Source organism: Sus scrofa, chromosome 7 (genome assembly GCF_000003025.6).
Source record: "Sus scrofa isolate TJ Tabasco breed Duroc chromosome 7, Sscrofa11.1, whole genome shotgun sequence".
In the NCBI taxonomy this organism is placed as follows: domain Eukaryota; kingdom Metazoa; phylum Chordata; class Mammalia; order Artiodactyla; family Suidae; genus Sus; species Sus scrofa.
In genome coordinates this window covers 88,344,162-88,400,060 of record NC_010449.5, presented here as the reverse complement: position 1 = coordinate 88,400,060, position 55,899 = coordinate 88,344,162, and the positions used below count along the sequence as shown (strand labels likewise).

Below are 55,899 nucleotides of genomic sequence, written 5' to 3'. Positions count from 1 at the left end.
TAGTTTTCTAAGGAACCTCCATGCTATTTTCGTTAGTGATTGTACCAATTTACATCCTCATCAGCAGTGTAGGAGGGTTCCCTTTTCTCCACACCCTTTCCAGCAGTTGTTTGTAGACTTATTAATGATGGCCATTCTGACTTGTGTGAGATGATACCTCACTATAGTTTTGATTTGCATTTCTCTAATAGTGATGTTGAGCATTTTTTCATGTACCTATTGGCCACCTATATATCTTCTTTGGAGAAAAGTTTGTTTATTCTGTCCATTTTTTGATTGGATTGTTTATTTATTTATTTATTTATTTATTTATTTATTTATTTATTTATTTTGTCTTTTTTGTCTTTTGTTGTTGTTGTTGCTATTTCTTGGGCCACTCCCGTGGCATATGGAGGTTCTCAGGCTAGGGGTTGAATTGGAGCTGTAGCCACCGGCCTACGCCAGAGCCACAGCAACTCGGGATCTGAGCAGCATCTGCAACCTACACCACAGATCATGGCAACACAGGATCTTTAACCCACTGAGCAGGCCAGGGATTGAACCTGTATCTTCATGGATGCTAGTCGGGTTTGCTAACTGCTGAGCCACTATGGGAACTCCAGGAGTTTTTAAATTACATATTCAATTTCATTTCTAGTGATCAGTCTGTTTCAATTATAGCTTCTTGATCCAGTTTTGGTGGGCTCTATGTTTCTAGAGAGTTGTCCATTTCTTCTAGGTTGTCAAATATGTTGGCATATAATTGTACATAGTATTCTTTTATGTTGTTTTTTTTTTTTGTATTTCTGCAGTGTCTGTTGAAATTTCTCCTTTTTCATTTCCTATTTTGTTTATTTGGGTTCTCTCTCTCTTCTTCTTGGTGAGTCTGGCCAGAGGTTTGTCAATTTTGTTTACCCTTTCAAAGAACCAGGTCTTGGGTTGATTGATTTTTTTTCTGTTTTTTAAATCTCTATTTTATTGATTTCTTCTCTGATTTTTATGATTTCCATCCTCTGCTGACTTTAGGTTTTGTTTGTTCTTTTTCTAATTCTTTTAGGTGGTAGGTTAAGTTATTGAGTTGCGATTCTTTTTTTTTTTTTTTTTTTTTGAAGGCCTGTATCACTATGAACTTCCCTCTAAGAACTGCTTTTTCAGCATCCTATAGATTTTGAATGGCTGTTTTCGTTGTCATTTATCTCAAGGTATTTTTTAATTTCCTTTTTAATTTTCTCATTAACCCATTTGTTTTTTAGTAGCATGTTGTTTAGTCTCCTGTAGTCAGTTTTTTCTCATTTCTTTTCCTGTGGTTGATTTCTAGTTTCATACCATTGTGATCAAAGAAGATGCTTGAAGTAATTTCTATACTCTTAAATTTGCTGAGCTTAGTTCTGTGCCCTGGTATGTGGTCAGTCCTAGAGAATGTTATATGTGCACTTGAAGAAAATGTGTATTCTGGTTTTTTTTTATGTAATGTCCTGAAAATATCAGTTAATCCCAAGTGTCTATTGTGTCATTTAGGATCTGTTGCCTTATTGATTTTCTTTCTAGAAGATCTGTCCGTTGATGTGAGTGAGCTGTTAAATTCTCCTACCATTACTGCATTCCCATCAGTTTCTCCTTTTATGTCTGTTAGTGTTCGTTTTATGTTTTTGGATGCTCCTATATTAGGGGCACATATGTTGACAAGTGTAATATCCTCTTCTTGAGTGGATCCTTTTATCATTAAGTAGTGTCCTTTATCTTTCTCTATGGCCTTTGTTTTAAAGTTTATTTTGTCTTATATGAGTATCATGACTCCTGCTGTCCTGTCATTTCCATTCACATGAAATAGCTTTTCCCATCCCCTCACTTTCAATTTATATGTGCCCTTTGCCCTTGGGTAGGTCTCCTGTAGGCAGCATATCATAAGCTCTTGTTTTGTTTATCCTGTCTTCCACTCTATGTCTTTCAATTGGAGCAGTCAGTCCATTGACGTTTGAGATAATCACTGATAAACATGTATTTATTGCAATTTTAAACCTTGTTTTCCAGTTGATTCTATGTTTCTCATTTGTTTCCTCCTTTTTCTTTTTCTTTTTCTTTTTCTTTCTTTCTTTCTTTATTTTTTGGTTGGGTGATTTCCTTTTATTTTATGCTTGTGTCCTCATTTTTGTTTTTTGTGAATCTCTTGTTTTTGATTTGTGATTGCCCAGTTTTTCAAGTACGTTAATTTCTTCCTATATCTGCTTACTTTAGACTGATAGTCATATAGGGTTGAACACACTCTTTTTAAAAAGAGTCTAGATTTTCTTATTCTCTTTCCCCATAATTTCGTTTGTTTGTTTGTTTTTAGGGTTGCACCCATGACATACGGAAGTTCCCAGGCTAGGGGTCTAATTGAAGCTGCAGCTGCCAGCTGACACCACAGCTCATGGCAACTCTGGATCCTCAACCCACTGAGCCAGGCCAGGGATCAAACCTTCATCCTCATGGATACTAGTTAGATTCGTTTCCACTGAGCCATAATGGCAACTCCCTTCCCCACAATTCATGATTTTGATATCCATTATTACATCTTCATGTTTATCCTTTTGTTGTCCATTGTGTTTGTCATCACTTTCACAAATAGGTTTTTTAGTTTTTGTTTTTTCTTTTTGATCTGTATACTGCTCATTTAAGTAATTACTTTCCAATTGTGATTTCTTCCATCCTATATCCTCTTATTTCTTTCCTATTTGGAGGAGATCTTTCAATATTTCTTTTAGGATAGGCTTTGTATTGCTGTATGCTTTTATTTTTTGTTTGAGGAATCTGTTTCTCCTTGTAGAGTATTCTAGGCTTGAAATTTTTCCCTTTTAGAACTTTGAACATATCTTTCCACTCTTTTATGGACTGTAATGTTGCTGTAGAGAAATCAGATGATAGCCTTATGGGGGGGGTTCTCTTATAATTAACTCTTTGTTATTCTCTTACTGCCTTTAGAATCCTCTCTCTTATCTTTAACTTTTGCCATTCTTTTTATAATATATCTTGGTGTAGGTCTATTTGGGTTCAACTTGTTTGGAGCTCTCTGTGATTCCTGAATCTGAATATCTTTTTCCTTCTTTAGATTTGGAAACTTTTCAACCATAATATCTTCAAATACATCTTCAATCCCCTTTTCTTTTTCTTCTACTTCTGGAATCTGGATTATGCATAGATTGGCATGCTTTATATTATCCCATACATCTTTGTTTTGCTTTCATTTTTTTTTAAATTTGGCTTTTTGTCTATTGTCCTGACAGGGTGATTTCCATTATGCTATCTTCAATCCACTTATTCATTCCTCTGCATTATTCCTTTTGCTCTTCAGTGCCTTTAACTCAGCTTTCATCTCTGTAAATGAATTTTCTAAATTTTCTTGGCTCCTTATAGTTTTTAGATCCTTTTTAAGGTAATCTGCATTACTCTTATCTGTTCTTAATTCCTTCAGTATTTTCATTACCTCCTTTGTGAACTCAATGTGTGTTAGACTGCAGAGGTCTACTTCATTGTTTCCTCCTTCAGGGGACTATTCCTGTTCTTTTAACTGAGAATCATTCTTTTTTTCTTTTTTTTTTTTTTTTTTTGCCATTTCTTGGGCCACTCCTGCAGCATATGGAGGTTCCCAGTCTAGGGGTCTAATCAGAGCTGTAGCTGCCATCCTATGCCAGAGCCACAGCAATGTGGGATCCGAGCCACATCTGTGACCTACACCACAGCTCACAGCCGGATCATTAACCCACTGAGCAAGGGCAGGGATCGAACCCGCAACCCCATGGTTCCTAGTCAGATTCGTTAACCACTGCACCACAACGGGAACTCCTGAGAATCATTCTTGTGCTTCTTCATTTTGCTTATATTTTTCTTACTGTGTGAGTTTAGCAAAAAAAAAAAATAAAAAAAAAAAAAAATATATATATATATATATATATATATTATCTACTGTAGTCTTGAAGGGCTATTTATATGTGGGAGCAATTCCTGATAGCCTGTGAGGGCTTAGTATTTTTTTTGGTATGAGGGCTACTTTTGGTTTGGATGCTTGCTGTCTCTTTCCTCAGTGTGTGCAGGCCATTGTCCCCTTGATAGGGGGTGTGAAGGTGTAAGACCCGTGCATGCTTCCAGGGAGGTGGTGGCAATGGGCAGTGCCTGCAGGCAGCACCTGATTAATGGGCCTTTGGCAGTGTTGGGGTCCCACAAGGAGGTGGGGGTGGTAGGCTTCTGCTGATTGCAGGGCTCTGGGCAGTGGCAGTGACCCTCAGGGAAGTGGAGACAGTGCCCAGAGCCCTTGGCGGCAGCAATAGCAGGGCATGTGTGTTCCTAGGTGGTGAGGGAAACAGGTGGAACTCAGTTGAAGGGCCCTCTGTGGCTGTGAACTCTGAGGTGACTGGGGCTGCAAGCAGTGCCTGATAATGGGCCCATTAGTGGTGGCAGGCCATGCCTACCTCTGGAGTTGGAGATGGCTGCCACAGTTTATACCTGCTCATGTAGCCCAGTCAAGAGGTGACCTGCTGCCTTAGAGCCCATGTGAACATAGAGAAGGGAGTTCCTTTGGTGGTCCTGCCCCATCTCCTGTCATACTCTGCAACAATGGCACCTGCTTTTCTGGTTGGCCCATAGCTCCCTCAGCTATGACACACTGCCCCCTAGCCCAGAATGCACTGCTCCCCAGCCCTGTAATGCTGTTTCCACACAGCAAATCCTAGTCCTCTCCCTGGAACTGACCTCTGAAGATGAGTCTCAGCACCTGCCCCCACCCAAGTGTCTTTGGCTGTGGTGCTCCAGGCTGTGGTACTGATGGTCTGTGCAACTTTCTCTCTGCTTTCTCCTTCTAAGACAGCTGCTGCTGTTTTTTCTGAGGTTTTGAGGCTCCCCCCTCCATTCTGGCTGATCTCCCATCAGCTAGGTGTCCTCCCAGAGTGCAGATTCCTTTCCTCTTTCACAGCTCCCTCTCAAAAGTTTTGACATATACTGACTTCCTTTTTTCTCTTCTTTTTTTCCCCTTTTGTCCTACCTAGTTATGTGGAGGGTTTCATGCCCTTTTTGGAAGTCTGAAGTCTTCTGCCAGCATTCAGTAGATGTTTTGTGTGAATCATTGTAAATGTAGATTTTTTTAATGTGTTTGTGTAAAAAGGTAAGTGCCACGTCCTACTACTCCACCATCTTGATCTCTTTTTTCCTGTTCTCTCAGCTGTCTGTGATACCTCTTGATCTTCAGCAAAATGAGGATTTTTATTGTCCTTGTCTTTTCCTTTTATTCTTTTCCTCTATTCTGCTTCCTGGCTTCTCTCATATAAAGTGTTACATCATTGAGGTTGTTATTTATATGATATTTTATAACCATTATTAAATCACTGAAATTATCCAGTTTCCCATCAATTTTTCACTTAATGGCTTTAGTGTTCATTGATGATCCTTGCCTGAATTATCTCATTAGTAATGGCAAAATGCTGATATTTAAAATTACTTTTTTGGCATTTATTAGATGCCAGCCTATTATTTTAATCATCCTAATTGTTGCAATGTACAGCTTCAGTGTTTTCACTCATGCTTTTAATGGTTTCCCCATTGACTCACAAATTAAATTCCAATGCTTCAGTGTTATATTTAGGCCTTTCCTATTATGTTTTCTACCTTTATTTATCTCCCTACTCCTTTATACACTGTGATCCTGGAAAGAGTTCTTTTGCTCCTCAAAATTTCCCAGCTTACTCCTACTTTCTATCTTTTTTCTTGCTTTTCCCTATGTCTAGATTATCCTCCCTCATGTGGAAATTTTATCCAAAGTCCTTACAGTGACCTCAGACTGGCTTGCAAGGTCTTTCCACTCTAGAGTTCCTGTCTCCTCAGACCTCATCTCCTGCTTTCTCTCTCTCTCTCATTCTAGTCACACCAGTCCCCAAACACACCATTCACACTTCTACATCAAGCCTTTGCATTTGTTGTTCCCACTTGCTGCAGCTCTCCCTCCAGCTGCCTGCAAGGATTACTCTGTCACCAGCTCTTTTGAGTTTTGCTCAAAGGTCACTTTCTTGGTGAGGCCTTACATGAGCACTCAGTTTGAAATTGCAACACCTCCCTCACCCTTCCCACATATACTGTTCCCCTTCCTGTTTTTATTTTTCTCCATAATACTTATCTCTGTCAAATATATACTGTATGATTTATTGGTTTAACTTAGTTTCTGTTCCACTCTTCTTCCCTTTTGGGTATAGATTCCATGACAATAGAGATTTTTTATCCATTTTTTTCACTGCTGAATCCTCACAGCTAGAATACTAAAATTTAGCAGAGATTCAATAAATATGTCTAAAGTACTTAAATACATTTGCAGAGTGAATGAATGGCCAAACCTGCACTGCAATGTGGTGATTCTGTTGGTTTGTTGAATGTATGAATCCACTTTTCAAGAACTGTCTCAAACACCATCTGTTTTTGGAAATTTATTTTGGTCCCTTGGGTCATATCTATTCCAGATCTTGTATTCTCCAGTTCATATAGAAAATTGTTATACTTTGTTATGGCACATATATTTTGTCTTATAATTATACTTATTAATGTAGTGAAGACACTATCTAATTTACTTGTATCCTCAGTAATTTGTAGCACTGTTATATATACTGCAGAGTACACCAAACACATATTGCATTAAAAAACAAATATAATGATAAATTTATTCTTTTGCTGTGTTAATTCTTATTCTTTTATTCTCCTCTCACTTATTCACTTAACATAGGCTTGAAAAACTCTTTTGCTTCTTTGGCATACTTTTGCTAAACTACATGACATTCATCAAACTCTGGTTCAGAGTATTATGTCAGGATTTAGAAATCTTGTATTCTAATTCTCATATGAACTGTGATTATGATCCTAAACTAGAACTTTTTAACGTAGCACAGAAATACAAAAACTTAGAAGTAGGTGCAGTGTTAAAATTGATATACCAGTTTCTCAGTCAACATTCTTTACAGGTATTTATCTTCTTCTATTTTGATATTTCCAGTGACACGGAACTTACTACCCCTCCTTCCAAAAGTCATTACATTTTCAGACAGCTCTAACTGTAAGAAAATTTTTATTTTTATTAAGCTAAAACCTATTGTCTTCTAACTTCATTTTATTGGTTGCCTTTAGATTTTCTTTCTCTATTTTCAGTTACTGTATTCTAGAGATGATTTCCTAGTACCATCATTTCAACACCTGTTACGATTCTAGTTTGATGACTCATAAGTCTTTGTGGGGTTTTTTGTCCTGAGGTTTCATGCTATGACTATATTTATATTTCAAAAGGAAGAAACTAGATGTCTTTGTATTAAAAGCTAAATGGGAAGTTTAATGTGTGTCAGCATATTTAGGATAAAGATGAAGATATCCTGGCCAAGAACTTTGAAACAGACAACATTTTTCACTCTGAAGGACTGAAAGATAGGCAGAAAATTTGGGATAAATGTCAACAGGATTTGATACATAAGGAAAAACAAATACCTGATTTAGACAGACCTCCATATTCAGTCTGCTGGGAAACTAAAACTGCATGATCCCATTATAGAAATTCCTCAGTCAGCAGTCTGTTCTTACCAGCAACAGTGTTGAATCCATACCAGCCAAGGAGGAATCTGTGAAAGTCAAGATTCAGGAAACTGGTGCAAATGAGCAATCTTGAATGTCTATAAGTGTATTGACAGATAGATGAGTTACTCTTTCAAATTTGTTTCTTTTTAAAGATCTGTATTTTGATATTAGCCAATTTGATAAACTCTGTGGCTTTGAATATTAATTTTGATTTTGTCACTATAAGCATAACATAACTATCAGGAAGTGCTTTTTTCTTTTGCTGTAGAGAAAAGATCTTCAGTAGGAAATAACAGATGCTCACTCAGCAAATGGAGCAGCTGCATCATCTTTATGAATAAAGTGTTTATGAATCATCCCAGGCTGAAGAAAAGCGTAGGGAACAGAGAAGACTCTTGAAATATATCTGAAAGGAAAAATTGCTTTCAGTGAGTTTTTTAAAAGAAAGACTTGGCTTAGATTTAAAAAGAGAGAATTTCCTGAATCATAAATATTAATTTGGGCAAAGGAAATTATCATATATTATTGTAATGTTAATAACTTAATTTTGCTTATTACAGAGAGCTGATAAAACTATTTATATTTCACCAAAGATTGGAAAAGTAAAGAAAAACAGTTGTAAATCCTTCATGATGCCTCTATCTTTACCAAAAATCCTTCCCTTTTTCATATCTTGTACTTTTTCATTGTGTACATATTTGATAGTTGCTGTGAGATCATTTATATATAATTCTTAATGTACTTAAAAAGCAATTATAGGAAAAGGAACTCAAAGTAATGGCTCTAATAGTAGAATTTCAGGCACTGTGGTACCTACATGTGGTAGGTGTTGGGAGGAGGCCTTTGATGATATCCTTCAGTAATGACCATGTAGATCATTGTATTTATTTTTAATTTTTATTTTTAGATCATTTTATTTTTAGATCAAAGTTTTTATACTTTTCCTTTCCTTCCATCTGTAAAGGCAAAGTCATTGCTAAAATAGGATAGGAAGTAGAATGTGGTATCATTTATTTTCAGGAGAGCCTGATATTATTTACTGTCTTCTCAGAAGACTGCCCATCTTACTTAAACCTATGTTACTGTTTGTGTTGTTGTTTTGGTTTGGTTTTTTGGCTGCACTGGCAGCATATGGAAATTCTCAGGCTAGGGATCAAACCTGTGCTGGAATTGTGGCCTGTGCCACAGCTGTGGCAATTCCAGATTCTTAATCCACTGTGCCACAAGGGTATTTCTTATGTTATGCTGTTTTGACAATAGTTATGCAGTCTCATTTCATGTCATTTGCTCTCTATATTATCTATTACTGTATAACAAATTACCCTAAAACTCAGCAGCTTAAAACAAGAAGTATTATCTCATACAGTTTCTAGGGTCAGGAATTCAGGAGCAGCCTAGTTGGGCTGGATGGTTGTGGCTGCAGATTTCTTGTGAGGTTGCGGTTAAACTGTTGGCTGAGGCTGCAATCAACTGAATGCTTGACTGGGCTGCCCTTAGACCTCTCCGTAGGCCTGCTAACACCACAACAGCTAGCTTTCCCTGGAAAGTTTATTTGTTTTGCTCCTCACTGGCTTATTTATTCATTCATTTGATATTCATTGAGTGACCATTAAAAAAAATTTGCAGCACTTTCCTTGTGAAAGACAATGATGTCTACTTTTGCCACTTCTATTCAACATAGTACTAGAAATTCTAGCCAGAGCAATTAAGCAAGATAAAGAAATTTTATTTTATCTAATTTTATTTTATTGTCTTTTGAGACCTGCACCCACAGCATATGGAGGTTCCTAGGCTAGGGGTTGAATCGGAGCTGTACCTGCCAGTCTATGCCACAGCCTCAGCAACACCAGATCTGAGCCACATCTGCAACCTATACCACAGCTCATGGCAATGCTAGATCCCTAACTCACTGAGCGAGGCTGCGGATTGAACCTGTATCCTCATGGATGCTGTCAGATTAGTTTCCACTGAGCCACGATGGGAACTCCAGAAATTTTAAAAAGAAATAAAAGGCATCTAAATTTGAAAGGAAGCAGTAAAACCACCTTTGTTTACAGGTGGCATGATCTTATATGGAGGAAACCCTAAAGATTTCCCCTAAAAAAGTGTTAGAACTAATAGATAAATTCAGCAAAGTAGTAGGATATAAAGTTAACATGGAAAAATTAGTTGTATTTCTGAATTCTGTATGAGTCTGAAAAGAAAATTATGAAAACAGTTCCATTTACACTAGCATCAAAAAATAAAATCTTAGGAATTAACCAAAGATTAACTTATACAGTTATAACTTATGTAATTAATTTATACAATGAAAACTACAAAACACAGCTGAAATTAGAAAAGACACAGATAAGTGGAAGCACATACCAAGTTTATGATTTGAAGAACTTGATATTATTAATATCAGGACTATCCAAAATGATCTATGATCTACAGATTCAATAGAATCCCTATCAAAATCCAAATCACATTTTTTTGGCAGAAAGAGAAAAACAATTCCTAAAATTCATATGGAATCTCAAGGGTCCCTGAATAGTTAAAACAATCTTGAAAAATAACAAAGCAGAAGACCTTACACTTAATGATCTCAAAACTTACCCCAAAGCTACAGTAATCAGAATAGTGTGGTACTGGCATAAAGATAGACATGTAGACCCATGAAATAAAATAGCCCAGAAATAAACCTTCATATGTATGACCAAATGATTTTTGACAAGTGGACAAAACCATTCAATAGGGGAATAACAATATTCTCAATAAATGTGCTGGGAAAACCAAATGTACACATGTACAAGAGTGAAGATGGATCCTTACCTAATAGTGTATACAAAAATTAACTCAAAATGGATCAAGACCTAAATGTAAGACCTAAAAGTATATCTTGGTGCAGAAGTTTGAATTAAACCTTAGTTCATGTCTCATCATTTGGGCTATGAAAATTATACCTGTTTTTTCATTTGTTTACTCTTTTGTACTTTATTCCCTATATCTATAATCAGTTGAAAGTGTTTAATTGCTAACCTTTTTTTATGTGTTTTTTTAAACAGCTTTATTTAGTTACGATTTACATGGCATAATATACACTCTTTTAAAATATACAATTCAATGGTTTTTAACAACTTTATGGAGTTATGCAAACACCACCACCATCAAGTTTTAGAATATTTCCTTCATCCCCAAGAGGTCCCTTTTGCCCATATGTACTCAATGCCCCTTTTATCACTAGTGCCAGGCAACCACTAATCTGCTTTCTGTCTATAGATTTGCCTTTTCTGGACATTTTAGAGAAATAAATGATTGAAATATGTAGGTTTTTGCATCTAGTTTCTTTTATTCAGGGTTGTATTTCTGAAGTTCATCCATGTTGCCTCTTCTATTAGTATTTTGGTGTTTTAATTACTTAATATAGTCCATTGTATGAATATACCACATTTTTTTAAATTAATAGAGAATTTTTTGAGTGGTTTTAGGTTCACAGAAAAAAAAAGGAGTATAAAGTACAAATTCCCTATACACAGCAGTTTCTTTCTTTTTTTTCTTTTTCTTTTTTGGCTGTGCCTGTGGCATACAGAAGATCCCACCATAGCCATAGCAACGTGGGATCCAGGCTGAATCTGTGAACTATGCCACAGCTCGTGGCAACACCAGATCATTACCGCATTGGGTAAGGCCAGGGATCAGACATGCATCCTCATGGATACTAGTCCAAGTGGTTACCACGAAGCTACAAGGGATCTCGCTCTCCTATTATTAACATCTTCCTTTTGTGTGGTACATTTGTTAAAATTGGTGAGTCAGTTTTATTAACTGTTATTAACTAAAGTTCTTCGTGTTGTTTGACAAATGTATAATAACATGTAGCCACCTTTTCGATATCATACAGGATAATCTTACAGCCCTAAAAATGTCTTGTGTTCCATCTATTTATTTCTCCTCTCCCCTCAAACCTCTGGCAGCCAGTGATCTTTTTACCATTGTCATAATATTGCCTTTTCCAGAATGTCACATATTTGGAATCATATAGCATGTAGCCTTTTCAGACTAGCTTCATTCACTTAGCAATAATGCATTTAAAGTCACTCTGTGTCTTTTTTGTGGCTGGATAGCTCATTGCTTTTGATCACTGAATAATATTCTATTGTATGGTTGTACCAGTTTGGTTATTCTTTCACCAGTTGGTGAATCTTGGTTGCTTCCAATTTTTGGCATTAATGAATAAGCTACAATAAACATTCATGTGCAGGTTTTTGTGTGGACATAAATTTTCAACTTGTTTGGGTAAATTTCAAGAAGTGCTATTACTAGATTATGTGGTAAGAGTATTTTCAGTTTTCTAAGATACTGTCCAAATGCTTTCCAAAGTGGCTGTACTATTTTTCATTCTCAGCAATGAATGAGAATTCTATTTTCTCCACATCCTCACCAGCATTTGGTGTTCTCAGTATTTTGGATTTCAGTCACTCTAATAGTTGTGTGTAGTGGCATTCATTGTTTTATTGTCAATCCTGTGTGGACATATGATGTTTAGCATATTTGTATGTGCTCCTTTACTATGTGCGTATCTTCTTTGGTGACGTACTGTTCAGAACTTTTGCCCATTTTAAAGTTGGGTTGTTTGTTTTCTTATTGTTGAATATTAAGGTTTCTTTGTATTTTTGGATGTCAATCTTTTATCAATATGTATTTCGCAAAGATTATCTCCCAATTAGAGTCTTATCTTTTCATTTTCTTACCAGTGTCTCTGACAGAGCATAAGTTTGTTTAACTAATACTTTACTTTTATCACAACATTGTAAATCAACTATACTTCAGTAAAACTTTAACAAGTGAAAAAAGCCTAAATATAAAATATAAAATTATAAAACTTTTAGAAGAAAATTCCATGACTTTGGATTAGTAAAGTCCGACAATAATAGCATGACTCATAATGGAAAAAAACTATAAATTTGACCACATCAAAATTTTTTAAAATTTGCTTTTCAAAAGATATTCCTAAGGAATTCCCTTGTGGCTCAGCTGGTTAAGGATCCAGTGCTGTCACTGCTGTGGCATGAGCTCAGTCCCTGGCCCCAGAACTTCCACATGCCATAGGCACAGCCAAAATATAAAAATAAAAATATAGCGCTAAAAAAGTGAAGACAAATCACAGACTAGGAGAAAATATTTACAAATCACATAGCTGATAAAGCATTTGTATTCAGAATATCTAAAGAACTCTTAAAGTTTAATAATAAGCATATTAACAATCTAACAAAAACTGGACCAAATCTTTGAACAGACACTTCATCAGTAAAGATATGTGGATGGCAAATAAGCACATGAAAAGATGCTCCATATTGTGCACAATGAGATACCACTCCACACTTTCTAGAATACCTAGTTTTTTGTTGGTTTTTTGGTTTTTTATTTTCAGATTGACAATACCAGTGCTGGAAAGGATGAGAAAGAACCAGAATGCTCCTACATTGCTGGTGAGAATGTGTGGAAAATGGTTTGGCAGATTCTTACTAAGTTTAACATATACTTAACCAGAGGACCCACCAGCCACCTCCCTTACCCAAGGGAGATGAAAACCTATGTTCACATAGCCTGCTTGTGAATGTTTATTTCAGCTGTACTCATAATTTCTCAAAACTGGAAACAACTCAAATGTCCCTGGAGAATAGATGAGCAGAATCTGATACATCCACTGGGTGGAATACTATTCAGCAGAATAAGCGAATGAACTCTTGATTCACAAAAAGGCATGGCCAAATCTCAAAGGGATTATGCTGAGCTAAAGAAGCTAGATCAAAAACTACTTCCTGGGTGATCACATTCAAATGACATTCTGAAAATGGTGGAACTACAAAGAAAAAGCAGATTGAGGACACCATGTGTTAAGGGTCTGGGAAGGCTTTAACTACAAAGGGAACTTGGAAGGGTGGTGATGGAATTGTCTGCATTGTGATTGTGGTGACATGACCCTAGCATTTATTAAAACTCTTTAAACTGTATGCAACTTTGCTGTATGCAAAATACAATTAAATTGTTTAAAGTTGTAAATGTGAAAAAATATTTTACTTTTTTAGAGCATTTTCAGTTTCACAGCAAAACTGAGGAGAAGATAAAGAGATTTCTTATATATTGCCTGCCCCACACATGCATGGCTTCTTCCATTATCAACTTTCCCTATCACAGTGGTATATTTATTACAATTGATGAATATGCATTGACACATCATAATCATCCAAAGTCCATAGTTTATATTATGGTTCACTCTTGGCATTGTACATAGAGCAGAAGTTCCTAATTTTAATGAGTTCCAACTTATCAGTTTTTTTCTTCCATGACTTATATTTTTGGTAACGTATCTAAAAAATTGTCTCCAAGGTAACCTGGATTTTCTCCTAAGTTACCTTCTAGGAGTTTTAGAGTTAGCTTATTATGTTTAGGTCTGTGATCGTTTTGAGTTAGTTTAAGGGTGAGGTATGTGTCCAGATTTATCTACTTCATTTTGCTTGTAGGTATTAAGTTGCCCTAGGACTGTTTGTTGAAGAGACTATCCTTTCTTCATTGGATTGCCTTTGTTCTTTTGTCCATTTTTCACCCTTACCATACCATCTTGATTTCTGTAGTTTTATAATAAATCATGAGGTTTAAGCCAGTCCTCCAACTTTGTTCCTCTTAGTATTGTGTTGGCTGTTCTGAGTCATTTGCCTTTTGGTATAAACTTCAGAATCAGTTTGCTGATTGATATCCACAAAAGTAACTTTCTGGGATTTTGATTGGGATTGTGTTGAATCTATAAATTAAGTTGGAAAGAGCTGACATTTAATAATGTTGAGTGAGTCTTCCTATGCATGAGCATTGACTATCTCTTCATTTAGTTAGATCTTTGACTTCTTTCATATAAGGACTTTAGTTTTCCTCATAGTGATCTCGTACATATTTTGATAGATTTATACCTAAGTATTTCACTTTAATTAGTGCTAATTTAAGTGGTATTGGGCTTTTAATTTCAAGTTGTTCATTACTGGCAGATAGGAAAGCAACCAATTTTTGTGATGTTAGCCTTGTATCCTATAACCTTGCTATAATTGTGTATTAATTCCAGGAGTATTTTTTATTTCTTTGAGATCCTCTATATAGACAATTATATAATTTGCTAATGAAGATAGTTTTCTTTCTCTTTCCAATCTATATTTATTTTATTTACTTTTCTTTCCTTGTTGCACTGGCTAGATCTTCCAGCACTGTGTTGAATAAGAATGATAAGCACAGATATCCTCTTCCCAATCTGAAAGAGAAAACATTCAGTTTTCCACAATTAAATATAATATTAGATGTATATTTTTGGTAGATATTTTTATCAAGTTGAGGAAATTCCCTTGTGTTTCTATTTTTCTGAGTTTTTATCATGAGTGAGTGTTGAATTTTGTAAAATATGTTGTCTGTGTCTATTGATATGATCACATGATTTTTCTTTTCTAGCCTGTTAACATGGTGGTTACACTGATGTTTGAATGTTGAACCAATCTTGCACCCTTGGAATTCACCACACTTGGTCATGGCATATAATTCTTTATATATTGTTAAATTTGATTTGCTAATATTTTGCTAGGAATTTTTGTGTTATTCATGACTTATATTGGTCTGTAATTTTTTGTTTGTTTTTGTCTGTTTTGGGTATCAGACAGCTTCATGAAATGAATTGGGTCAAATCATTGTGTTGTACACATAAAACAATGGCATATGTCAATTTCATCTCAAAATTTTTTAAAAGATTGAAAAACATTTTAAAAATGAATTGGAAGTATTCTTTCCTTTTCTATTTTTTGGAAGATATTATGTAGAATTGATGTACATTCTTCTTTAAGCATTTGGTAGAATTCTCCAGTTAAATCATTTGGACCTGGCGTGTTTTATTTATTTATTTATTTATTTTTGAGGGGGTTTAGGTTATAAGTTCAATTTCCTTTTTATTTATAGGGAAATTATTATTATCTATTTAATATTAGATCAATTGTGGTGGTTTATATTTTTCAAAGAATTGGTCCATTTCATCTAAGTTGTCAAGCTTATATATGTGGAGTTTTTCAAAATTGCTTATGGTATGAATATTTGCATCCCCCCCAAACCATATGTTGAAGCCCTAATGTCCAGTGTGATGGGGCCTTAGGGAGATGATTGGGTCATGAGGGAGGAGCTATCATGAATTAAATTAGTGTCCTTGTTAAAGGGCTCCAGGGAGATTCCTCATCTCTTCCACCACATGAGGAGACAGTCTGGACTTCCTAGCCTCTAGAGCTGTGAGAAATAAAATTATGTTGCCACCCAGCCTGTGGTATTTTGTTATAGCAACCCAAATGAACTAAGAGAATACTATTCCTTTGTTATTTTTCAGATGTGGGCATTTCTGGGCAGCTGACTTCCTCTGTTCCAAGTCTGATATATAGGAGACATAAAAGAAAACCCAGGCATCTAACCACCATTTTGTTCCTGGGGGCCCAAGTTCCCTAGCTGGTCTACTTTCTTCTCTCCACCTTTTAGAGTCCTCTTGTTTTTGTTTTATATACAATGTCCAGGGTTTTTAGTTGGGCTTAAGTAGCAGGAACAATAGGGGAAAATATATCTACTCTATGTTCCCATAGTACAAATCGCCATCTTAAGTTTTTGATGTTACCATGTGGTTTATGTCTCGCTAACATATTATGGCAAAATCATTTTTGAATGATAAAATGTCAGTATTACTATAAGATCATTGTTGTCCATTTGGCACATCTTAATTGCATTCAGTGGCCTGAGATGCTTGGTGAATACAACTTTTGAACATTTGGAAATGTTTTAAGTATTGACTTTGACCAGGCTATTTCTATAATAGCAAAAGATTTGCCCTTAATTTCATTTGTGAGTAGATATTTGTATAGGAAATTTTATTTAACAAAAAAAAAATATGGTCATTTAATTCTTCTAAGGCAGTTTACAGGCAGATCTGCTTCGGTATAATTACAGATGTCTCAACCTCTATTTTATTTCATAGACAAATGAATAAATGGAAGAGAAACACTGCAAATAATTGAGGAGGGGTGTGCATTCAAATAATTACTTTCATAATTAAATGATGACTTCAACTCTTCCTGACATGAATGTAACATCTGTTTCTTATAGCTACATTGATTGGTCCAGTAACCTGAAGTAAATGGTCTGAGATTGTTCATTTGTATTTGAAAATCCTTTCAGAGGAGTGACCATCTCTCTCTCTCTTTCTCTCCCTCTCTCTCTCTCTCTCTAACACACACACTTCTTCTGTGGAATAAATATGGCTATTCTGACTAAGAAATTGTCCATGTTCTATTTTTGCCTTGAATCTTCTCCCTCTGTGTTTGCATAGATTTTATAGCAGTGTTTTCATAAACAATGCATCGTGTTACACTTACAATTGCTATATGTTTCACAGCATAGTGTGAGACTTCTTGAAGTCTCCAATATTAATCATTACTGATTGTATCTTTGTGCAACAGTTAGTTGAGAATGTAGAAACTAGGGGCAAAAATGTTCTACTAGCTGGAAAGCAAGCAATAGGTTTTGAAATGTCAAGAGGCCCAAATCTGAATTTAAGTTAGAGTTTTTAAAGTAAGTAAGTTCTTCTCTTAATGCATTTTAATATAATTTTCTTTAGTATCTCTTAACACCCTCTAAGCCAGTAGTAGTCCATAATTATTTTATTATTTTATTTTATTTTATTTTCCCACTGTACAGCAAGGGAATCAAGTTATCCTTACATGTATACATTACAATTACATTTTTTCCCCACCCTTTGTTCTGTTGCAACATGAGTATCTAGACAAAGTTCTCAATGCTATTCAGCAGGATCTCCTTGTAAACCTATTCTAAGTTGTGTCTGATAACCCCAAGCTCCCGATCCCTCCCACTCCCTCCCCCTCCCATCAGGTAGCCACAAGTCTCTTCTCCAAGTCCATGATTTTATTTTCTGAGGAGATGTTCATTTGTGCTGGATATTAGATTTTGTTATAAGTGATATCATATGGTATTTGTCTTTGTCTTTCTGGCTCCTTTCACTCAGTATGAGATTCTCTAGTTCCATCCATGTTGCTGCAGATGGCATTATGTCATTCTTTTTTATGGCTGAGTAGTATTCCATTGTGTATATATACCACGTCTTCCGAATCCATCCAATCATCTGTCGATGGACATTTGGGTTGTTTCCATGTCCTGGCTATTGTGAAGAGTGCTGCAATGAATATGCGGGTGCATGTGTCTCTTTTAAGTAGAGTTTTGTCCGGATAGATGCCCAAGAGTGGGATTGCGGGGTCATATGGAAGTTCTATGTATAGATTTCTAAGGTATCTCCAAACTGTTCTCCATAGTGGCTATACCAGTTTACATTCCCACCAACAGTGCAGGAGGGTTCCCTTTTCTCCACAGCCCCTCCAGCACTTGTTATTTGTGGATGTATTAATGATGGCCATTCTGACTGGTGTGAGGTGGTATCTCATGGTAGTTTTGATTTGCATTTCTCTTATAATCAGCGATGTTGAGCATTTTTTCATGTGTTTGCTGGCCATCTGTATATCTTCTTTGGAGAAATGTCTATTCAGGTCTTTTGCCCATTTTTCCATTGGTTGATTGGCTTTTTTGCTGTTGAGTTGTACAAGTTGTTTATATATTCTAGAGATTAAGCCCTTGTCGGTTGCATCATTTGACACTATTCTCTCCCATTCTGTAAGTTGTCTTTTTGTTTTCTTTTTGGTTTCCTTTGCTGTGCAAAAGCTTTTCAGTTTGATGAGGTCCCATGGGTTTATTTTTGCTCTAATTTCTATTGCTTTGGGAGACTGACCTGAGAAAATATTCACGATGCTGATGTCAGAGAGTGTTTTGCCTATGTTTTCTTCTAGGAGTTTGATGGTGTCCTGTCGTATATTTAAGTCTTTCAGCCATTTGGAGTTTATTTTTGTGCATGGTGTGAGGGTGTGTTCTAGTTTCATTGCTTTGCCTGCAGCTGTCCAGGTTTCCCAGCAATGCTTGCTGAATAGACTTTCTTTTTCCCATTTTATGTTCTTGCCTCCCTTGTCAAAGATTAATTGACCATAGGTGTCAGGGTTTATTTCTGGGTTCTCTATTCTGTTCCATTGGTCTGTCTGTCTGTTTTGATACCAGTACCACACTGTTTTGATGACTGTGGCTTTATAGTATTTCTTGAAGTCTGGGAGAGTTATGCCTCCTGCTTGGTTTTTGTTTCTCAGGATTGCTTTGGTCATAATTATTTTAAAATCATTGTCAGTGATTTGACAATGTTCTTTCTCTGTCTCCTAAGCACATCTGCAAGTTGGAATGATTTTGGGGAACTGTGAGCAAAAATCTAATGCAAAAAAAAATCTTCATTTTGCAGAGAAGGGCATACTAGGTAATTGGGAAGAACACAGACATGGGAGTTGGTCAGACAGATTGAATTGTTAAGTATTCTGAATGCACTGTAACTGAGATTTTGAAATCAATCTGCCATTTTTGTTGCATTTAATACGGACTGTTAAGGATAGAGGCAGGATGGAAAGATGTACTACTGTTTTGTTTAGCCCTGCTAACACAAATGGAAGTGCTGAATGTAAAGTTCCCCAGAATATCTTGAAAATGTCAAACTGCACCCTTATATAATTCTGCCTTTAGAACAAGTGGTTTATAATTATATATGAAATAATTGTAAGGTAAATACACTTGATGCTAATTTTCATCTTACTGTCTTTTTACTGTTATTGTTTTCAGTTTTCCCTCTTGGCTGGACACAAACTTACTGAGGTTAATCCATCGTTTATTATGCTGTATTCAAATGCAGGAATTCTAAGCAACCCCGATTAGATCTCAAGGAAGTGGCATCCTAAGTGTAGCAGGTACTTTTGGTTCCATACCCAATAGCAATTTCCTTTTCCCTTGCTGCTATAGTCTCATATATGTTAGAGTTTCACCCTTTCTTTGCAGTCCTGTGCTCAGAGGAGAGATAAATTCCCATAGGTACAAGCTAGTTGAAGTAACCCTTTCTCTTAGCCAATGATTAGTTTAGAAGTATGAGTTTAAACCAGTTTAGCCAAGGAGACATGAGAAATATGTTGGAGAAACTCAACACTTACTTGCTCTCATAAAAAGACACAGGGAGGAGATAATCCTTTTTTTCCTACTAAATATCATGCCTTAAGGTGACCTTTGAGCTGCTGCTACTGTCTAGAATCCTGGATGAGCTGACCTGAAGACAAAGTGGAGTACACCAAGGATGGCAAAGCCCAAGATGGAAAGGATGCACTTAATGGCAGTGTTGAACTTCTGGTTTGAAATGAAAGTGGGAGCTGCCCTACACCCAGACATGTTAAGTGATGTTACATGTTCCTCTGTTTAGGCCACTTGAATCAAGATTCTCTATCGCATGCAACTGAAAAATTCCTGTTAAAATAATATTATACCACAGGACCCTTGGCTTACATATCTTCCACTTAGACAACATACTTTTAGAGCAGTAATGGATATTAGTTATGGTGTCTCTACTTGTGTTTTTTAGGAAGTCTAGAAATGCCAGATAATTCTACTTTTACACCATTGTGGTGAAATAAAGACGAGCTTGGCAATAATAGCTACCATTTACCAAACACTGTACATCAAGCACCGTGCCTGATACTTTAAGTTTATTAGTTCTTTTAATTCTCACAAAATGATTAGGTATTATTTCCATCTTTTTTTTCACAAATAAGGAAACTGAAGCTCAAGAAGTTTAAATTACTTGCTCAATATAAAAAGCTAGTAAGAGGTAGTAAAGGACTGAGCAGAAGTAAGTCTCTTTAATAAAACTGTGCTCCTAATTTTGCTCATTCCCTTTTGTTGAGCATGATGTATCAGTCATTAAGGGTAAATAAAGTCAGAGCTGTTTTATAGCTTTGAAAAATCCTCAGAACTTTCACCCAGAAGAAAAAAGTTCATAACAAATGATTATAAAAAGCAGGCTTTTAAAGATTTGTTTTACTGTTGTTTCCAGCTTATGTCTGATGGTGAGAAGGAGAGGGGATTGTGATGGGAGAAGTCACAAGGTCATGATTAAAGAGCCTGAGTTCTGAGTCAGCCTGCCTGGGTTGGCATCGCTGAGTGCTTTTATAATCCATAAGTCATCAGTTTGGAGAACCAGGAGTCCATGGAATCATGTTGTTGCTGCAGGTGAACTTTTTAAGAATAAAAAGTGAGAGTTAGTGGATAATCATGTGGAGGAAGACTTCTAAATTAAAATTTCCTTAAAGCAAAAGGAGAAGTACATAATTTAACATAATGTTCTAGTTTTAGATGGAAACTGAACCCATGCTTGGCTTTATGGCAGCCCATATTTAGGCCCTAGGGACAGTCTAGCCAACAGTTCCACTCAGGATTCTTTCTAAGACAGAAATTGGCACTCTCAGCCTATGAATTCCATGAAAGATACTGATTAATTCTCTCTTCAGTGTCTTTCAGGATGGCAATGTCAAGCATCTGAGACCCAGTCAAGTTTCTGTTTTAGGTTCTGAAACAAATACTGGACCATGATACACCAGAAATAGCTGAACCTATGTCTTTTAATTTTGCCAGTTTCCACCTTATCTCCACAAAATATACTGGGAATAGAGGTAGACTTGTAGATTTTAATAACAATGTCAAAAGGCCAGAAGGATCTCAGACAATGACTATATGTCTGCCCATTTTTTGATTAGATTGTTTGTCTTTTATTTTGATCTGTATGAGCTGTTTGTATATTTTGGGAATTAAGCCTGCTTTGGTTGCATCATTTATGAATAGTTTCTCTCATTCCATAGGTTGTCTTTCCATTTTGGTTATGGTTTATTTTGCTGTCAAAAACTTTTCAGTGTAATTAGGTCCATTTTAAAATTTTTGACTTGTTTTCCATTACTTTAGGAGACTGACCCCCCAAAAAATATTGCCACAATTTATGTCAAAGAGTGTCCAGCCCATATTTTCTTATAGACTTTTCATAGTATCTGGTCTTACATTTAGGCCTAATCCATTTTGAGTTCATATTTGTATATGGGATTAGAGGATGTTCTAATTTCATTATTTTACATGTAGCTGTCCATTTAACCCAGTACTACTTATTTAAAAGTCTGTCTTTTTGCTAATGTATATTCTTGCCTCCTTTGTTGAAAATTGACTGTAAGTCGGTGGGTTTACTTTTGGGCTCTCTATTCTGTTCCATTTATCCATATGTTTATTTTTGTGCCACTATCATGCTGTTTTGATTACTGTATCTTTGTGGTATTGTCTGAAGTCTGGCAGGGTTATGCCCCCAGCTTTCTTGTTTCCTCAGGATTGCTTTGGCAATTATGGATCTTTTTGTGGTTCCATATAACTTTTAGGATTATTTATTCTAGTTCTGTGAAAAATGTCATGAGTAACTTGGTAAGGATTATATTAAATCTATAGATTACTTTGCATAGTATGGCCATTTTAACTATATCAGTTTTTCCAATCCAAGTGCATGGGATATCTTTCAATTTCTTTGCATCTTTAGTTCCTTTATCAATGTTTTATAGTTCTCAATATATGTCTTTCACCTTCTTGATCAGTTTTATTCCTAGCTGGTTTTTTGGTTTTTTGGTTTTTGTTTTGTTTTGTTTTTGCTCTTTAGGGCCACAACCATGGCAGATGGACGCTGCCAGAATAGGGGTCAAATTGGAGCTACAGCTGCCAGCCCACACCATAGCCACAGCAACATGGGATCTGAGCCAAGTCTGCAACCTACACCAGAGCTCATGGCAATGCCAGATCCTGAATCCACTAAATGAGGCCAAGGATCAACCCTGCATCCTCATGGATCCTAGTTGGGGATGTTAACCACAGAGCTATGAAGGGAATTTTTATTCTAGATATTCTTTTGGACACAATTTTAAAAGGGATTTTTTTTTTTTTTTTTTTTTTTTTTTTTTTTTTTACTTTCTGATAGTTCCCATCTTGCTGGAAGAATAAAATTTCTAATAGTTTTTGTGTGGAGTCTGGGGTTTTCTATATAGACTATCGTGTCATCATCAGTATATAATGACAATTTTACCTCTTCCCTTCCAATTCGGACACTGCTTATTTCTTTTTCTTGTCTGATTGTTGTGGCTAGGACTTCCAATACTATGTCAAATAGAATTGCTAAGAGTGGGCATCGTTGTCTTGTTCCAGAATTTAGCAGGAAGGCTTTCAGCTTTTACCATTGAGTATTATGTTGGCTGTGGGTTTATCATAAATAGCTTTTATTATGTGAAGATATGTTCCCTCTATACTCACTTTGGTGAGAGCTTTTTATCATGAATTGATGTCAAATTTTATCAAATGCTTTTTCTGTATCTATTGAGATTATCACCTGCTTTTGTCTTTTCTTTTGTTTATGTGGTGTATCATATTATTAATTTGTGTATGTTTAACCATCCTTGTGACCCTGTGATGAATCCAACTTGATTATGATGTATAGTCCTTTTTATGTGTTGTCAAATTTGATTTGCTAATATTTTGTAAAAGATTTTTGCATCTATTTTCATCAAAGATATTGGCCTATAATTTTCTTTTTCTTGTAGTGTCTTTGTTTTTGGTTTCAGGGTGATTGTGGCTTCATAGAATGACTTTGGGAGTATTCCCTCCTCTTCAATCTTTTGGAAGAGTTTAAGAAGAATCAGTATAAATTCTTCTTTGTATATTGGTGGAATTCACCAGTGAAACCATCTGGTCCTAGAGTTTTGTTGGCAAGGAGTTTTTAAAACTGGAGTTCCCGTTGTGGCTCAGTGGTTAATGAACCCCACTAGCATCCATGAGGATGAGGGTTCAATCCCTGGCCTCACTCAGTGGGTTAAGGATCTGGCATTGCCATGAGCTGTGGTGTAGGTTGTAGACTCAGCTCAGATCCCGAGTTGCTGTGGTGTGGTGTAAGCTGGCGGCTACAGCTCCTATTCAACCCCTAGCCTGGGAACCTCCGCATGTCGCCGGTGTGGCCCTAAAAAAGACAAAAAAAAAAAAATTATTATTACTACAGCTTTTATTTCACTTTGAGTGATTGGTCTATTCAAATTATCTATTTCTTCTTCAGTTTTTCTGGGCTCTATGTTTATAGAAACTTGTCTAGTTCGTCTACATTGTCCAGTTTGTTGGCATGCAATTGTTCATACTGTTGTCCTATGATTTTTTGTGTTTATGTGGCATTAGTTATTTCCCTATCATGTCTTATTTTGTTTATTTAAGTTCTCTTTTTTTTCTTCATGGTAAGCCTGGCCAAAGGTTTGTCAATTTTGTTTATCTTTTCAAATAACCAGCCCTTGATTTTATTGATTTTTTTCTATTCTTTTCAAATCTCTATTTTATTTATTTCCTCTCTGATCTCTATTATTTCTTTCCTTCTTCTGACATTAGGGTTTTTTTTTTCTTCTTTTTCAAAACTTTTAAGTGACCAGTTAGGTTGCTTATTTGAGTTTTGTTTTTGTTTTTTTGCTTTTTAGGGCCATGGTAGATTCCACAGATATTAAAAGGATGATAAGGAATATGAATAATTTTATACCAACAAATTCAACAATGCAGAAGAAATAGACAAATTCTTTGAAAAACACAAACAACAAAAGTTGTGAAAGAAGAAAGAGATGACCTGAATACTCCTCTACATATTAAAGAAATTCATTTGTAGTTTAAAACTTTCCCAGAAGGAAACTCTAGACCTTGATGGCTTCACTAGTGAATTCTACCAAATGTTAAAAAGAAACAGCACCAGTTCTACATAAGCTTTCTTAGAAAATTGAAGAGTGGGGAATTCTTCCCAACTCATTCTAGGATGTCTGAATCACCTTGATACCAAGACCTGACAAAAATATTCTGAGAATAGAAAACTATAAATCAACAGGCTTCAGGAACACAGATGCAAAAATTCCCAAGAAAAATTTAGCAAATCCAGTCTAACAATACATAAAAAGAATAATGTATTATGACCAAATGGTGTTTATCCCAAGAATATAAGACTTTGTTTAAAAAATTGATCATAATTCTCCATATTAACAAATAATAAGGACTATATGATTATGTCAACAGATGCTATTTTAGTCCATCCAGGTTTCTATAACAAATACACAGACTAGGTAGCTTATTAAAAAGCAGAAATTTATTTCTCACAGTTCTGGGGGTTGATAAACCTAAGGAAAATGTACTGGCAGATTCAGTTTGGTGTCTGGTGAGGACAAACTTCCTATTTCATAGCTGGCATTTTCTCACTGCATCTTCACATGGTAGAAGGGGCTAAGGATTCCTCTAGGGTCTCTTTCATAAGGCACCAGTCTTAATCTGGAGGACTTCACCCTTATGGCTTATTTCTCCCAAATACCCCACTTACTAATACCTATGATTTGAGGTTTAAGATTTCAACATATGAATTATAAGGGGCCACAAACATTCAGATCACAGCCAATGCACAAAATACACTTGACAAAATCCATTGTCCACCCCTGATAAAAATTCTTAAACTAGGAATATAAAAAGATCTCTAATTTGATTATTTTCTAGGCTCTGTGTCTTTGAAGCAAAATTCAACTTTGTCCAAATGCCATGAAATTTTGTGTTGCTGCTGATGGACATTAATTTGAAGAATAGGACAGAGTTAAACAGAAGCACTTAGGTAAGAAAAAAGACTAATCAGCCTGTCTAATTCCCCTCAGAGAGCCAAAATGCAATTTTTTTTTTCTTAATGAAGTATTTTCCTATAGTCTCATATTCTTCTCCATGTTCTAATCCATGGTTCCTGAGCTATTCAGGAATTAGTCTTTACAATAGCTGCGTATAGCAGCTGAGGAACATTTTGCAATATTAAACATTTCAGATTAACTCTTTTTTTCCTTTTTTAAAAGTTGAGGTATGGTTCATTTACAATAATAGTTTCAGGTGTACAATACAGTAATTTAATATTTCTGCAGATGACATTCCATTTAAAGTTATTATAAAATGTTGGTTACCTTCCCTGAGTTGTATAATATATCCTTGTTACTTATTTTATACATAGTAGTTTGTACCACTTAATCTCCTACTCTTGAGTTCCCACTGTGGCATAGTGGGTTAAGGATCCAGTGATGCTGCAGCTCTGGTATAGGTCACAGCTATGGCTTAGATTCAATCCTTGGCCCAAGGAACTTCCATATGGTATACTGTGGGAGCAGCCAAAAAAAAAAAAAAAAAAAAAAATCCTGGAGTTCCCATTGTGATGCAGTGGAAATGAACCTGACTAGTATCCATGAGGATGCAGGCTCGATCCCTGGCCTTGCTCAGTGGGTGAGCTGCAGTATAGTTTGCAGATGAGGCTTGGATCCTGAATTGCTGTGGCTATGGTGTAGGCCAGCTGCTGTAGCTCCAATTTCCAATTCCACCCCTACTGGGAACTTCCATATGCTGCAAATGCAGCCCTAAAAAGCAAAAAAAAAAAAAAAAAAAAAAAAAATCCCTTATCACCTTGCTCCTCCTTCCTTCTATCTTCCCACTGGTAACCCCTGGTTTATTCTCTATGTCTGAAAGTCTATTTCTGTTTTGTTATGTTCATTTATTTGTTTTACTTTCTAAATTCCACATACTAGTGGTAACATATAATATTTATCTTTCCCTGACTTTTCACTAAGCATGATACCCTTTGGGTCCATCCATGTTGTGGCAAATGATAAAAACTTCATTCTTTTATGGCTGAGTAATATTCCATTGTGTATGTGTGTGTTTATGTATATATACATACATATATATATCACTTCTTTTTATCCATTCATTTGTTCATTAATACTTAGGTTGCTTCCCTATCTTGGCTATTGTAAATAATGCTGCTATGAACATGGAGGTGCATATATCTTTTTGAATTATTGTTATGAAAACAAATCTTTTGGATAAATACCCAGGAATAAAATTGCTAGATTATGTGATAGTTCTATTTTTAGTTTTTTGTGAAATCTTCATACTGTTTTCCATAGTTATTTGTGGTCTTTCTGATAATAGCCATTCCAACAGGTGTGAAGTCATATCTCATTGTGGTTTTGGTTTGCATTTCTCTGGTGATTAGTGATGTTGAACATCTTTCCATGGGCCTGTTGGCCATCTGTGTATCTTCTTTGGAAAAATGTCTATTCAGGTCTTCTGCCATTTTTTATCAGGTCATTTGCTTTTTGAATTTTCAGTTGTGTGACCTGTTTATATATGTTGGATATCAACTAACCCCTTATTGGTCATATCATTTCAAATATTTTCTCCCATTCATAGGTTGTCTTTCGGTTTTGTCCACAGTTTACTTTGCTGTGCAAAAGATTTTAAGTTTAATTAGGTCCTATTTAATTTTGCTTTTGTTTCCTTTGACTTAGGAGATAAATCCAAAAAAAATATTGCTATGATTTATGTCAAAGAGTGTTCTGCCTGCTTTCCTTTAGCAGTTTTATGGCTTTTGGTTTTACATTTATATCTTAATTCATTTTGAATTTGTTTTTGTGTGTAGTATCAGAGAATGTTCTGATTTCATTATTTTACATGTAGCTGTACAGTTTTCCCAGCCCCACTTATTGAAGAGGTTGTCTTGCCGCCTTTGTCATAGATTAATTGCCCATTAATTAATTATGTGTGTTTATTTCTTGGTTTTCTATTTTCTTCCCTTGATCTTCGTCTGTTTTTGTGCCAGACCATATTGTTTTGATTACTATAGCTTTGTGGTATAGCCTGAAGTCAGGGAAGGTGATACCTCCAGTTTTGTTCTTTTTTTTTTTCTCATGATTACTTTGTTCTTGGAGTTCCCATCGTGGCTCAGTGGTTAATGAATCCGACTAGGAACCACGAGGTTGTGGGTTCAATCTCTGGCCTTGCTCAGTGGGTTAAGGATCCGGCGTTGCCTGAGCTGTGGTGTAGGCTGCAGATGCAGCTCGGATCCCATGTTGCTGTGGCTGTGGTGTAGGCTGGCAGCTACAGCTCCAATTAGACCCCTAGCCTGGGAACCTCCATATGCCACACGTGTGGCCCTAGAAAGAGACCCCAAAAAAAGATTACTTTATTCTTCTATGGTTCTAAATATAAATTTTAGTATTTTTTTTGTGTGTCCTAATAGGGATTGCATTAAATCTGTAGATTGCTTTGGGTAGTATGGACGTTTAAAATAATCTTTTGTGGCTACAGCCACAGCATATAGAAGTTCTTTTTCTCATTCCTTTAGATGGTAAGTTAGGTTGTTTCTTTGATATTTTTCTTTTTTCTTGAAGTAGGCCTGCATCACTATGAAGTTCCCTCTTAGAACTGCTTTTGATGTATCTCATAGACTTTGGAAATTTATGGGGGTTTTTGGGTTTTGTTTTGTCTTTTTGTCTTTTCAGGGCCACACCCATGGCATATGGAGGTTCCCAGGCTACAGGTCAAATCTTAGCTGTAGCCACTGGCCTACACCACAGCCACAGCAACTCAGGATCTGAAGCACGTCTGCGACGTACACCACAGCTCACGGCAATGGCAGATCCCCAACCCAATGAGCAAGGCCAGGGATCGAACACATATTCTCATGGATGCTAGTCGGGTTCGTTAACTCCTGAGCCATGACGGGAACTCCAAAAGTTGTATTTTTAATTTCACTTGTCTTGAGGTATTTTCTGATTTCCTCTTTGATTTCTCCAGACAACTTCTAATCCATTGCCTCTGTGAGTGCCAGCAATGGCTACTCTCACCCCCTTCACTTGCAGTACCAAGTTCAAACCTGCTCTGCCACTAATTAGTACCCTCCTAGGCCCTCGCAGCCTTTGCTGCACTGGAGAAAGAGGTGCCAGAGTGGGAATCCACCGTGGGCCAGGACGTGCACTGTGGCAGTCATGGGAAACTAGCCAGAGTCCTGGGCAATTCAGTCTGCTTCCTGCCCTTGTTCCTGGCAGTAAGCAGGCTTGTGTGCATTTGTCTTAGACTCAATCTAGATTTCTTATAGCCCTCCTGTTAGTTCCACTGGTTTTCAAACCAACTAAAGGGATTCATCTTCCCAGTGCCTGAGCCCAGGGCTAGGCTGCCCAATATGTGGTTCAAACTACTCATCCCTCAGGGAATCCCCCTCCTCTTATGTGTCACCCCATAGGGCCACAGGTCCCTCCCTGATCACTCCTCTTTCCTTCCTACCCAATTCTGTTTGGCTCTTCTTTACCTCCTTGGTTGTGTAAGAGTCTTTCTGCAAGACTCCAGATTGTTTTCAGTGAGAATTGTTCCATGTGTAGATGGACTTTTGATGTGTTTGTGGGGGAAGGTGAGCACAGCATCTTCCTACTCTGCCATCTTGATCTCCTCCCCAAATTAGCTCTGAAATTTGTATATAGGTAGGTCTAGGCATAGCTGACATGTTTCTTTACTTCATCAAATAGATATTAAACACTTGAATTATGTATGACAAATTTTATTTCTATACAGTATTTCATATAATTAATTTTAAATTAAGCCTTATATCATTTTAGTTTAAAATCTTAATGTTTTTAAATTAACATGTATTTTGCCCATTAATTTTCATTAGCAGCTTTTAATATTTTAGAAGAAAATAACTCTTTGAGAGCATTTAAAACACTTTTAACTTTTCTACTTTGATAATTTATTTTATTTTATATATTTTGAAGGGCCACAGGTACAGCATATGGAAGTTCCCAGGCTAGGGGTCAATTCGGAGCTTCAGCTGCTGGCCTATGCCACAGCTACAGCAAAGCCAGTCTGAGCCATGTCTGCGACAGCACCGCAGATCATGGCAACGCTGGATCCTTAACCCATTAAGAGGAGCTGGGAAGGAACCTGCATCCTCATGGATATTAGTTTCATTTCCACTGAGCCATGACAGGAACTCCCTAATTTACTTTTTTAGGTAAATATATATCCACATTTTATTCACTTTGAAGTTACTATTTATCACATTTTTGTCCAATCATTTTTGTCTCATCAACAGAACCCAAATGTACATGATAATAATTAAATTTAGTTATTTTTTATATTTTGCCAACTTTCAGTCCTACAAAATGTGACTTTACATATAATTTTCAATTTTGTCATTTCAAAGGTACAATTGCAAAATACATTTGTATGATAAAATACACTTTACTTAACAATTTGTTAGCTTGTTTGTCATGCTTAAAAATTTAAACTGTGGCAAGTAAGCCTTAATTTGTATGCTTTTCTGAGGCCCTGACAATATTAGAGACAGTGTGAAGGAGGGACCCTCAGGTCTCGAGTCTGATCTAGTGGTTGCTGAGGAAACACCTGATCTGAGCCATCCATGCTGATTGCCTCCTCTTCCTTTTTTCCCCTTTTGTTTTTGTTGTTGAAAAACTAGTCAGAGGGGGAAAGAATCTCCTGGACATCAGTCCATATGCTTTCCCTTTTCAAGAAAGACTTAAAGGGAGTGAGGAGCCTCTGGGGTGGCAGAAGAGGCGCCTGGGAACAGCTTCCTGTAAGGCATCCACCTGTATGAGGACTGGCTGCCTTCCCAGTTCCCACCCACTTCTCCTCAGGGCTGGAAGATGCATAAAATTCCACTCTTAGAATTTTAAGTTTCAGTCTGTCTTCCTGAGAGCAGATTTGAATTTAGACAATGAGCAGAGAGGACCTGGGTTTCCAGGGCAACAGGGAGGGAGAACCACAGGGCACAGGGGAGCTGAGAGATGAGGGGAGATGTAATGGTGATGGAAGAACTGGAAGGAGGTAAGGGGAGGTTTGATGGAGATAAGATGGAAGGAAGTAAGGGGAGGTTTGATGGAGATAAGGGGAGATGGGATGGAAATAAGGGAACTGGATGGAGAGGAGGGTGGTAGGTTGGAGAATGGGGGAGCTGGGATGAAGGGGAGGGAAGGTGGGTGGACAGGAGGGGAGAAGGATGGAGATGAGGGGAGCTGGGATAGAGTTGGGAAAGGAGATAAGTCCAACTGCCCTTTCAGCTATTTTGCTGAGGGCTGAAGGGAAGGGAGGGTATTTTAGAAGGCAGATTTTAGTGCTGAGAGAGGGGGAGGCTTTCTGTTGAACATCGAGGGGGCCGTGTGTAGGCAAATACTCGAAAACAGGCTTCTGAATCAGACACTTGGGCCCAAATCCATCTGACAGCTTTTAGTTATCTGACCTTGGGCAAGTAGATCAACCTGCTTGGGTCTCAATCTTCTCATCTGTAAAATTTAGCAGAATATTAGGACCTATTTTATACGATTGTTGTGAGGACTGATGAGGTGTCATTTGATAAGTACTTGCTAGTGTGCCTAGCACACTTTAAGTAAATTATAGTTACTGGATAATTTACTCTCCTCTCCAGACCATGAATAACTCATCTGAATAAAGACTCCATAAGTTGCCTTTAACCTAAACTCAACCAAGCTTATTTCTGTTCTTACCTTGAAACATTCTGACCCTAGATAACATGCTTAGAAGTAGGAAAATTACCAAAAAGGGCTCTGACTCTACCTTGTCTAGTGTAGACCTCCTTGAATCTCCCTCTCACCATTGCCACCAGAATGATCTTTTAAAATGTGAATCTACTTGTTACTTTCCTAACTTCAAGTCTTTGAATGGCTCGATGTCTCCAAAACAGAGTGAAAGCTCTTTAGCTTGGCGTAGAAGGTCCTCTTGACCTGACCTCTAATGACCTTTTCTGCTTTTATGCCCTCTCCTATACATGTATGTGAATTTCCTTTCAAGTAACTGAATGCAGGAACTGCTTCATTCATTTCTGTCATTAATTTTCAATGTTTTTTTAGTTTCGATTAGAACATATCTTCACATGGTTCACAATTTAAAATACATAAAAAGGAATACTGTGAAAACTCTCCTCTTATTTCTTTTTCCAGATGCACTGTTACCCTTCTAGATTCAAATAATATTAATATTTTTTAAAAAATGTCTTTTGGGAAATGTTTCGGGCGAGTGTGTGCGTGTGTGTATTGTTTCTTCCCCCTTTATAAACTAATAGTAGCATATCATTCTGTATTCATCCTGTACTCTGATTTTTTTTCTCTCTAAAGTATCTTGGCAATCTTTCCATCTCAGTATATAGCGAGTTTTCTCATTCTTTTTTTGCCATGCATGGAGGTATTTATCTCTTTATACCTCAACATCTAGCACATAGTTAAATAAATGATGAATATTGAAGGAATGAAAGCAAAAGGACAGTTTCGTACTGTTCTTGAACATTAGCTGAAAAAGCCACTATATATTTTTTTCCAACACGTTTCACAGTCACACATGATGCAGACAAATCATGCAAAAGTTTTCTGATCTAATAATAAATAGGAATCTGACTTGTCTTATTCTTTCCTATCCATTAGAGGGAGACATGAACCTGTTGTATAAAGCCAACACTTGGGTTCTGTAACTAGAATATCTGGACCAACTGTACAGCTGGTGATCCTTTGTAGAATTTGAGCCCTTAATTAATCTCTCTAGGACTGTAGGATCTGGGATGATAAGGGAAGTTAATTGCAGGAGGAGAAAGCTGAGGACTAGGCATGATGACACAGGTGAACTCTGTTCAGTTACAAATGGCAAGTTAAATTCATCACCTTTGCTTGGTGCTGTGCTAGTAAACCAGCTGTGAAAGAAAGGTCCTGCTTGTTTGTAGTGTTTACAGATTCCCTCCAAAAAAGACAATTCTCAAAGTGAGCCATCAACCCAAAACCAGAGAGCAGTCATGAAGGGTTCCTGTCAATCAATTCCTGCTTTGTTTTGAAAGAAACAGACCTGAGCACCCCTAAGCTCCTCTCTGCCAAGAGACATCTGTAGTATAACTACTTCCCTGGCTGATTTCAAGCTAAGATTGGTTTAACAACTGAACTGCAAATTCCTTGGGTATTAAACAATAAGATCTTCTGAGTGTGACCAGGCTCCTCCATACTGCTGTGCTTTCTCGGGCCTTACCTGTAAAACATGGACAATAAATTACCCATTGTGCAGATTTTCTTATATAGCGGACACATAAGCACTTTGAACACTTTAAAGTGATGTTCCCCAAGAATGCCTGATTATAAAATCACCCAGTGTCTTGTGGAAAATACCCATTTCCAGGACCTGCATTAGAGCTCCTGGTTTAGAGCATGCTGGGGAGGAGGGGCCTGGGAATCTGCTTTTTACTTTATTTTAAATTTTTTATTGAGTTATAATTAACAAGAAATATTATATTAGTTTCAGATATACAACATAGTGATTTGACATTTTTATGTTATGAAATGATCACCACAATAAGCCTAGTTACCATTCATCACCATGCAGAGTTGCCACAATAGTACTGACTAAATATTCACTATGTGTACATTACATCCCCTTGACATTTTATAGCTGGAACTTTGTACCTGTTAATCCCCTTCACTTATTTCATCTGTCCCCCTAAATCCCATCCCTCTGGCAACCACCAGTTTGTTCTCTGTATCTATTTCTTTCTTCGTTTTTTGGGTTTTTGGTTTTTTGAGTTTTTTTGTTTTTTTGGCTGCCCTGAGGCATATGAAGTTCCCAGACCAGGAATCAAGCCACAGTTGTGACCTGCACTGCAGCTGTGGCAACACTGGATCTTTAGTCCACTGTGCTGGGCTGGAGATCAAACCTGTGTCCCAGTGTTCCAGAGATGCAGCCAGGCCCATTGGGCCACAGTGGGAACTCCTCTATGAATCTATTTCTGTTTTATTCTGTTTGTTCATTTGTTTTGCAGATTCCACATATAAGTGAGGTCATACAGTATTTTTTTTTCTCCTTTAGTATAATACCTTCCAGGACCTTGTACATGGCAAGACTTCATTCTTTTTTTAATGGCTGACTGATATTTCATTGTATATATATATACATTGTATATATACCACGTCTTCTTCAACTATTTTTTTCATTTTAAAAAATTTTATTCAAGTATAGTTGATTTATAGTGTGTTAATTTCACTGCACAACATAGTAGTTCAGTTATACACATATCCATTCTTTTTCAGATTATTTTCCCATAAAGATTACACAGAATATTGAGTAGAGTTCCCTATGCTATACAGCAGGCCCCTGTTGACCATCCATCGCATATACAAAAGTAAATCCACTCATCTATTGTTGGACATTTCAGTTGCTTCCATATCTTGGCTATTGTAAATAATGCTACAATGAACATAGGGGTACATATATCTTTTTGAATTAGTGCTTGTATTTTCTTTGGACAAATATCCAGAGGTGGAATTACTGAATCATATGGTACTTCCATTTTTAGTTTTTTGAGGAACTTTTATATTATTTTCCATAGTGGCTGCACTAGTGGCTGCATTCCCTCCAGTAGTACATGAAAGTTCCCTTTCATCCACATCCTTGTCAACACTTGCTGCTTCTTGTCTTATTGATAATAGCCATTTTGGCAGGTATGAGATGGTTTCTCATTGTGGATTTAATTTGCATTTTCCTGATGATTAGTGAATGTTGAGTATCTTTTCATATACCTGTTGGCCTTCTGTACCCCTTCTTTGGAAAAAAAATGTCTATTTAGGTGCTCTGCCCATCTTTTGAGTTGTTTGATTTTTTGATATCGAATTATACAAGATCTTTATATATTTTGGATATTGAACCTTTCTTGGATATATCATTTGCAAATATTTTTCCCATTCAGTAAGTTGCTTTATTGTTTTGTTGGAGGTTTCCTTCACTGCGTAAAAGCTCTTTAGTTTGATGTAGTTTCATTTGTTTATTTTTGCTTTTGTGGCCCATGCCTGAAGAGACATATCCAAAAAATATTACTAAGACAATGTCAGGGAAGTTACTACCTACATTTTCTTCTAGAAAATTTATGATTTCAGGCCTTATCTTTTTTCTTTTTTTGTCTTTCTGCCTTTTCTAGGGTTGCTTCCCACGGCATATGGAGGTTCCCAGACTAGGGGTCTAATTGGAGCTGTAGCCGCCGTCCTACGCCAGAGCCACAGCAATGTGGGATCTGAGCTGAGTCTGCAACCTACACCACAGCTCACGGCAATGCCGGATCGTCAACCCACTGAGCAAGGCCAGGGATCGAAGGATTGAACCTGCAACCTCATAGTTCCTAGTTGGATTCATTAACCACTGTGCCATGATGGGAACTCCATGGTTTCAGGCCCTACCTTTAAGTTTTCAATCCATTTTCAGTTTATTTTTGTACATGGAGTAAGAAAGTGATCCAGTTTCATTCTTTTGCATGTATTTGTACAGTTTTCCCAACACTGTTTATTGAAGAGATTGTCTATTCCCCATTGTATTTTCTTGTCTTTCTTGTCATAAATTAATTCACCATATGAGTGTGGGTTTATTTCTGGGCTCTCTATTATGTTCCAGTACCATACACTGTTGATTACTATAGCTTTGTAGTATAGTTTCAAGTCTTAGAGGGTGATATATCCAGCTTTATCCTTATTTCTTAATATTGCTTTGGCAGTTAGGATATTTTGTGGGTCCATATAAATTTTAGGATTATTTATTCTACTTTTGTCAAAAATACCATGGGTATTTTGATATGGATTGCATTAAATCTGTAGATTCCTTTGGATAGTATGGACATTTAATGGTATTGATTCTTCTTTTTTTTTTTTTTTTTTTAAGTTTAATAGTCTGGGAGTTCCCGTTGTGGCGCAGTGGTTAACGAATCCAACTGGGAACCATGAGGTTGCAGGTTCAATCCCTGCCCTTGCTCAGTGGGTTAAGGATCCCGCATTGCATCGCTGTGGTATAGGTCACAGACACGGCTTGGATCCTGTGTTACTGTGGCTCTGGCATAGGCCAGTGGCTACAGCTCCAATTTGACCCCTAGCCTGGGAACCTCCATATGCGTGGCAGTGGCCCAAGAAATGGCAAAAAGACAAAAAAAAAAAAAAAAAAAAAAAAAAAAAAAAAAGTTTAATAGTCTGGGGGAAGATATCTGCAGCATATATAAAAAAGACTGAATTCCTTAATCTATAAATTAATAATAAAAAATTAGAAAAAGTTGACAAAGAACATGAAGATGTAATTCATTAAAAAAAAAAAAAGAAACCAGGGAAGTTCCCATTGTGACTCAGCAGAAATGAATCTGACTATTATCCATGAGGACACAGGTTCAACCCTGTCCTCCCTCAGTGGGTTAAGAATCCAGCGTTGCCATGAGCTGTGGTGTAGGTCATAGACACAGCTTGGATCTGGCATGGCTGTGGCTGTGGCATAGGCCAGTGGCTGCAGCTCCAATTTGACCTCTAACCTGGGAACCTCCATATGACATGGGTGCAGCCCTAAAAAGACACACACACAAAAATGGCCAAGACATATAAAAAGATATTCAAGTTTAGTAATAACTAGGCTAATGCAAAGTTAAAACACAAAAACATTCTATGTTTGTGTATGTATCTCTGCACTATTTGGTTTTTGCTGAAGAATGATAGCTGCACTACTCATGTACATAAAAAATTTTAAATTAAAAATATTTGTCAATAAAACAGGCCGAAACATATCTTGTTTCGATTTGCATTTTCTTATTAGGGAAGCCAAACTCTTCTAATTTCATCGACTACTGTGTTTTTCTTTCTTTTCTTTCTTTTTTTTTTTGTCTTTTTGCCTTTTCTAAGGCCGTTCCCACGGCATATGGAGGTTCCCAGGCTAGGGGTCTAATCGGAGCTGCAGCCACCGGCCTACACTAGAGCCACAGCAACGCGGGATCCGAGCCACATCTGCGACCTACACCACAGCTCACATCAATGCTGGATCCTTAACCCACTGAGCGAGGCCAGCGATTGAACCCACAGCCCATGGTTCCTAGTCGGATTCGTTTCCACTGAGCCACAATGGGAACTCCTCATGTGTTTTCACTTGTCCACTCAGCATGATTTTATTACCTTTCTATCTTCTAGTGATATGAAATGTCATCTTTATCTTGCACTATATTATTATATATACTGGGATCAAATTCAGAGTTTGCATGATCACTTAATTTAATATACCAGTTTATTCTTGAATTAATGCCATACTACTTTAGTATGTAGCACTAATTTTAATACCTGGTGGTACTAGATTTCTCATTTCATTTTCTTCTTTTTCTCCTTTCTTATAGGAAAGGGTTTTCTTTTTTAATGATTTTTGTTTTTTCCATACTAGTTGTTTTACAGTGTTCTGTCAGTTTTCTACTGTACAGCAAAGTGACCCAGTCACACACACACACACACATATATATACATTCTTTTTCTTACATTATGCTCCATCATGTTCCATAAAAAGTGATTTAGATATAGTTCCATGTGCTATACACAAATGCAATAGTTTGCATCTATTAACTTATTAACCCCAGATTACCAGTCCATCCCACCCCCTCTCCCTCCCCCTTGGCAACCCACAAGTCTATTCTCCAAGTCCATGAGTTTCTTTTCTGTGGAAAGGTTCATTTGTGCCATATATTAGATTCCATATATAAGTGATATCATATGGTATTTATATTTCCCTTTCTAACTTAACTTACTTCACTTGGTGTGAGAGTCTCTTAATATGAAGTATTTACTTACTTCACTTAGTATGAGAGTCTCCAGTTCCATCCATGTTGCTGCAAATGGCATTATTTTGTTCTTTTTTATGGCTGAGTAGTATTCCATTGTGTATTTCTACCACATCTTCCTAATCTAATCATCTGTCAATGGACATTTAGCCTGTTTCCATGTTTGGCTATTGTGAATAGCACTGCAATGAACATATGGGTGCATGTTTCTTTTCAAGGAAAGTTTTGTCCAGATATCTGCCCAAGAGTGGGTTTGCTAGATCATATAGTACTTCTGTATTTTCTGAGGTACCTCTATACTATTTTCCATAGTGGTTGTATGGTATTGATTCTTCTAATCCATGAGCATTGCTATAGCTTTCTATTATTTATGTTGTCTTCAATTTCTATCCTCAGTGTCTTATAGTTTTCAGAGAACAAGTCTTTCACCTTCTTGGTTAAATTTATTCCTAGGTATTTTATTATTTTTGATGCAATCGTAAATGAGATTTATAATTCCCTTTATTCTCTTTCTGATTGTTATTTGTATATAGAAATGCAACAGATTTCTATATATCAATTTTGTATCCTGAAACTTTATTGAATTCATTTATTAGTACTAAGAGTTTTTTGGTGGGATCTTTGGGGTTTTCTATATATATAGTATCATGTCATCTGCAAATATCAATGCTTTTATTTCTTCTTTCTAATTTGGGTAACTTTTATTTGTTTTTCTTGACTAATTGCTGTGGCTCAGACTTCCAATACTATATTGAATAAAAATGGTGAAAGTGAATATCCTTGTCATGTTCCTGATTTTAAATGAAATGCTTTCAGTTTTTCACCATTGAGCATAATGTGAGCTATGGGTTTATCATAGATGGCTTTTATTATGCTGAGGTACCCACTTTGTATCTACTTCATTGAGAGTTTTTATCATAAAAGGATGTTGACTTTTTAAAAATTTATTTTTTATTGAAGTATAATTGATTTACAATGCTGTGTTAGCTTCAGATGGACCACAAAGTGATTAAGTTATATATATGTGTGTGCGTGTGTGTATACATATGTATATATACTTTTCAGATTTTTTTCCCCATATAGATTATTATAAAATATTGAGTATAATTCTGTGTTTTACAGTAGGCCCTTGTTGTTTTTCTATTTATATATAATAGTGTGTGTATGTTACTTCCAAATTCCTAATTTTTCCCTCCTCCCCACCTTCCCCTTTGGTAACCATAGATTGTTCCTATTTTATAAATAGGTTTATTTGTATCATTTTAAAGATTCTATACATAACTGACATTTTATGATATCTGTCTGACTTAGCTCACTTGGTATGATAATTTCTAGGTCCATCCATATTGCTGCAAATGGCACTGTTTTTCTTTTTTATGACTGAGTAGTGTTCCATTGTGTGTGTGTGTGCATTTGTGTGTGTGTGTGTATACACAGTTTCTTTATCCATTTATCATTTAGGTTGCTTCCATGTCTTTCCTATTATAAATAGTGCTGCTGTGAACACTGGGATGCATCTATCTTTTCAAATTAGAGTTTTTGTCTTTTCCAGATAAATGCCCAGAAGTACGATTGCAGGATCATATGGTTTTTTTAAGGAACCTCCATACTGTTCTCCATTGTGGCTGTACCAATTTACATTCCCACGAACAATTTAGGAGGATGCCCTTTTCTCCACACCCTCTCCAGCATTTATTATTTGTAGATTTATTAATGATAGCCATTCTTACTGGAGTGAGGTAATACCCCATTTTAGTTTTGATTTGCATTTCTCTATTAATTAGTGTGGTTGAGCATCTTTTCATGTACCTGTCAGCCATTTGTATTTCTTCGTTAATTTCTATTTAGATTTTCTATCCATTTTTGTATTGGATTGTTTGTTTTCTTCATATTGAGTTACATGAGCTCTTAGTATATTTTGGAAATTAAGCCCTTGTTGGTTGCTTGTTTATAAATATTTTCTACCATTTCAGAGGTTGTGTTTTCATTTTATTTATGATTTCCCTTTGCTGTTCAAAAGCTTTTGCTTTTTTTTCCCCCAAGGCTTGTTTTTATTGAATGAGTGATCTATGGAATTGCTGAGGCTACTATGTACAGAGAAGAGGGGAAGAACTTTATTTCTTGGTCTCTCCCTTCTTGGACAGAGTCTTGATGATTTCCTCCTTCTTGGCCTAGAGCAGCTCTTCAGGGCACTTGCATGCTTCCTTGATCTTAGACCTGCAGGCCTCAGCCTGGTCAACCAGAAGCTTGTGAGCTTTGTCTGCTTTCAGCTTATGGATATGTTCCATGACAATTCACTTGTTTTGGAACACATTACCCTTCACTTTCAGGTACAGGCTGTGATACATGTGGTGGTCAATCTTCTTAGATTCATGATATCTTCTGAGCAGCCAGCAGAGAATTCTTATCCTTCTCATCCAAGTTACCTTCTTGGGCATTCGAGCATTGGCAGTACGCTTCCACTTACCTATGCCCATATGCCTGTCCTCCCATGGGCCAAGGTGTTTTTCTGGCATCAAGCCCAGGAATGGATGGTCACAGGCTTCGGGATGATCAGCCTATCTTTGATAAGCTTCTGGATCTGCTGATGGGAATTGGCATTGGTGATTTCATTCGTCTCATTGAGGTCCAACCACCTTTCTTTTTGTCACAGTGGAGGACACTGGAGGCAACCTCTTCTGAAGCCTGAGCATACTCATGGCAGCAGCTGTAGTGGCAAAAGGAAAGCAAAGGCTTTTATGTTTAATTGGGTTCCATGTGTTTATTTTTGCTTTTATTTCTATTGCTCTAGGAGATAGATCTAAAAAAAAAAAAAATGTTGCTGTGACTTATGTCAAAGAGGGTTCTGCCTATGTTTTCCTCTAGCAGTTTTATTGAATCTGGTCTTACATTTACATCTTTAATCCATTTTGTGTTTATTTTTACATATGGTGTTAGAAGATGTTCTAATTTCTTTCTTTTACATGTAGATGTCCAGTTTTTCCACTTATTGAAGAAACTGTGTTTTCTCCATTGTATATTCTTCTTCTTCTTTTTTTTTTTTTTTTTTTTTTTGTATTTTCTAGGGCCGCACTCACAGCATATGGAGGTTCCCAGGCTAGGGGTCTAATCAGAGATGTAGCTGCTGGCCTATACCAGAGCCACAGCAATGTGGGATCCGAGCTGAGTCTGCGACCTGCACCATAGCTCACATCAATGCTGGATCCTTAACCCACTGAGCGAGGCCAGGGATCAAACCCGCAACCTCATGGTTCCTAATCAGATTTGTTAACCACTGAGCCATGATGGGAACTCCTCCATTTTATATTCTTAAGACTAGTGTTTTCTTATTGATTTTCTATATGGATGATTGATCTTTTGATGAGCAGGATAGATTTGTTCTTATTGCCATTTTGTTAATTGTTTTCTGGTAGTTTTGTAGTCTTCTCTGTTTCTGTCTTCTGCTCTTAGTTTCTTCTCTTGATAGATTCCTTTAGTATTATGTTTGGATTCCTTACTCATTATTTTTCATGTAGCCATTGTAAATTTTTAGTTTGTGGTTACCATGAGATTCACATATATTGACCAGTATGTATAGCTGTCTCTACATACTGATAGACATACATACTTTAGGCTGATAGTAGCTTAAATTTAAAGGCATTATAAAAGTGATAGGGATGGAGCAGACACAGGTATTTTTAGAAGTCCCAATAAAGGACCACAGATAAGGAGGGAAAATTAGGGGACATTGGGAGATCACTATAAGTAAATAAATTGCTCAAAAAGCCATCAGAACAAGGCAGGTTTGCTTCATTAGTGGAGGCTTGAGAATTGCCTCAGGTTGTTGGTGGGGGATGGCATTAGGCCTGTATTCATATTCAGACCAAGGGCCAGAGTTTGAGGACCACCTTTCTGTTGATTTGAATATACACCTTACCTGCTACTAAGGAGGAGCTACTATTCCCAGGAAGGAAGAAGTGGTCTTTTCCAACCCCCACTCCCCTTGGCTGATAAAAACTGTAGCCCACCGGATCCTCAGGGCAGAGCTTCTGTGCCTGCCTGCTTGCATTTCTCACAAGCATCCTATCCAATAAATCTATTTCTTGCCTATGACTTTGTCTCTCACTGAATTTCTTCTTCGTGGAGACATGAAGAACCTGAACCTCAGTAAGTCCAGACATTGGGTGAGTGAAAACATGGGTTCAAGTCCCAGTCTGGATTTAGACTGGGTTCGAGTCCTAGCATGTGAGTTCAAGTCCCAATCTGTATTCTGGCTAGGTTCAGGCCGTTAATACTGTCAGTTTCAAAAACACTACATTTTTCACTGCCCCTCACCAGGTTTTATGTTTTTGATGCCATATTTTACATCTTTTCATTTTGTCTATCCCTTATTATAGTCGTAGTTGATTGTATTACTTTTGTCTTTTAACTGTCATACTAGCTTTTCAGTGTCTGATCCACTGCCTTTACTATATGTTTGCCTTTACCAGTGAGATTTTTTCTTTCATTCTGATTTCTTACTTCTTTTGCATATAAAGAAGACCCTTTAACATTTCCTGTAAGGGGAGTTCCCTTCGTGGCTCAGCAGTTAATGAACCTGACTAGGATCAATCCGTGAGGATACAGGTTCAATCCCTGGCCTTGCTCAGTGGATTAAGGATCCAGTGAGCTGTGGTGTAGGTTGCAGACACAGCTTGGATCCTGCATTGCTGTGGCTGAGCTGTAGGCCAGCAGCGATAGCTCCAATTCAACTCATAGCATGGGAACCTCCATATGCTGTGGGTGAGGCCCTGGAAAAAAAAGTCCTGTAAGACCAATTTAGTGATGATTGTTTTATCAACTCCTTTAGTTTTTGCTTGTCCAGGAAACTATTTTTCTGTCATTTACTTATGAATGATAGCCTTGCCAGACAGAGTATTCTAGGTTGTAAGTTTTTTTTTCCTTTTAGCACTTTAAAATATATCCTGCCTCTCCCTTCTAGCTTATAAAGTTTCTGTTGAAAAAGCAGCTGATAGTCTTAATGGGGTTTCCTTTGTATGTAATTAGATGTTTTTCTCTTCCTTTTGATATTCTCTCTCCCTCTCTCTCTCTCTCTCTCTTTTTTTTTTTTTTTTAAGGGCTGCACCCATGGCATGTGGAAGTTTCCAGGCTAGGGGTCGAATTGGAGCTATAGCTGCCAGCCTATATCACAGCTCACCACAACACTGGATCCTCAACCCACTGAGCAAGGCCAGGGATCAAACCCTCATCCTCATGGTTCCTAGTCAGGTTGATTAACCACTGAGCCATGAAAGGTACTCCCTCTCTCTTATCTTAATTTTTGCCATTTTAGTTATAATACATCTTGGTGTGGATATCGTTGGGTTCCTCTTGTTTAGGATTCACTGTACTTCCTGTTGTCCCAGAGATCCCTTAAATTCTCCTCATTTAAAACAATTCTGGAGTTCTTGTCGTGGCACAGTGGTTAATGAATCTGACTAGGAACCATGAGATTGCAGGTTCGATCCCTGCCCTTGCTCAGTGGGTTAACGATCCGGCGTTGCCGTGAGCTGTGGTGTAGGTTGCAGACTCGGCTCGGATCCCGTGTTGCTGTGGCTCTGGCGTAGGCTGGCAGCTACAGCCCCAATTAGACCCCTAGCCTGGGAACCTCCATATGCCGCGGGAGCGGCCCAAGAAATGGCAAAAACAAACAAACAAACAAACAAACAAACAAAAACAATTCTGTTTTCTTTTTGCTGTTCTGATCAGGTGATTTCCATTATTCTGTTTTCCAGCTTGCCTATCTCTTCTTCTGCAAAATCTAAACTTCTGTTGATTCCCTATAATGTATTTTTAATATCAGTGATTGTATTCTTTATCTCTGATTGGTTCTTACTTATATTTTCTTTATTTCTTTATTTCTTTATTTATTTTTTGTCTTTTTAGGGCTGCACCTGAGGCATATGGAGGTTCCCAGGTTAAGGGTCGAATCAGAGCTGTAGCCGCTGGCCTATGCCACAGCCACTGTGTCTGCAACCTACACCACAGCTTACTGCAATGCTGGATCCTTAATCCACTGAGTGAGGCCAGGGATCAAACCCACAACCTCATGGATGCTAGTCAGATTTGTTTCCACTGAGCCACTACGGGAACTACTTTACTTTTATTTTCTATGTCTCTGTTGAAGTTTCCACTGGATTCCGCCATTCTTCTCCCAAGTTTAGTGAGCATATTTATGACTATTTCTTTGAACTCTTTATCAGTTAAACTACTTATCTCTATTTCATTAGGGCTTTTTTTCTGGCTTTTATTTTGTACTTTTGTTTGGAACATATTCCTCTAACTCTTAATTTTGTTTAATTTTTTTGTTTCTATTAATTAAGTGAAACAACTACCTCTTCTGGTCTTGAAGGAATAGACTTGTATAAGAGTGACCCTATATGGACTGCTTGCCACCTGGTGGCTTTAGCAGACCAGCTGGATCTGGAGTGGATGCAACCCAGGGAAGTGCCCTGCACCCAAGGCTGACTTTGTAGGATGTCTGGAGCTGAAGCAGACATGGAGGGAACCCTGGGGGATCTAAAGAATGGCATTTGCCAGCACCTCTAACCCCAGAGAAGGCTCCAACTGTTCTCTGCCTGTTTAGCAGAAACTTTAGGGTTAGTAAATTAAACTGTTTCCAGTATAGTTTAGGTGTCCGTAATTTCTTTTTTTTTTTTTCTTTTTAGGGGCACACCTGAGGCATATGGAAGTTCCCAGGCTAGGAGTCAAATCAGAGCTGCAGCTGCCAGCCTACACCACAACCACAGCAATGTGGATCTGTGCCAGATCCTTAACACACTGAGTGAGGCCAGGGATTGAACCCTCATGGATACTAGTTGGAGTCTTAACCTGCTGAGCCACAATGGGACCCCTAGGTGCCCTCTACATTTTACTTTTTTTTTTTTTTTTTTTTTTTTTTTTGCTGTGTCACAGGATGGGCAAGTTTGTGTTAGGCCCCTCAGCAATGTCCCTCCCTACTGCAGGTTGCTGTGTGAGGGGTGTGTTCCCATGGATTAAGTGTCTCTGTATTTTCTTACTGGTTACTGTGTGGTTCTTCTACATGCAGTAGCTCTTCAAGCAGCCCTTAAGTCTTCTTCAGGGGGAACTGCTTTATATGTAGGTGTATATTTTGCATGTCCCTGGGAGTAGGTGAGCTCAGGGTCCACCTAGCTGCCATCTCAGACCCCTGCTGGGAATCTGTACTTTCAAGTGTCCTAGGTACCCGCTGTGATCCAGGAATATTGGGAAACACTGCTCTAAATTAGTGCTATAATTTGGTCACATATCAGTAGGTCTTTCTGACTCACTTCACAGTTGAGCTTGCCTGAAGAGATGTATGCTAATTTCTAGGGCTAACTCCAGGCAAAGCAATTTCTCTATTACCCCTCTACCCTCAGAACCCAAACATCTCTAGCTGGGAAGCTAGCTCCTTGCCCTTTCCTAGGCCAAATCTAACCTGTGAAGCCCTTGGTTCCAAGGACTGCTGTGTTGTTTTAAAGCTATTGTTTGTTAAGAATTTACCATGTGTCAGGCATGTTACAATTCATCCCTTCTTTTCATCCTTACCACCATCCTATGAAGTAGATTCTTATATTCTTCACATTTTACAGAAGAAGATCAAAGAGGCCAGAAAATATTTGAGGGCAAACAACTGGTAAGTGGTTGGGCTGAAGACCCAACCCAGGCCCCACTAACTTCAAGCCTGGCCACCATCCTGCTGTGGGCTCTTGAGGCCTGCCTACACTGGTACCTTTGCACTCGGCATCCTATCTGTGGAAGTCCTGTGCCCTGAATGCAGACTCCAGAGGCCACAGTGGATGGATAAGGAATTCTGAGGGAAGGATACAAAGCTGGGCCTGGGCACCTGTAGAATTCAGAGGAGATCCCAGGGGAGATCAGTGCCCTCTGTGTTTGAAATTCAGTCAGCTTAGGTAACACGCTCTGGGGATTAATGTAAATCTCTCCCTAAGAGGAACTCAAACATGCAGAGAAGTGATTTCTCATCTTCTGAATGTCCACAAAATTCCAAATCTCTACCATTCATTTGTGTGACTTAACAGTTATAACAGGTCTCATAGGTTAATTCTTAGCTATTTGCCTTTTCTCCTTAACTAGTGTATAAAGCCTTAGGGAAATCAACATTTCACAGAGAATGGGCATTAAACTGAAACAGACGTAGTTTGAATCCTCTGCCCTTCCTAGCTGTGTGATATTCGGCAATTTACTTAAACTTTCTAAGTGTTAGCCTTCTCGTTTGTTAAATGGGAACATAAATACTACCTACCTTATGAGATTGTTTTGAGGATTAAATGAAATAGTGCAAATAAATGGCTAATAATCAATTCCTGAATGAATGGTAATCATAGCCTCCTCTCCTCCCCCCTCCTCCTCATCATCTGAGAGCAAACACCTTCATGTGCTTTTGTGTTTCAGGTAGGCATGTAAGCATTATTGTTTTTCAGTGTTAAGGGGCATTTTTCCAAAGACATAAATGCCTAAAGTCAAGAAGCATTCTCCAAAAAAGAGTGTTTTATGAAAGAATAAATGTAATGTCAAGTGTCAGAATAATTTTAAGGTAAAAAAAAAAAAACACTAAAGAAGCTGTCAATAATTTTCTCTCTTGACTGGTATTTTAGTCTGAGATAGGGTGGGAAGGGTGGAGGGAAGGGATGGGGTCAGGCTGACGTAAGTCTGCAGATACGAGCAATAGCAGTATAGAGGACAGGCAGAGACCCCCGTGCTTGGAGGGCAGGAAGTGAATCTGCCGAGGGGAGGCATGTAGGGATCTATGGAACGTGTCTGATCACCTGGGTTCCTATAATTGTGTGGAGAACTCACATAAGTTTCTTCGTTTGTAAAACAGGGATAAAATCATTGTCACGGAGTTGGTATGGAAATGAAGCGCTACATGGCCAGTCAAATGCTTTGTTAACTATAAAAGTCAATGTCATCCTAGGGCAGAAGTTCTTAGTAAGCTCTGGCTGGTAGATGGAAGAGTATGTGGGAGCGGATGAGGAAGCTTATGGTCTGGACATGGGCAGAACCATGAAGGAGAGATTAGTGAGCAAAACTGCCAGAATGTGGATGGGGGGGGGCAGATTAGAGCTGTAAAAAGAAGAGAGAAAAGGGGAAAATGCAGGAATCCTAGTACTTTGACAACACTGGCAATCCCTCAGACGCTGTATGAACTATTTGGAGAAGGTTGTTTCCTGGCTGTAATTCCCAGCGAAGGAGGGGATTGGACACTGGAGAAGACCATTTCTTTCCCCAGTGAGGCTTATGAGATCAAGCCATGAGATACGTGAAAGAAGCACCTTCTCTCTGTACACAAAAGACAGAGCCTATATTTTTATAAAAGCCACTAATGCAATGTGCATCACTAAAGTGTTAGTTGATGTGGGTGTGCAGGACAGTGTAAGACATTTCTGGTAACTTTCCATGATATGAACAAAGAACTTGAAAATGTCAAATACATTTATAAGAAGTAGAAAAAAACCAGTCATTTTTAAAAAAAAAATCTTAGGAGTTCCCGTCGTGGCACAGAGGTTAACAAATCCGACTAGGAACCATGAGGTGGCAGGTTCCATCCCTGGCCTTGTTCAGTGGGTTAAGGATCCAGCGTTGCTGTGAGCTGTGGTATAGGTTGCAGACACAGCTTGGATCCCGTTGCTGTGGCCTGGTGTAGGCTGGCGGCTGCAGCTCCGATTAGACCCCTAGCCTGGGAACCTCCATATGCCACAGGAGTGGCCCTAGAAAAAGGCAAAAAGACAAAAAAAAAAAAAAAAAATCTAAACTCTATGGAATCAGTCTCATTAGAACCTGGGCCCCTTAAGCTATGTCCGTCTATACCATATCTCCTTTTTGACCTTATTTCTGGGGATATTATACTGTTTGACCTGTTATTAATATTATCTATTCTATGGGAGTTCCCGTCCTGGCGCAGTGGTTAGCGGATCTGACTAGGAACCATGAGGTTCCGGGTTCGATCCCTGGCCTCGCTCAGTGGGTTAGGGATCCGGCGTTGCCGTGAGCTGTGGTGTATGTCGCAGGCACGGCTCGGATACCGCGTTGCTGTGGTTCTGGCGAAGGCTGGCAGCTACAGCTCCAATGAGACCCCTAGCCTGGGAACCTCCATATGCCACAGGAGCAGCCCTAGAAAAGGCACACACATTAAAAAAAAAAAAAAAAGTATTATCTTACTCTGTGCTGGAAGAGGTAAGGAAGCTGCCTTTCCAGTACTGCATTTGAGTCATTTGTGAAATTGTATATTACAATTTCCCACCATTTCTAACAGTTCTTTAACATTTTCTTTCTCAACTGGGTGTTCACATTCATGCCAGTGACCTTGAGGGGCTAGTTTCTTTTCTAGCACAAGAGAGAATTGCTTCCATCGGAATTGGTGCTGAGGACAGGAATGGATATTCTTCATATTGTTTGGTTTCAATGGATAGAAAATTAGAAACTCAAGATATGTGAGAGGTTTGTGTGGAATTTAAGTGCTTTCAAGCAGCAGTAGACAGGACAAAAAGTTACTTTGCGAATGTCAAAGACCAAGACTGAACAAAGTGAGGATGACTTATAAGGAACTGACTGCACATACCGGGTGCCCAGGTGGTTCATTTCAACTGCGGGTCAGAGTAACCTTGTCCTGTGGTCCGTGTGCCCAGGTATCAGGTTGGGTCTACCTTTCTGCTTCTGTCCTTGGTCACCTTACTAGAGGCTCCAGTCAAAAATATGTCAGTAAAGTATAAAGTAATGTAAATATACATACAGGTGCTCATTGTCTAGACAAGACCTTGGCAAAAATTCATTTACTAATACCCGGGCTCTACAGGACAAATAGGCCTCAGTTTACACAACAAATAAGAAAAGCATCACAAGGTTAACAGCAGAGAAAGGAAGAATTATCAGGTGGATAGATGACTCTGGGTTGGAACATTCACTCTGCCACATGCATGTGGGTGATCTTACCAAAAATTGCCTCTCCGAGCCTCATTTTCCCCATCTATAAAGCAGAGATGACTACTGGGATGTTAAGAGGGTTAAATGAAATAACTGAACCAACCTGTGCAGGGCTGCCTGTTGTGGTACAGGGGCCAGAAGGATTACATAAATATTAGGTTCATTTTTATTTCTACAAAAGACATGATCCTGAAGAGCTCTACCCAAATTCAGCTTTTGAGTATCAAATTCTATTTTATGAACCGTATTTTGTGCAGCTGGGATAACCCCTAACATATTGCATTACTAATACCACCTTCCCAATTCATTGCCATCAAATAAATGTGTTATTGCAGGTGCAATGACTCTTTCCCTTCTCTTTTATTAATTCCATAGTTTGGGATTTATCTCTCAGATCCTCTTAAAACAGAGCAATTTATATCCACCTAATATGAAGAACAAGCCTGATCCTGTTATACTTTGGAGCTGGGAAGAGCATCCCGGACCTAAATCCTCCCACTTGGCCTCAGGCTGAGAAGAGAGTGACAACCCTAAACCAATGTGGCCAAAAAAATAAAACCCTAAAAGTAGAGTTGCCATATTATCCAGCAACTCCATTCCTGGACATATATCCAGATAAAACTCTAATACTCTAATTCAAAAAGATATATGTACCCCAATGTTCATAGCAACATTATTTACAGCAGCCAAGACATGGAAGCAATCTAAATGTCCATTGGCAGATGAATGGATTAAAAACTGGTGTGTGTGTGTATAGTATATATGATATCACTTATATGTGGAATCAAAAAATGACACAAATGAACTTATTTACAAAACAGAAATAGACTCAGACAGAGAAAATAAATTTATGGTTACCAAAGGGGAAAGGGGGGTGGATAAATGAGAACTTTGGGATTAACAGATACCAAAAAAAGCTATAGAGATCTTTTGGATGGTGACAGTGGTTGAAGGAGTTGAGGGAATGAATAGTCTTTAAAAATTTACTTCAAGTACTTTGTGATTTAAATCTAAGAAAATGAAAACACATCTTCAAATATTTTTTATATTCTTGAATATTTTTAATATAGAAGAATTCCTTCTGGGAATGGGGGAAATTGCATATAGAGCTTCTTCCACCAGGCCCTGTGGTAGATAAGTCTTTTTTGGACATTTTCTACCTCATGTATCCTCATACTGACTTTCCAAGACTCAGATTATAATCCATATTTTATAGCGGCAACTGTTGCTCAAAGAAGTGATGCAGTGTCCTCCAGGTTGCACGGCTAAGAATTTGTGGGTTTGGGATTTGAATCCATGTTTGTGCAGATTTATGTATTTTCCACCATCAGATCTGCCAGCCATCTAAGAAATAGCCATGATTCTCAGAAGCAGAAAAATTTTCAACTGCAAGCTACTGACTCACAATAACAAGAAAAGGAAAAAATAAAAAACCACTATCAAGTAAAAAGCAACTGTCATCATTTTCAGATACAAATATGGAGTCCCCACTGTGGCTCAGGGGAAATGAATCTGACTAGTATCCAAGACGCCGTGGGTTCCATCCCTGGCTTTGCTCAGTGGGTCAGGGATCCCATGTTGCTGTGGCTGTGGTGTAGGCTGACAGCCATAGCTCTGATTTAAACCCTAGCATGGGAACTTCCACATGCAGGGGTGCGGCCCTAAAAAGCAAAAAATAAAAAAAATTTAAAAACCCAAAGATAAAAATATACATGACAGCCAGATGTAATATGTGATCCTGGATAGGCTCCTAAACTGTGGAAAAAAATATTTCCTTATGACATGAAAGATAATGGAACAATGGATGAAATTTGAATAGAGTCCACTGATTAAATAATAGTAATATATTGATGCTAATTTCTGGGTTTTGATAATTGCGCTGTGGTTATATGAGAGGATGTCCTTATTTTTACTGAGGTTAAAAAGACATCATGTTTCTTATCCTTAAAAGTATTAGATAACTCATTAGATTATCTATTCCACGAGGCAGACAAAACTCGGGGACTAAGGATGAAGGATATATGGCAATTCTTTGTACTATTTTTATAACTTCACTAACTCTGAAATTACCTCAAAATATTTTCAATTTTAAAAATGTTCCAGGAAACATCCAGAACAGCTATCCAGGTAAAACTCCAGCTATGCAGATAAAGCTCTGCAAAAATATTGCTTAGGTCCTGTTTTTTTCATTCTTTTCTCTTTCCCTTCTCTCCAGGAAAACTAAAATTAAAAAATGATTTGGCTCCACTGAATGGGCTGCTATTGCTGAAAAGCAACACAAATTCTACACGGAGGCAAGCCTTCTGCAGGAGTAACCTGTTCCCCTTGGGGCACCAGGTAGGACCCATGCAGGAGACACCAAAAACTCCTTCTCCTGTGAAGGTGGATTTGGGGTGGGTGGTTTTTCTCCAGAGCAGCATTTACTCGCTGTCAGCATATGAAGTGTCCCTCTGCATCTCCACCGATGTAAGAGCAGCCCTGCATCTTGGTCCAGAATCCAAGAAGCAGAACAGCACGTAGTGAATATGGAGCGCCGGGCACCCTGCGGTGAGAAAGGTCTGGAAGGTCTGGAAGTTGCGCTTTTGATGAAGCCAGAGGAGTTTCGCCGGCTAGCAGAGCCCCTCTCTGGAAACACATTTTATGCAGAGAGCGTAGGAAACCCACATTCAGCAGAGAACGATCATAAACAGCGAGGCGTAAAATAACAGGTAGAACTGGATGTCTGGGCTTATGTAATATTTTATGTAATGGAACATCTAGGAGTCCACAATTCAAGCAACCCCAGCTCCCCACAGGCTGAACTCCCGCTGTGTAATCTTGCACAAAAGCAAATCCTGCCTGCAGCCCACCCCCAGGCTCCCAGCAACCTGGGATCCCTGTTTCCAAGCCGTGTTAAAGACCTTGAGTCCCAGCGGTCAGGGGAGGAGGTAGGTTGTAACTATAGTAGAAGCAGCGATTTCTCCGCCCTCTCTTTCCTTATTGCCTTGCACAATACGGTGTTTTCCTGATTCTCTATGTCTTTGACAGCTACATATCAAGAGTCCCTTGTGCACAGAGCCGACTTTTCTGAACACCGAAAACTGCTTCATACACACCCGCTCCCACCAAAAGGACAAGGCCAATTCTTCTGATAAATTTGTAGACTTGTTACCATAGAGACAGGCCCTGGGTACTCCAAGGCTGGATCAGCAGTACCATCTAGTGGGGCATTAGATACGCTGCAGCCCCCCGACTACACAATGTTGGATGAGAAAGGATTTTTTTCTTTTTTCCTTTTTTTTTTTTTTCTTTTTCTTTTTAGCTATCTGCTATTCTCCTTCAAGACTTCTAGTGATCTGTTCACCAATATCTACTTAAACTGAGTGGTTTTTTTCTTCCAGTTTCATTGAGCTATAACAATATTTGTACAGCATTGTGTTAATTCAAGATGTTGACTTACCGACATCATGAAATGATCACCACAGTAAATTTAGTGACCATCCATCATCTTACATATGTTCAAAATAAGAGAAAAAAAGTCTTTCCCCACGATGAGAAGTCTTAGAATTTATTCTCTTAACAACTTTCCTACATAATATACATTTATCGTGTTGTATAGTACATCCCTAGTACCTATTTGTCTTATGACTGGAAATTTGTCCCTTTTGATCCACCTTCATCTGATTCCCACTTCCTCCTGTCTCTGGTAACCACAAAGCTGATCTCTTTTCCTGAGTTCATTTGCTCAACTGAGGTTTTTGAAACTGTTTACTTCCCACGTGCAGAAAGAGTCCAACGTCAGATTTGGTGCTAGTATTCCATCTCATTTTCTGATGTTCTGCCTTGCTATCCCACACCTATCTCTAAATAAGTCAGGAACTGCTGTGGCGGGCCTCTGGATATCACATACAATGACAAAAATAAACCGATGCCTGACACGTAGGAGAACAAATCCTCACCGGGGATTTAAAATAAGTGATTATGTCCTCCTTCATTTTATTCTTTTGTTCAGCCAGCGTGGCTTCTACTCCACAAATATAGGTGTGCAAGAAGTAGATTTTCTTTGGTTTTCTATAAATGAGCTTACTCGTCCCATCAGGGAGCAGAAGATTGGTGTCATCAATAAATCCAGGGCTTCCTTCCCTCGCTATCCAAGTTCTGGAGGACTCATGCAGAGGTGAGTCTGGGGCCAGGTCCTCAGGGTCCACACCCCCCATCTGCCTGCTCATCTCCATCCCCTGGGGCAGAGCGTGCTACATCCGCCTGGTCCAGCCGTGCAGCGTCTCATGGCCACAGCCACCCCCTGCACCTCTGCCCTGTCATCGTCCCTGGTGATACAGTAAAAGAGGGTCACCCTCAGTGAGTATCTCTAATTAATGATCTGTCAACCCATATTTATCATGCCTATGCCATGACCCATTTGAGGGTCTTGGTATATAAAGATGAAAATAGAGTCCTTTTGTTAAGCTCATGGGCTCCTGGGGAGACAGATGTCTCTATAAAGTACAGGAATGCTTGGGGCAGTTGCTGTGAGGAAGACCAGGTCCATGATGCCTTAATCAAAATTCTTGGTCCAGATAGGTTTGGAATTCTGAATTTGTTGGATTTTAGGAACGTAACCAGTATATATATTGTATATTTTCTACAGTCTCCATCAGAGTCTGGGATGTCACCTGTCATCAACCACACCTATGGCAGCAAAACTCAGGAGGAGTAAAAGTGAAATAAAGACGATCGACACTTTCACGGCAGCTCAGGCAGGATTTGCCACCAAATGAGGTTTAGCACCAAAAAGGGAAAATTGTTGTTTTTCATCATTTTTGTTTGAGGTGAGACCCGGGAGTGAGAGCTGGTCTGGTAGCCAGGTGGTAGCCTTGCAAATGGAGGGAGGCCAGGTATAGCGACCTAGCGTAGGGCAGCAGCCTCAAGAGGTCAGTGTGTTGGGACTACTAAGCCAGGCCCTTGACTCTTAGACACCTCAGCTCTGTCTCAACCCCCACCCCCTCTTTTGCAGAAAGCCTTTTCTGACTGCCCACTCTCCCCTATGTAAATTTCCCCAGATGCTCTAAAACAATTCTGTGTAGTTCCTCGCAGATCCATAGATCTGAAATTCCTTAAATACAAGCAACATCTTCTCTCCTTGGCACTATCTGCTAAACCTACTCAAGGTTTTTCAGTCACAGCCACTCACACCCCTACAAATACAATCACATCTGCATCTAGCCATAATAACAGCAACATATTCGTAAAGAATTTGGAGTGGAATGGACTAGGAACTTGAGGTTAGTAGATGCAAACTATTACATTTAGAATGAATAAGCAATGAGGCCCTACTGTACAGCCCAGGGAACTATATCCAATCTCTTGGGCTAGAATAAGATGGAAGATAATATAAGAAAGGGAATATGACTGAATCACTTTGCTATACACCAGAATTGGCACAACACTGTAAATCAACTAATCTTTAATAATAATAATAATAAAAGAAATGTGGGGGCAATGGTGACATTAGTCCCCAATGTGAAAAGGAAGAGAGAGTGGATGGAATCCCTCAGGGGTGGCCTGTGCTTGCATTTTCTCTCCTTATCTTCACCTCATGGGACAAACAGTTGTCCCCTACGCTGGCCAGGAGACAGAATCTTTTCCTGTACATTAATTATTGAATTGGTGAAACTTCCAAAGCAGCAGTGTAAATATTCCAACAGTAAACAGGGGTGGGGGAAGCCAGATGGAGGGGTCTCCACATTTATTTTGGCTTCTCTGTCAATATATTTAGCTGATACCTGGATCTTTTAAAACACACTAATTTGGCTTTGCATGCACCATCACTAAATGTGGCTTCCATTTCAGTATTTCTTCTACAATTACCCAGGAAGAATGGATCCAAAACCCAGAATATAAGACCCAAAAGAACCTGCCTGCACTAAGAGGCAGGCCACCCCCTGCATAGGCTGGCAGGCCAACCCGGCTCCCGCTCCCCCAGCTGCTCAGGCAAAGCCACCCCCCTGCGTTGCAAATAGATGCTGAGGGAGTTTGAAGAGCCAGGGGGAGGGCTAGCAGAAGGGGGATATTTCTAAAATATGTCTGTTCTCTGGAGTTGGATAAATCAGCCTGAACTCCTCAGAACTCTATTTCTTGCAAACTGTGGGAATATAAAACCATATTATTGGTTCAGAGTTGCTCAGCGTGGGTTTTTTCTCAGGTTTTGAAGACATGCACAGCATAAAACCAAATATATTTTTAATACCCTGGAAACGTGTGGTAGATTTTAATGAAAGTGATTAGATGCAGGAAAAGAAATGGAAGTGACATGGAGGAAGTTGGTTGACCTGCAACATTTGCCTCCCAGCCACCCCAACCAGGAAGGATTCTGTGTTGGCATCTACTCAAGTGCAGAGGGTCTGGGCTGTGACCTGCAGAGAGCTCCCAGCATGAATAGCAAAGCTTCCAGGAAGGTAAGTGCCAACTTTGTGAATTCCCATCAATGCAGCAAGACAACTCCAAGGACTGACTTCACCTTCAGTCTTGTGCTAAGCAGTAAAGGTAAAACAGTGAATACAGTTCTGGCCTGGCCAGCATGGCAGGACAGAAAGTTTAGGTAAGTGAAACAAGACCCCAAAAGATGGGTGAAACAAGGTCCCCCACAACCTGTGACCATGTGATCTTCCAGGCAAAGAGAACTTTGCAGATGGGATTAAGCTGAGCATCCAGAGATGGGAGATCCTGGATTATCAGGATGAGCCCCATGTCATCACAGAGGTCCTCACGAGAGGAGGCGGGAAACAGTCGGTGGTAGGAGATGTGATGATGGCAGTGAGAGATTAGAAGGATGTGGGGAGGGGCCATGAGCCAAGGAATGCAGGTGGCCTCTAGAGGCTGCAATAAGGCATTGAAACATTCTCCTTTGAAGCCTCCAGAGGGAATGTAGCCTGGCTGGCACCTTGATCTTAGATTTCTGCCTTCCAGACTCTTAAGAGAGAATCAGTTTTCATTGTTGTGATAACCTAAGTTTGTGATAACCTACCATCAGAATCAAGGCAGTGAAGCTTTGAAGCAGGTGGCAAAAGGAGTGAAAGAACCACCATTAATTTTTAGAGGCACAACTCTCCACCTCTGGATGAGTCTCTTCATCAGTGGAGCAGCCAAGTCAAATCACACACATCTTCAGGGCTTTGCACTGTTCCACCGAAGAAACCAATCAAAATGATGATACCAATCAAAATGAAGAAACCGGTCAAAAAACCAAAACAAAGAAGCCAAATGAAACCAAGCAAAAAATGAAAATGGAAAATGAAAACGAAAAACAAAAATGAAAAAACCAAAACGAAGAAACCAATCAAAATGATGATAACAATCAAAATGATGATGTTCAAGGCAGCATGAGCTCATGAACTGAACAGGGCTCATTGCATTTGTCACAAAGGGATTGATGGTACTGGGCACATCAGTAAAGATCTAATGCATGAATGCGAAGTAAGAGCCCCACAAACTCTTAGCTTGGACCATTTAGTGGCTTAGTTAGCCAGGTGAGCGTTAATGACTCAATTCATCAAGGGCCAGGTCAACTGACTTGTGTAACCAACAAACTTACAAACTCCCATTTTACCACTTTGAGACAGCATGGTGTGGTGGAAAGAACAAGGGTTCTGGATGACTGGATGACTTACTAGGTGAGTTTTGGCAAATCATTTAAATTATGGACTTTCCATTTTCTCATCTGTGAAATGAGGACAATGCTACCTTATCAATTTGTGTTGAAAAAGCTGGCCCTGAACTCAATAAAAGGGAGCTATTCTTTTCTTATCTTATTAAGAGAAGTTTATTTAATTAATAATTTAATTTGTACCATTTGCAACACACTTCACTTACGTGATGAAAATGTGCCCTGTGTGCATTTGATATATGCCAATAAATAAGAACTTTGCCTAGGTAGACCT

At 38.2% G+C, this 55,899-nt stretch overlaps 1 long non-coding RNA gene and 1 pseudogene across 1 annotated transcript; one reads left to right on the top strand and one right to left on the bottom strand.

Moving 5' to 3' along the window:
* On the top strand, window positions 30,174-53,306 carry LOC110261687. Its single transcript, XR_002346141.1, has 3 exons — window positions 30,174-30,246; window positions 50,199-52,139; window positions 52,611-53,306. It is a non-coding gene; the product is annotated as an uncharacterized LOC110261687 (long non-coding RNA).
* Window positions 39,136-39,720, bottom strand: LOC100156572 (annotated as a pseudogene).